Raw genomic sequence first — 61,198 nt, forward strand, 5'->3', positions numbered from 1 at the left:
CTCTGGGCGGTTTTGTAAAAACAGGACGGATATCGAAGCCTGACATGGGATCCATCTTTCACATTAAAAATTCAATGAAATATAAATATTCTGGTCATAGGAAAATATTATGTGAATTATCAAAATTATCAAAATTTAATGCTTTTAACCTCCTCGGATACTAAACGAACACTGATGCATTTATTCTTGTTTACAAATTCCGTCCAGAGAGAACTGGTTTCAATATGTACGCAGAATATACGCAACTGCAATTCACTTTCCTTGCATTATAACCTTGCTTTTGTCATCTTTGAAATGTCAATTTATTGAATGAATAGGGTTGGGTATAAACTCAAAGTTTCTAATCCCTATATCTTTGCAACCTGATTGTGTAAACTTTTGATATTTCAAACTTAGATTATTTGATATAACAGAAATCATAGTTTGAAATATATAAGGGCTACACCATTTGATTAAGTAGATATAGGGATTAAAAAATCAGAGTTAGTGGCAATGACTCAATTCCTTTGACGATCTCAAGGTAAAAATTAGGTATTCTGTCTTAGATAGAGTAATTTTATAGCTCTTCTAATGATTCTGAAAAAAAAACAAGAAATAAACAAGTTTACAGTTGCAAGAATTCCTATATTATATATATTATATATAAGGAAACAGACGGTAAAAATTCCGTACAGTCGTCTCTGAAGTTTCATCCAATGTGGACAACCCTGTAGACTTAGGCTTGCCAGGGCGATTCGCGCACCTTCTCTAATAACGAAAGAGGCAGAAACAATTTTGAAATAAGAAATCTGCAGAACAAAACCCACATATCCAAAAACATTGAAGAAAAAATTTTCTTATATCAAAAGTAAAGTTTTTTGGGACACACAGATAATTGAAGACATTTTATCCCCATTCATATTGGGTTTGTATGACGTTGATATAAGAAGTTTATAATTAGATTTGGGAAATTCCTTCTAATGATTATAATTGTTTAAAGTTTTCCGGTTTGTTTACTTTAGCACGTGCTGGTTTGCTAAATTTTTTAACATTGTTAACATTGAAACAATTAAATTAGAAAGAAAAATAATATTTTGCGGAACTTTGACGCATTCATTAATGTTTTATTTTTGAACTTTGCCAATTATTTTATGCACAAAAGAAGAGAAAAATTACTTTTTGCATATATTGTTCAAAACTCACTATTTTTACAAAAGTTATGCAGTGGTGGATTTTATCTCATTTAAATATAGTCAGATATCTATATACTTAATAGCTGGTTTTACTTTTCAGTGTAAACCATTTATGATTTGTATAAGTCTTTTCCTATGAAAGTTAAGTTCTAAAATACGAAGACGAGAGCGCAAACATTGTATTTGTAAATGATTAACTTAAGCACAAATTAATGTGAAAACATTGGAAAATTTTCTATCAATCGATTGTACAGTGTACACTCTACAATGCAGTGTACAGTGTTCACTCTACAATTCAGTGTACACTCTACAGTGGAGTGTACAATATACAGTGCAGTGTACACTCTACAATGCAGTGTGCACTCTACAGTGCAATGTACACTCTACAGTGCAGTGTACACTCTACAGTGCAGTGTACACTCTACAGTGCAGTGTACACTCTACAGTGCAATTTATACTCTACAGTGCAGTGTACACTCTACAGTGCAGTGTACACTCTACAGTTCAGTGTACACTCTACAGTGCAGTGTACACTCTACAGTGCAGTGTACACTATACAGTGCAGCGTACACTCTACAATGCAGTGTACACTCTACAGTGCAGTGTACACTCTATAGTGCAGTGTACACTCTACAGTGCAGTGTACACTCTACTGAGCAATGTACACTCTACAGTGCAATGTACACTCTACAGTGCAGTGTACACTCTACAGTGCAGTGTACACTCTACAGTGCAGTGTACACTGTACAGTGCAGTGTAGACTCTACAGTGTGGTATACACTCTACAGTGCAGTGTACACTCTACAGTGCAATGTACACTCTACAGTGCAGTGTACACTCTACAGTACAATGTACACTCTACAGTGCAGTGTACACTCTACAGTGCAGTGTACACTCTATAGTGCAGTGTACACTCTACAGTGCAGTGTACACTCTATAGTGCAGTGTACACTCTACAGTACAATGTACACTCTACAGTGCAGTGTACACTCTACAGTGCAGTGTACACTCTATAGTGCAGTGTACACTCTACAGTGCAGTGTACACTCTATAGTGCAGTGTACACTCTACAGTGCAGTCTACACTCTACAGTGCAATGTAAACTCTTCAGTACATTGTACACTTCACAGTAACGAGCGCTAAGTAACGTATGCATGTGCGGTCAAGTTTTGAGAGCTTGATTTTAAGATAAATCTTAATTAGCGTAAACAAATTACTTTTACATTAAAAAATGTAGTACTATAAACATAATTGAAAAGTATATTTAAATTTACTACTAGATAACCCTGATTTTCAACAAGGTTGAAAATCAGGGTTATCTAGTAGTTACTGATATACTTTTCATTAATTTTATTGTGCTACATGTTTTTATGTAGAAGTTAAATTAATTAGCGAAAAAAACAAACAATTTTTTAACATGACCTCTCATTCGAATCCTGTTACATCTTAATTTTCCCCCTTCCCTCCTCTTTTCTCCCCTTCCACCCTCTTCTGTCTCCTTCCATCCTCTTCTGTATCCTTCCACCCTCCTCTCTGACCTATATCACCCCCCCCCCCGGATATAGAAATATGCAGAAACATTGTAGACCACTGAGTCAATAGACCAGTATTATTGTTCAACACGTTGAATGAATAAAAAACCTTGTTTCCCAAGAATCGTCGTCGGTCGGACCCATAGACGGAGATCTGAGGAGCAGACAGCGGACTCCTTCTTCTACACCCACTCTTCTCTATCCGAGCTCAATAAAACCAAACAATTTCAATAGTCTCACTCAGTTCATACGGACAATACACACCTGACAGAGCTTAAAGAATTTTCTCTTATCTTAGCATTATGATTAGAATCGTAGCTATCCTCCTCTTTTGTATCGTTCAAACCCAGAGCTTGAGCCTTCAGAAAAGAGCAGTTTTCGACATCATCCCAAAACTTGAAAAATACAATTCACTAGTGGACGAAGATATGTTTGACGACAAGCAGGACGACCTGAGTCCGGGAGCAAAGTGTAAATGCCAGAATGGATCCGAGGTGTGTGTTCTAGACTCCAGGTTCAGATGCAGGCCACTCTTCAGTATCCTGGGAGGGAAGGGGGTAGAGGAGGTGGAGGAAATGCAATCCCGGAGGATCGTCAAGAAAAGGTTGTCCAACATGGTGATGAAGTGGATCAGGATGAAGAATGCAGAAGAACGAGTTCTAGAGCTGGAAGAGATGACACTATAAGTTCAAGACTCCAGGTTGTGGAGAAGAGTCTGATTGTATCCAACCTGTACTTTTATGTGCGGACGGTACTCAAGGTCTCAATGAAGGAACAGACTGAATCCCAGAAACAATCCTTCTACTTGAATCTGTCTCAGGATCTCTTATTCCGATCTAGTCCTTGAACCTGTCTGACGATCTCATGCTATGATCATCCCCTTTAATAGGATCTCATGCTCCGATCTACTACTTGAACCTCTCCCAGGATCTCTTACTCCGATCTACTCCTTTAAAGCAGGATCTTGTGCTCCGATCTATTCCCTGAGCAGAATCTCCTGCTCCGACCTACTTCTTGAATAGGATCTCATGTTTTCCAATATCTCAGCTTAACTAATTGCCAATACCTCTTATAAACCTGAACCAGAGTTCATTCTCCAGAAGCTCAAGAGAGTTTAGTTTCCATTTCTTGTAACTTGTCATTTATAAATTGTAACTTGTAACTTGTAACATGTAAATTGTAAATTGTACTTGTGTGTGATAGGACGGGTGAAAGGGAAACGGCGAGCCTGTGTCCGAACAAAGTCAACAAGGCTGTGCTTCTCTTATTTTATTTATGTTTTTAACCAAAATTAACAAATGTTAACCATCAGTATTATTATTGTTGAAATTAGTAATTTTAAATAAATTTATATATATGTAAATTTAAAGATAAATAAATATTATGGAGATCATTTTGGTTAAATAAAATTGTTAATGTAAGTTTTGAAATGCAATGACATGGAAAAATTAATTGGTAACCGCCAAAAACGTCCTTGGAAAAAAAGTTTCCGGAAAAAAGTCCTAAAATTTCACACTAAAAAAGTCCTGTGGAAAAAGTCCTTTTATTAAAAAGTCTCCGGAAATAAAGCCCTACCATTTCGAGACTTTATTTTCTAGGACTTTTTTTCTGGCTCCAGTATGATTTTATACTAAAAAGTCCTCGGAAAAAAAGTTCTCGAACAAGTGAAAATGCATGATTCACAATGGAAAAAAAAGTCCTGGTTGTAAACATCCTATCAATAATCGTAGGTTTTCAGGGGCTTGATATTTAAACACCGTTGGCTAAATATTTATTCAATATGGAAAAAAGTCACTTTTATGAAAACTTATCACGAGTTTAGTTAGCATTTTCTTTTTCATATTACTTAAGAATATAGAACTAGCCCTGTATATGATGTACATAGTACACTTGTACGGGGGATTTTATACACAACTTTTCTGAGGACTTTTTTTCCGCAGACCTAAATTACTGAGTTCAAATTTCCCGAGACTTAGAACTTTTTCTTTTCCTCGGATTTATTTTCTCAAGGACTTTTTTCCTGAAATCTCATTTCCTGAGACTTTATTGGCAGCCCCCATACTATTTTAGGAAAAAAAGTCCCAGGATTCCAAAACACAGGACTTTATTTCCAGTGACTTTTTTCCAAGGACTTGAGAAATTTGGACTTTTTTCCAAAGTTTTTATTTCCAGATTTTTCCAGAAACTTTTTTCCCGGGACTTTCTTTCATAGATTTAAATAATCATCCATCAAATTAATCAAAATCAAAAAATCTAAAAATATCTATTACAGTCAAATAGTAACTAAACAATTAATAATTTATATACAATACAGTCAAGGAGAGACTAACCAGTTAAGAATATATATATATTACAGTCAAGGAGAGACTAACCAGTTACTAATATATACTCAATTCAGTCACGGAAAGAGTAACCAGTTAAGAATATATATAATACAGGCAAGGAGAGACTAACCAGTTAATACTATGTAAACTATACAGTCAAGGAGAGACTAACTAGTTAATAATTTATATATACAATTCAGTCAAGGAGAAACTAACAAGTTAATAATATATGTACAATACAGTCAAGGAGAGATTAACCAGTTAATAATATATATATATATATATATACAAGGAGAGATTAACGATTTCATAATTTATGTACAATACAGTCAAGGAGAGAGTAACTGGTTTCATAATATGTATATAATACAGTCAAGGAGAGACGAACTAGTTAATGATATATGTACAATACAGTCAAGGAGAGACTAACCAGTTAATGATATGTGTACAATACAGTCAAGGAGAAACAAACCAGTTAATGATATATATACAATACAGTCCAGGAGAGACAAACCACTTAATAATATATATACAATACAGTCAAGGAGAGACTAATCAGTCAATAATATGTATACAATACAGTCAAGGAGAGACAAATCAGTCAATAATATATACAATACAGTCAAGGAGGGATTAACTAGTCAATAATATATTTAAAATACAGTCAAGGAGAGACTAACCAGTTAATAATATGTATACAATACAGTCAAGGAGAGACTAGCCAGTTAATAATATATATATATAAAATACAGTCAAGGGGAGACTAGCCAGTTAATAATATATATATAAAATACAGTCAAGGGGAGACTAGCCAGTTAAAAATATATATATATAAAATACAGTCAAGGGGGAATAGCCAGTTAATAATATATATATAAAATACAGTCAAGGGGAGACTAGCCAGTAAATAATATATATATAAAATACAGTCAAGGAGAGACTAACCAGTCAATAATATGTATACAATACAGTCAAGGAGAGAAAAATCAGTTAATAATATATATACAATACAGTCAAGGAGAGACAAACCAGTTAATAATATATATATACAAGGAGAGATTAACGAATTAGTAATTTATATACAATAGAGTCAAGGAGGGATTAACTAGTCAATAATATATTTAAAATACAGTCAAGGAGAGACTCCAGTTAATAATATATATATAAAATACAGTCAAGGGGAGACTAGCCAGTTAATAATATATATATATAAAATACAGTCAAGGGGAGACTAGCCAGTTAATAATATATATATAAAATACAGTCAAGGCGAGACTAGCCGATTACTTTTGATGGTGTATTTTTTTGATATTTTAAACTTCAGTTATTAGAACTAAACGTATTCACAGTTAAGAGTATAAAAGGTCTGTGACAAAACTATAGTTCCTTTATAACCCTTATCTCTAAAAACTATAGTTCCTTTATAACCTTATCTCTAAAAACTATAGTTCCTTTATAACCGTTATCTCTAAAAACTATAGTTCCTTTATAACATTTATCTCTAAAAACTATAGTTTCTTTATAACAGTTATCTCTAAAAACTATAGTTCCTTTATAACCGTTATCTCTAGAAACTATAGTTCCTTTATAACCGTTATCTCTAGAAACTATAGTTCCTTTATAACCGTTATCTCTAAAAACTATAGTTCCTTTATAACCATTATCTGTAGAAACTATAGTTCCTTTATAACCGTTATCTCTAGAAACTATAGTTTCTTTATAACCGTTATCTCTAGAAACTATAGTTCCTTTATAACATTTATCTCTAAAAACTATAGTTCCTTTATAACAGTTCTCTCTAAAAACTATAGTTCCTTTATAACAGTTATCTCTAAAAGCTATAGTTCCTTTAAAACAGTTATCTCCATCGAAATATTAGTAATAGAGGGGGCATCTGGAATTTTAGACTTCTTGTTGTACAGCCACTGTACACAATGACCCGATCAGAAATTCTACCTGGGGGATCAAAATTCGTAGATCAGTGTTTTAAGACATTATTGTTTGAAAGTGAAGCCTACAATATTCACACAACCCATTCTAAATATAGAGGGAACTGGATCATTTCTGACTCTGAGTATTTTGCTATCTTTGTTTCTATAACAATTTTTGTCAAAATGTTCACTACATATAAAAATTGGGTGTTTTGTTTTCCAGATAACTTATTCTATCCACTCTTTCCGTGTGTTATGAAAAATTTCTGAACCCGAAACATCGTTGTTTACACAATATTTGACACTACAATATCTCATTGTTGAAAAATATTAAAATTAACTGTCCACACAATACCATACAAATAGATGTACTTAGGATTAAACCCACTGTACTCTATGATACCAACTCAGTCATAAGGAAACATTTTTCGACAAAATTCACTGCACAGTATAAACCTAGCCAGGCAAAATTAGGAGAGTTATGCCCGCCCCCTGGTTATCTCTAAAAACTATAGTTCCTTTATAACCGTTATCTCTGGAAACTATAGTTCCTTTATAACCGTTATCTCTAAAAACTATAGTTCCTTTATAACCCTTATCTCTAGAAATTATAGTTCCTTTATAACCGTTATCTCTAGAAACTATAGTTCCTTTATAACCGTTATCTCTAGAAACTATAGTTCCTATATAACCGTTATCTCTAAAAACTATAGTTCCTTCATAACAGTTATCTCTAAAAACTAAAGTTCCTTTATAACATTTATCTCTAAAAACTATACTTCCTTTATAACCCTTATCTCTAGAAACTATAGTTCCTATATAACCGTTATCTCTAAAAACTATAGTTCCTTTATAACCGTTATCTCTAAAAAGGCAAAAATCATCGGTTCGATCTAAACATATGCTTCTGGATTTGTTTTTCAATCCATCAGAAATATCTCCAGCATTGCTTCACTGGTATAAATATAAGGTACTGTGATGAATCGGCCGTGGCACCTAGTGGAAAAATGTTCAGATGAGATTAAGTTGGTCCTCCCCTTTACGTTGTAAATAGCAATAGTAAATTTATTGTAATCATTGAAGTAGTAGAGAAGTTGTAGTAAATCCAGGCAGTAGTATTGATCAAACAGACAAACTGCCTGATTAGGCCTAAAACTTTACTTCAAGGGTTTCCATCGTTTCCCTCATTTCTATAAAAAAAAAATAGTTATTAAAAATTATTCAAATATTTTGTCAAAATTATATTTTTCTTGTTATAAGAAAAACTTTTTATGTAAACAACAATTTTTTGTATTTTCCCCTTTTCTTAAAACAAGTGTAAGTTAGAACTCAGTTTCGTGAGACTCCTTGAAGATGAATAACGTTGTTTTCTCAAGTTTTGGCGTTTTTTTTGGCGCTCCCATTTTGAATATCTTTTTTTGTTTGCAAAAAGAAAAACTTGTTTCTTTTCACTTTTGGATGAAAAAATTTACGTTTAAGATTTTTTTCCAGAAGGGATAAATTTTATAATTTTGTTAGCTTTTCTCTGGAAATTTTTCTTGAAACAAATGAAATGGGTTATTACCAAAACATCAGTTCAAACAATATGTGTTAAACTACTGCAGCAGAACAACTTAGAGAGCTCAAAGCAGTTTTCTCCGGTTGACATTGCAGTTGGTAGAGTATACGCTGGTAAACTTCAAGTTGTTGACAGACATACAATTTAAGTTATTTTCATTAAGAATTCATTTAATCTTTAAAACAATCATTAATATTTTTCTGAAGGCTCCTTAAACAACAATATTTAGTAGCTTGAATATACATAACAAAAACACTTTACGCTTAAAAGGAGTTATCTATTTTGTTGGATCTACTAATTCTAGTTTGAAATAACAAAGATTTACACCATCCGGTTGCAAACATATATGGAGTAACAAATTTTATTTTGTAGCACAGATTCAATTACTAACTTAAAAAATATTTGTTTTTAATATAACATATTCAAAATGCGGATTGTAAATTTTACTTAACACATTAGAAACTTGGAAAGTTGATCTTACGACATGTATCTCCACCCCTTCCACCTTTGAGTTTGTGGCAAAATCTCAGTAACTTTTCATATTTAGAAATCAAAGACTTTTTTACGTGAAACTTGAAACTTTTACTTTACATTTTTGTTACCATATTTAAAAAAAACTACAGAATTAGTAAAAAAAGTGTGATTAGCGGCGTCTCTGGTTCAAAGTTGTACCTTTTTTTGTGTAACTCTCCTGTAGGCTGTATGGTGTGTTTTCAGTATACTTTGGAAATTCTTTATTTTTTTTGGTACTCCTATGGCACAAAAAAAAACTCCGCGAACCTTTTTTCTCTCAAAATCAAAAGTTCAGAAAAGCAAAAATGTGTATATTCGCAAATTTGTACTAAGAAAATTCACAATTTTCAGTTCTGGTCTTATTTTTAAGGACAAGTTGTTTTTCAATGCCAAGAGTTTGTCTTCCAATAGTTAGAGAATACTACTAGGGGATAATACTAGAGAATACTACTAGGGGATAATACTAGAGAATACTACTAGGGGATAATACTAGAGAATACTACTAGGGGATAATGCTAGAGAATACTAGTAGATGATTATAATAGGGAATAATACAGGTTCAAACTGAACAGCATATATTTATAATTTTAAAATAAACTAAGAAGAAAGGAACTAGAAGATTTAAAGTACTATTCCTTACATAGGTGCAATATTTGATCCATGGACAACAATTCATTATTATCATTTTCTATAGATAAGACATGGTAAAAATGTTGGTTGATTTTATGATTTTCTTCATAATTTGCGCAAAATAGCTTTTGCGCACCAATACAAAATGATATGGAAATTTCATGCAATTTTTACTCGAAACGTAAACATTTTTTTTGCGCAATTATTGCACGGTTTTCATGCAATTTTTTTTGGAAACCCTTCTCCTCACCCTTCAAGCCATCCCGTTGGACAAGAGGGGACCCTTCAACAACATCTCCAACTCGACCAGCTTCATGACCAGGTTAATCGAAGAATTCAGAAGCATTGGCATCTTTGGCCGAAACGTCAACCAGACTTTCGACCTCGTTCCCCGATAAGAATTCGTTCGAGAAGTTGCTGAAGACCGATCCTCCAAGATCCAAATACTACAAGCCAACCTAGAGATCATCCAGAGGTTTCACAATGTGGGTGACCTCCACAGAATCGCCCTCTTTCAAAAACTGGTCCTAAACATCATGAGAAGCCTCCCCATTGACAAACAATACATGAAGTTTCGAGATCAGTGCGCAGCAAATATCCGAACTACGGCAACATTCTCGTTCATTGCACAGTTTGTGAACAAATTGGAGAATTATGTGTCAATCCCTGCTCTTTACAACACTGATACCACCCCTGCAAGTGTAGGGGTCAAACTTGAAGGTGTGTCCCAAAGGATGCGAGCACAACGGGTTCCCAGTCCACCGTTATGCCCGCATGCACAGCAACCAGACCCCCACAATCAGTGTCCAAGCTAGGCTGTCAACTCAGTCTGATTTCCGTATCAGCTCTCCTCACTCTTCCAACCTCCATTAACTTCCTTGGGACCTCATCCAGGGTGAGGGTCATGGCTTATGAAGAAGAGGTCAAGATCATCCTAACTACAGAGATCAAGCTGAAGTTGCACAGGAAGATTTTGAAGCTTTTGGCCATAGAAGATTAGCTCAACAACGGCTCAGGGTNAAGAGGAGGTCATTTACTGGGACCTTGATCTCGCACCACACCGGCCAGATCTCCATCCTGCTAGGCGGAGACTACCACCTCTTCTTACCCACCGAATTGGAACATGATTTACAGGGATTGGCTCCATACCAAAGCAACCTCACCCATAATTAAATGGTATATGGCTTTGTCCCTTCCAACACCATCACCTAGGTGGAACCCCTCATCTCCTCCTCCATCAACCCTGTCTTCATAAAGTCCTTCCAAGACCTCCAGGACCAACTCCTTCTCACCACTTCCACTGAAGATTTCACTGACCCCACTACTCGAAGCAAGCTTCTGCAGCTCACTAAGGAAAAGGGGATCGAGGACATCACAAACAACACCACCGTGGACACCTTCAACTACCAAGATACCGTCAAGTACCTTTACAAGAAGAACCGTACCGAACTCAGAGAAAACTAATATGGCGCCACCAAGAGAATCACTGCCTTGCACATCAAGATATCTGACAAGGCGTAGATTGCATTGAAGATGGACAAGTACATCCAAGAACAGATTGACAATTGGAATACCTGAGGAAAATCAGCCCGAGATTTTGTGTCTATAAGATGTGTTATCGATGCCGAGGCGTGTTGTGGTTAGTGAGCATCATCAATATTAGAATTGAGCCGACCGCCCAAAAAAGAGTTTGTGCATTCTGAGCTATAAAAAAACCGATATAAAATCCGAAAAATTCCCTGTTTTACGTAATTTTGTGGAGATTTCATGCTAAGTTAGAATTTTAAAACAATATTGCTTAAGTTAAGTTAAGGCAGATAACTTTTAATGAGTTGTCGTGCTTTAACTTATTCAATTTCAAATCTCTTTAAAATGATTTTTAAATTTGAATTTAGCATAAAAATACAAGAAAATGAGGTGTAACATGAATTTTTCTTTGGTGGGTATATGTAGTTATTTCTCTGATATTAAAACGTTCGATCAGAAGTTTTTTTAATGCATAATTTTTTTAAGTCTTAATACACAGACTTCTAGTGGGCGAATTGCTGACTCAATCAATGTTCATATTCAAGAGAAAAGGTAAACTGTAAACATTTTTTTAATTCAATAATGGCACTTTGCGGACTCTTTAATAGGGAGAAGTTTTGAGAATTTCGAAATTTAAAGCACTGATAAGGATACTTGATGGTGTGGTAAGATCAACAGACACAAATTGTAATAAATTACGCAAGGAATATTAAATGTTTGGCCGCCATTATCTGACAAGATTTGATTGAAAATCAACGGAATTTTTCAATGTATTGCACGAAAAACTAATCCCACGTATAGAAACCGTAAAAAGCTAATAATAAAGTTAGAAGAAGGTCCTTGAAGCACTATGTAACCACAGTAATTAGTAATTATTGGTTCGCAAACAATGTTTTCAAAAATATAAAATATAATAAAATCCGACAAAAATGTATTCAGATGTTTTACTGCTGCCAGACCATCGGAATAAAAAAGTTGAAAAGTTTTATTATTTGAGAATTTTTTAACACCTTGAATATGCAAGGTAAATCTATTTAAACGGGTAAAATTAGATAATTTTGGTTTTTTGTTGTAGAACATCAGTTAAACCATGTTTATTGACTGATGAGGATCGAGAGATCTGAACTAAATAATATATTAATAAATATGAGAACTGATTTTCGCGTTATAGTTATTTATATATATATAATGCATATACATATTTGAACAAAAATCAATTTGCCAACAAAGAAAACCTTGAGAAAAAAGACCATCAATGTAATTTCAAAGACTTGATTTTCAAACTTAAAAAATCAAAGGAATTGAGTCATTGCAACAAACTCAAACTTTCAAGTCCCTCTATATTCTTGAAACCTGCTGACGTAGACTCTAGATATTTTAAACTATCATATCTGTTAGATCAAATAATCTAAGTTTGAAATGTCAAAGGTTAACACCATCAGGAAACAAAAATATATGGATTAACATTTTTAGTTTGTAGCACAGATTCAATTACTTTCTTCAGAAATATTTGTTTTTCAATGTAATATATTCCAAATGTTTAAGGGGGGGTCTTTACATACTTTCTACCCTGTCATTTTACATATTTTCTGCACTATCCCTTTACATACTTTCTACCCTGTCATTTTACATATTTTCTGCACTATCCCTTTACATACTTTCTGCCATGTCATTTTACATATTTTCTGCACTATCCCTTTACATATTTTCTGCCATGTCATTTTACATATTTTCTGCACTATCCCTTTATATACTTTCAGCTCTGTCATTTTACATATTTTCTGCACTATCCCTTTACATACTTTTAGCTCTGTCATTTTACATATTTTCTGCACTATCCCTTTACATACTTTCAGCTCTGTCATTTCACATATTTTCTGCACTATCCCTTTGCATACTTTTAGCTCTGTCATTTTACATATTTTCTGCACTGTCCCTTTACATACTTTTAGCTCTGTCATTTTACATATTTTCTGCACTGTCCCTTTACATACTTTTAGCTCTGTCTCTTTACATTCATACATTCCTGCTTTGTCCATTTTCACACTTCCTGCTTTGTTCCTTTATACATTTCCTACTCTATCGATCCCTTTACATATTTACTGCTTTGTCCCTTTCCTCACTTAATGCTTTGCTCCTTTACAAATTCCTGCTCTGGTCCTTCAACTATTTTCTGCTTTATCCTTTTACATACTTCCTTCCCAGTCTCATTACATATTTCAGGCTCTATTCCTTTACATTCTTCCAGCACTGTCTCTTTACACACTTCCTGCGCTGTTCCTTTGCGTATGTCCTGCTCTGCCCTTTATACACTCTCTGTATGTTCCTTAAAATATTTACTGCCTTGTCCCTTTCCACACTTACTGCTTTGCTCCTTTACAAATTCCTGCTCTGGTCCTTCAAATATTTTCTGCTTTATCCCTTTACATACTTCCTGCCCAGTCTCATTACATATTTCAGGCTCTATTCCTATACATTCTTCCAGCTCTGTCCCTTTTGCACACTTCCTGCACTGTTCCATTACACACTTCCTGCACTGTCCCTTTACACACTTCCAGCACTGTCCCTTTACACACTTCAAGCACTGTCCCTTTACACTCTTCCAGCTCTGTCCCTTTAAACACTTCCCGCACTGTCCCTTTACACTACTCCAGCACTGTCCCTTTACACACTTCCAGCACTGTCCCTTTACACACTTTCTGCGTTGTTCCTTTACATATGTCCTGTTCTGTCTCTTTACACACTTTCTGTGTTGTTCCTTTACATATGTCCTGCTCTGTCCCTTTATACACTTTCTGTCCTGTCCCTTTACATACTTCCTGTCCTCTCTATTTACCTACATTATTTTACTTTCGTACCTCTTTCTTACTTCCTGTAACATGATTCCTTACTCCTTTCATAATTCCTGTCATATCTTTTACCAGCTCTCATTCAGGTTTGGTTTTCTGTTATTATAATTTTTATCAAGATTAAATCCTACGTAATAGTTCTATGTATTGAGAAACTCATTAAAAATTATAGATTACTTTTTTAAATCAGATTATCCAGAATTTTCACATTTTTTACTTTCAGAAAAGAATTGTTTTTAACATGTAAAATCCAGCTGGATTCAAGTTTTAAACCCCGTTTTTAAATATTCAAAATTTTTCGATTTTTAGGTAGCTTCAGAAAAATTTGAGAAATTTCAACTTTTTCAAAATTGTTCGCTCGAAACCTTGCCTTAGTTACACTAAGCAAAAAGTTTACTCTGACCAAAAATATCATCAAAACTTGTTGGTTGATATCTCTGGTCAATGGTCAGGGAAAGATTTAGCTTGTGGTAAAAAAGGAAACTTTTTGTTGGAATTGACAAGTTTATTCTCTCATATTTATCTATCAAAAACAAGCATAAAAAAGATTAAAAAGTTGAACTTTTAAATTGTACATCTCATAAAAAAATAAAAAATAGTAAACACAAAAAAGATTCATGTATTATAACGGGATTTAAGACTAAATAATTGAGAATTAATCAAAATTAACTTGATCTTTATTGTTCATCAAAACAAGTTTAATGTGCTATAAAGTTTGAAACGGGAGGGGAGGGGGGGGGGGCAATGTCGCCGGGTAAACATATTTTATTTTATTCCGAAAACGTCTATATAGCTTTTACTTCATTAATGAACATTAGCTTAAATGTTGTAAAGTCAGATTGACAATTTATTTGTAAAATAAAATAAAGAATATTTTTTAAAAATTCTTCATGGAAAATATTAAAAAATGTATTTTATGACGCATTGTTTTTATTTGTACTATATTAGTATATTTTTCTTTTCTCTTGATTGTTTTTTTTTATTCCAAGCTGTATTTTTGCGCAACAAGAACAATACGAGGATCAAGATAAAAATAAACTATTATTGTCTTGTAGAATTCTAGTACGAAATATTTTGAATTTAAAAATGGGTTTCCCAGATTTTAAAGAAATTTAATAGTTCTAGATTCTACATAGTATAATAATACTAATTTCAAGTTATCCTCCATCTAAAAAAGATTAAAAACGCTACCTTATATCTGAGAAACAATAAAGAAGATATCGTCGTTTTTCCATCTGAAAAAATGTAAAATCTTTAAATTCTATTTAATAATTCTGGAATTCACTATTATAGGTTACCCAATATTGGAAATAATCAATTTTGAGAAAAAGATATAAATCATGTTCACATGTCATTGTAATTCTTTAAAATGGGGGTTAACATATACTGCCAGTACAATCCCTTTAAAGGGAGTGACCGGCAATGTATTGTATAGTTGAACTGAGAATGTAATTTTGTGAAGAAATTTTATAGGATTCATTTGAGACTTATAAAACGTTTTAATGGTGTATAATTACTGAGTTTGAGCGCAAAGTCGACTTTCAAAATAATCCATTTGTGTGGTTACGTATTGAGAATCGTTATTTTTTGAATTATTTAATAACGACGACAAAATATATATTAAATATTCTACAGTGAACTAATTAGACGTTTGGAACATATTTTTCAATAAATCAATGTTAGAATGATATTTTTCTTTTTCACCATTATATTTAATTTCTTATTCTTTAAGAATTTGTTTGCCTATTTCTACAAATTCCTCCAATGTCGTCTTTTCAATAAAAATTCCAGAAAATTTTTGTGAAGAATGAGAGATTACAGAAACTAATAACTGAATAAGATTACTTATTTTCGATGAAGAGAATTCATTTTTATTTTCTTAACCTGTGCCTAAAAAACTAGTTATTTTACTTCAGAATTTGTGTTACATTTTTTGTCGTCGTTATTTAAAAATTTGAAAAGAATCGATTCTCTGAACGTAACCATCCAAATGGATGATTTTGAAAGTCGATTTTGCGCACAAACTCAGTAATTATTCATCATTAAAACGTTTTATGTGTCTCAAATGAATCCTAAACAAATTCTACACAATATTACAATCTCAGTTCAACTACCATATATTGCCGGTCACTCCCTTAAAAAAATTAGTAAATATAGATGTTTTCCCCCTTTTTCATACCTTAAGGAATATATGTATAGTCAAGCTAATAGCGCGCAAATTAAACAAATACTTTAATGAGAAATAAGCTTGTTAATAAAAGCATTAGCAAACATTGGTACGCCTACTATCGGAACTTTATTTCAGGGAAAATATTAGTTCTCATCAAAACGTAAAATTGTTCAGTGTAAATTTTCATCAAAAAATATTGTAGTTCTTGCTTGATTTTCATTGTTTTATTTAAAAAGTATTTAAGTATATTTAAAACTGTCACATTATAGTAGAAAAAAAACTTATTTTTTTTACTTTGTAAACAACAAAATTTGAATTAAACACTATGTTAAGCTACCCCTCTCTTTGCGACCATTTTCTCTATGTATAGAACACTATAGTGTACAGCAGAAAATCCAAAAAAAAGACGATTTTCAAAATTAATAAAAAAAATGTTAATAAGACGCAAAATACTCCCATGCTTAAACCAAAGAATAAAAAAGTAACGTTTAATATAAATTTAATTGTAAATTCATTTTATTAGATTTTTTATTTATTTTCCGATTGGGTTTCAGAAAAATGATATGGAAATTGGTGAACAAGAATTAGAAACTAAGGTAGCAAAAAAGTTCATGTATATTATTAATAAGTAAAATTATTTTTATTTCTAGAAGGAAGCCTCTCATGAATCTGGAGAGCTTAGAGATTTGACGTCGACAATACGTTTCGATCCTATTCCACCTCTTATCCATCCTGATCCCAGTGAATCTGAACCTAATCCTTGTACCCTTCAGACTATTAAATCTGAAGCTTCAAATCGTGAACTCTGCCACCAAGAGCTAAGTAGAACCGAACCCTGCAACCAAGATCATAGTAGAACTGAACTCTACAACCAAGAAAATAATATAACTGAACCTTGCAACCAAGATATTAACATAACTGAACCATGCAACCAAGGTCAAAGTAAAACTGAACCCTGCAACCAAGATCATAGTAGAACTGAACTCTGCAACCAAGAACATAGTAAAACTGAGCCTTGCAACCAAGATATCAACAGAACAGAACCCTGCAACCAAGATCAAACTAGAACTAAACCCTGCAACCAAAATAAAACTAAGCCATGTAAGTAAATTTCCTTCAAATCAACGGGCATTAAATAGCCAATAAGGAACAGGTGAATATGCTTAATGCAGCCGAGAAAAGAAAATACAGGGTGTCCCACGAAACATGACAATAGCAAGACGACTTGAAAGTCGTCTTTGATATTTGAATTTATTTTTGACATTTAGTCTTCTATCTACTTTAACATGTATGATTCTTGAAACAATTATCACATAATTCTCCTAGCCCTGGCATTTCCAAAAAGTGGTCTGCGTTTTTTGTGCTTTCAATATTACCGGAGATATAAAGAGTTTGGTTCAGATTTCAATTTTGTTAAATAAAAGCAATCTGAACGAGATTCTTCATATCTCGGGCAATATTGAAAGCACAAAAAAGGCAGACCACATTTTGGAAATGGCAGGACTAGGGAAATTTTGTGATTATTATCTCTAGAAATTTACTTCTAAGATTAGGTTGACAAAAAAACGCAGCAAATTATATCAAAAATCAAGACGACATTCAAGTCGTCCTGCATACTGTCATGTTTCGTGGGACACCCTGTATATGAATGATTAAAAGGTAATTCATCTAGGTACGGTTAGTTCCTCTACTTTGAGTTTGATGGACCAGAATTTCTATTGTTGTTTGATAACTTTTACTGTTTTTATTTCAAGATATTGTTTACATAATTGTGAATTACGCACGGGTCCGAACTATAATTCTTTGTATTTCCGAAAATCTCATGTTTGGCTGGTTTTAGAAATTCGAAAAAAACTCCAAAGAAAGGTTGAATTTTTCGAAAATTATACATACTAAATACGTTAAAGAATAACATTATAAAATAAGATATAACTGTTACCTTTTTGAAATCTAGGTTACCTATAGGTTTATAGTTTCCATCCCAGGACCCTCCAGGTTTATAGTTTCCATCCCAGGACCCTCCAGGTTTATAGTGTCCATCCCAGGACCCTCCAGGTTTAAAGTTTCCATACCAGGACCCTCCAGGTTTAAAGTTTCCATACCAGGACCCTCCAGATTTAAAGTTTCCATACCAGGACCCTCCAGGTTTATAGTTTCCATACCAGGACCCTCCAGGTCCTCCAGGTTTAAAGTTTCCATCCCAGGACACTCCAGGATAGTTTCCATCCCAGGACCCTTCAGGTTTATAGTGTCCTTCCCAGGACACTCCAGGATAGTGTCTATCCCAGGACCCTCCAGGTTTATAGTTTCCATCCCAGGACCCTCCAGGTTTATAGTGTCCATCCCAGGACCCTCCAGGTTTATCTAATAATTGTCCATTATTCAAATTTTTATTCATGATTATGAAATAGCTTACATTTTGTAACTTAAAAAATGTTGTTCTTATTAAACAATTTATTTTATGATTGCTTGGGGACCAAGCTTTCTCGAAAAAAATGAACCCACACAATGAAGAATTTTAATCCACGCTAAGAACATTCCCGTGGTTCTACCAATCAAAAATCAAAATATGAGGCAAATTGGTCGAGGGGTTCCTAAGTTATGATCGGACATCGGAAAAAAATCAAGGTTACTACCTAATATTTATATATAGCCTTTTGTCACATTTAGTTAAAAAGGGTAAAATATATGAAAAAATTTTCTTTGTAAGTTTTTATGATATAAAATTCAAGATTTTGCATTTCAAAATTTTTGTCACAAAATGATTATATGCTATTTTTCTGTACACTGCTTACAATCTGTTCTGTATACATTACACACTATCTGTTCTGTATACATTACACACTATCTGTTCTGATCATTTCGCTCTATCTGTTCTGTATATATTACACACTATCTGTTCTGATAATTTCGCTCTATCTGTTTTGTATACATTACACACTAGCTGTTTTGATCATTTTGCTCTATCTGTTCTGTACATTACACACTATAATCTGTCCTGTACATTTCACACTATATGTCTTGTAAATTTAACAATATCTGCAGTTGTGTACATTATAAACTGTCATGTACATTTAACAATATCTGTCATGAACACATGTACACTTTCTCCCCTAGATATGAATGCTCACTAGACTTTTCATAGAAGGGGCTGGTTCATTTGGTGTACAGCGTTCCATTTTGCCTGGTATAATCTGTATGTGTACTGTACTGCTCGCTCTATCTGGTTCTATGTCGGCCCGGTACTTGAAATTAACCGGAGTTAACAGTGTACACTCGAACACTGTACGCTATTTTGATAATCTTTCAACTCTTAAATTCTAAAAACGTTTAGTCAAAATGGGATGCTGCGGATGTAATTCATGGAACTGCGGGCACGCTAGCTGCTGTTCAACAAGCTGCTACCATTCTCATCATCATGGACATGCGCATGCGCACAGTCATTGCCATAACAGCTGTTGTGGCAGCAGCTGTGGATCTTGTAGCGGCAGCAGTTGCTGTGGAAGATCGTGTAAGCAGTCCCAGCACGATTATTATCATAGTATGGAGAGTTATCACAGGTCGTCTTTTGTATTTTTTTATCATTAAGTATTTCTCAATAATTATAGTATATGTAAAACTTGATTTAAAGATTGACCCACAAAACATGACAGATGAGAGATGAAGTTTGAAGATCGTCTAAGATCTTTGAAATACTTTCAATGATAACAATTGTTTAGGTCTATGTCGGATTCCTACAGAAACAGAGCCGCCCACGTTAAATCCCACATGTGCTAGAACAAAATCCAAGGAATAAGATTGTTTAAATCAAATATTTGGATATAACAGGCAAAGATTTTATTGGAAATTGTAGGGTTTCCCACGCTAGTGGATTATACTTTCCCACAATTGCGAGCCCATTAATTTCGCGCAATACTGAGCAATTCCAAGCATTGCCCCGGAATTCCGCAAGACAGAATTCAAATTGGGATCCCTACAATTTTGTAAAATGACTGTAATATTCGAAACGTTGAACTTCTGGATTAATTCAAGATGACTTATAAGTCCTTTGTTGGGATTAGATTAATGAGAGATCGGCGAATCCTTAGATTCGATTTGTATTCAGGAAAATAATTATTTTCTGACATCTTTACAAATATTATGAAATTAAACCATCAATTCAAAAGTTTTCGCTTTTCTAAGGAATTAAGCTTTACTTTATTCTATGCATTTTTTTAGTAAAACCAATAATCAAAACAACAATATAACTTATGATAACCATATGATTTTTTTGAACACTTAAAAACCAGTCCATTCAACAAATTTATTTATGAAATTTTTAAAAATTTAAACTTCATTGGTTGAGTTACTAAGGATTTTTATTTATATGAAGAGTATGAGAATATTTGATAATATTAGTATATGTCACGTGGATTTAAAGGTTCTGTTAAACTATCAAAAAGCTTTGGCTTTCGATTACAAGTTGAACCCTTATACACAATATTTTAGCCTTTTTTCTTAAATACTTTTTTGTCGGCATATGTATTTTGAATAAAAAAGTATTAAATAAACAAATCCGTAAGTTTAAGGATTGTTGAATTATAGACTAAAAGACGTTTTATTTCAAATAAAGGAAACCGACTGCTTCTCACTCTGGTTAGTCCGGGGTGATGTGTGACTTAAAATTTTAAACCCTTTTTTTGTATGGTAAAATATTGGAGTAAATTTAAGTTTATTCGCATTCATTATACCAATTCAGTAAAAGATATAAAATGACCCTCTAAACAAGATCATAGCTAAAATAAAGTTTGATCTTTTAAAGAAACAAAATCAGCTTTAATATATTTTGCTCTAAATTGTTCCAATGTTTACTTGTAAACCATAATTACAAACTTAAAAATTCTTAATCCTAGCTTTGATTTTTTCAAAATTTTAATTTAACGCCATTAAAAGTAAGATGTTTAGGAATATAAAAAAATTTAAAATTAGTTCTGGCTCTAGTGTCCCATTGAATTAAATCAACTATATTGAAACCCTAATCTACGGCCTATATTTCTCAGTAATCAAAATATAGAATTGAAGGATGAGCTGATTTTTTTATTTAAGAAACTTATCGTCATTTTCTGTTGCAGCCAAATTCCCCCCTCTCTCACTTTCAAAAAATAGGAAAACTATGATTGTTTTTTGTTCAAAATTGATTTGAATAATTAAGTATTTTGATTGCATTTACAATGTTTGAGCACAAGCTTTTATTTAACTATTACTAGTTTAACTATTTATTATTGACAAATCTCTATCTCAAAAAAAGAACCAAGCTTTAAAGATTTATGGATCAAGGACTAGATATATATGGAGAGAGGATCGACCCGGTCCGGCTTTTAGCTCACTGAAGACACAGCAGCTCTGTTACATACAGGGTGTCTCAATGAACATGGAAATTTAGTGTCGACTTATATCTAAGCTGTATTATTATGTAGTCACTATTTTAGTAGTATTCTAGTTAAAATAGGTAATAGCTGTTAGTATGACTAGTCTTGAGAATTCCTAAATGTGGTTTAACATTTTGCACTTTTAAAATTTACGGAGATACAGGGTGTCCCAAAAAACATGGGAATTCAGTGACGAATTCGATATCGTCTTTGTTACGAGTTATCATTGTAATACCTAATTTCAAAAGCCATAATATTATTATGTCTGCTAGAGTTTATTTTATGAAAAGGGTAAAAGACTGTAAAGATGTGTCTATAATGATAATGTTAATGATAATGATAATGATAATGATAATGATAATGATAATGATAATGATAATAATAATGATGAACAGTGAATACGGAGAATGGACAAGATTACTCTGTTACTTTTTTTATATTTAAATTTTCTTGTTTTACTTAGTACAACCGTATGCAGTCAAAACATAAACAAACAAAATGTAAACATAGCAGTAGGTTTCACTACACTAAATCAAAGAATTATTTAAAAAGACGATATCGAATTCGTCACTGAATTCTCATGTTTATTGGGACACCCTGTATTAAACTGTTTTACATGTACGTTAATTTTGAAGTTACAAGGAAGCAGATCAAATTTTTGAAAGTCGTCTATTGATTCCTATGATAATTGGGACACCCTGTAGCAAATCATGTTTTTGAGTCACGTGATTAAACTGGTTCGGGGCTTGCTTTCTATCTCCATGTCTATCTACTGAATATCAACTCCGTGAACATTAAGCCATTATATGTTTTTAAATGTGTAAAAATCTAGAGAACACTTAGCATTAATTGAATTGTTAGAATTTAGAATTGTTTTGTGATTGTGTTTGTGACTTGTTAAATGTTAAATAAAAAGTTGAAACTTTTTTCTTCTAATAAGTAGCATACTCATATCCTCAAAACATTGTGGAATTTAATTACAAATCTTTAACTCTATTAAACCTTGAAATATGTATTTAAATCATGCTACTTTAAAGAGACTGTAGACTTATTTTCAAGTGACTGTAGACTTATTTTCAAGTGACTGTAGACTTATTTTCAAGTGACTGTAGACTTATTTTCAAGTGACTCTCCATTTTAAAAAAAGTGGCATGTCTGATTCACAATGCAAGCCTTGAAAGCTTTGTTAGATCATCAATAAAAAAAGAATTCACATGTTTGGAACTCAAAAAATGATGATTAGCAATGTGCTCTTTCTATAAAAGGAAGTTGCGGATTTATGGTGCAGAAAATGGAAGAATGTGTCAGATTAAAGCACTTTTTAAGCTAAAAAACCAGGATATCTTTCAAAATATTGATCATAAAAATTTAAAGGTTTAGTTGTAAATCAGGCATCCGCATGCGGGGCCTCATGCCGAAAAAATGCAGAAGCCAGAGAAAATATTTAAATTTAAATAAATAAAGTTTATTTTCGACGACAAGATAAACCCTGAGGACTGACAGTATTTAGCTATATCCTAGGGCAGAAGGGGAACAATTAGAACTAACAGATTTTTGCAGATGAGAATAACGTCGGGGGCAAGTTTCAGGAAAGTTTTTAACAGGTTGTGTTTAAAAAATGTATCTCTTGTGGAAGAAGATGCCCGGCCGCGTTAAACAAGTTCCACAAGATTCAACAGAATGAGATAGAACGGATACGGGGCATAGTACTGATAAAACATCTACACGTGTGATATCGATATTGACTCTAGTTCTGAACCCTCTAGTAATAAGTTATAAGAAATATATATACTGGAAGTTATTTATGCGTTTTTATTAGAGTCTGACTCACGTCCTCTATACTCTTCAAAAGCACTTTCGAAAATTGAGAAACATAATTTATTTTTATCGTTTATTCTTTAAAAAAATCCCTCCATGTCGGGCTTAAATCAAAATTATATGATTAACCTTGATCTTGATATCCGATTTGGGCAGTTTTAAAAGTATCAGTATTCCTCATTTAAACATTCCTGCTGGGTATGACAACACGGATATCGAAGAGGAATTAAATTAATCCGTAAATATGCATAAAATGGTCATCAGTGCTAAATCTCGAGTTTAACAAAAGAAACTCCTGAGCTGAAAACTCTTGTATTGGATAAACTTTATCCCGATTGCTAAATCTCTCTATCCACTGTGGACACTTCTGAGTTTCTGCAAAATCCTCTCTTTTAGGCATCCCTGCTGGATTCAGACCATTGAAAGTTCTCTTATTGGCTTTTCGGTTTCTACAATCGACACTGATTGGTTGCATTTTAGATACTTTCGTGGATATTAATGTAAGATCAAATTGATCTTAAGATTAAGAAAAAGAGGAGTTTAAGCATTGATCTCAACGTCCATAATTCTAAATTTCTCGGCTTCTGATTGGCTGTTCGGTTTCTACAATCGACACTCTGATTGGTTGCATTTTAGATACTTTCCTGCATAATTATGCAAGATTAATAAAAAGAGGAGATATAGAATTGATCTCGATATCCACAATTCCAAAGTTTTCCACATTTTACTGTGACGTTATAGACCAGTTAAAAACAAGTTTTACCAAAACATTAACAAAGGTTCTAAACAAGTTTCCTGGTCAGGGTAGTCAGGGTAGTCAGGTTAATCAGGGTAGTCAGGGTAGTCAGGGTAGTCAGGGTAGTCAGGGTAGTCAGGGTATCAGGTTAATCAGGGTATTCAGGGTAGTCAGGGTAGTCATGGCAGTCATGTTTGTTAGGGTAGTCAGGGTAGTCAGGGTAGTCAGGGTTGTCAGGGTAGTCATGGTAGTCAGGGTAGTCAGGGTAGTCAGGGTAGTCAGGGTAGTCAGGGTAGTCAGGGTAGTCAGGGTAGTCAGGGTAGTCAGGGTAGCATAATCTTTGTTTCTTTACAATTACACCAATTCATGCGCGCAGTCACAATAAGTCACAATAAATTTAAGAAATATTTAAGTAATTTTATTTTTAAAAAAGCTTTCATAATTTAATCAATTAATAATTTATCTTGTTAAATTATGTTTTTCAAGGTTTATAATAATTTATTCATTCGGAAAAAATTATAGAATATACTGAAATTTTGAAGTAATAAATAGTAAGAATTTGTTTAGCCAGACACCATATTGAATGAAAAGCTCAAAGTATTTGAACCAAGTGGATTTAGTTTAGTTACTTTGCCTGAGTGGTAGGTTTAATTAGATAAAAATGACCCTCCATGCAAAGATGGCAATGCCCGAGATACATCGGTACCCTTGAAAGCATTGTCTGGGTCAAGTATGATTTAGACATCAATGGTTTTGTTTCTTAAAACTGTTCCTTTTAATTTTCGGTTACGAAAATAACTTGCACATGTTTTGCTTATCACAAGCAATGGAGAAACTCTCAGAAATAACATCTTTCGAGTCAGAAAAACGGCAATATCTCCCACATTATTGATCAGATTAGGTTTCAAGATTATCGTTGTAAATCAGACGTTTTTATCTTTGCATGGATGGTCTGCGAAATAACTTGTTTTGGATAAATAAAATTTTATTTTTAAAATCTGGTCCAAGGTTTTCTTATAGTTTAAATACTTCTCTAGTGCATTATCGATCACATAGAAGTAGTTCGTAATATTTAATTATTTCACACAGGCATAACTGTTTTGACAAAAAATGCCAGAAATATCTTTGTTTTCTATCATAAAATCAATAATTTATCGTTAGAGTTGCTCTATTTAAGTGGCGCGCTTGCAGACTTATGTAACATAAAACATCAGTTGCTTTTAAAGATATACAACAGACGAGTTCTTCCTAGGATACAAGTTTTATGGAAACTATTGTGAATCGGACATGCCTTTCTGCAAATGAAGGATCTCTAGTTTAGTTTCTACACTTAATTCTTTACAAACGCACTTGAGCGTTGTTAGGAACAGTGGTTTAGCTGGGTCAGGATATAGTGAACACGCACAGTGGTTTAGCTGGGTCAGGATATAGTGAACACGCACAGTGGTTTATCTGGGTCAGGATATTGTGAACACCCACAGTGGTTTAACTGGGTCAGGATATAGTGAACGCGCACAGTGGTTTAGTTGGGTCAGGATATAGTGAACACGCATAGTGGTTTAGCTGGGTCAGGATATAGTGAACACGCACAGTGGTTTAGCTGGGTCAGGATATAGTGAACACGCGCAGTGGTTTAGCTGGGTCAGGATAAAGTGAACACGCACAGTGGTTTAGCTGGGTCAGGATATAGTGAACACGCACAGCTGAGTCGGGATCTAGTATACGCGCACAGTGGTTTAGCTTGGTCAGGGTCTAGTATGCGTGCACAGTGATTTAGCTGGGTCAGGATCTANATAAAAATAATGATAATATTAATAATAATAACAATATTAATAGTAGTAATAATAATGCTGACTTGTTTCTTGCAATGAAAACACAGGAATGCGTATCCCTGGGATTGGGTTCGGAAGTATTTTGCCAAAGTTTCAAATCTTTTGGTACATCAATACTCTCACGCTCCCAGGTAAATCGTCCCAGCTTACTAAACAGGAGTAATACGTTGTTAGTTTAGCGGAGTATAACCCGTTCTAAATTTTATACAAGAATAATGACTTGTAAGTAAAAAAGAACCCAGAGTTTCTGTCTAAAGAGAAACAGGATTAGTTGAGTTGTATGTAAATTAGACAGAGTAAACCGGTTGGTTTACTAGAAACTTAGGATTAGTTGAGTTGTATGTAAATTAGTACACAGAGTAAACAGGTTGGTTTACAAGAAACAGGATTAGTTGAGTTGTATGTTAATAAGTACACAGAGTAAACCGGTTGGTTAACTAGAAACAGGATTAAATTAGTTGTGTGCTAACGAATTGAACCGCAACCACTGATTTTCCTATATCCATATATCTTAGCAACCCAATGTCGTAGATCTTGTAAATTTTAAACTATAAATTCTGTCAGATAAAAAATCTAAGTTTGAAATATAAAAGTAAAAGTAAAAATATAGAGATAGGCAAATTTGAGTTTTGTGGAAAATACTTAATTTTTTAATACCCGGAGTAATATCTGTTCTGGTTTGCAAGAAGCAGAAGTAATGAGTTGTTAGTAAACAATTACTGTGAGTAATCGGTTCTGGCTTGCAAGTCGGCTTTTCATGAGCAAAAACTTTTTTTTTCAATTTTAGGAAAGCTTGACCAAACTTGGTTAAAATTGTCTACGTTGATAATAAGAAATACGTTTACATGTTAATTATCAAAACTAGCCTTTGAGAAAATGCACAACTATTGCTATTTATATGAAGTTGTAGTGCATTCTTCCAATATCCATAGCACTGGAAAATAATTTTTCATCCGACCAATGTGAATTATTACTATATTATTTAACTATTATTTAACTATTTAACTATTTGAGTTTTGAGCTATTATTACACATTTTGTGAATGGAAACCCTCTTTCAAGAAACAAGATTTTGAGATGCTAGATTCATAAAAGTAGTATATACCTCATATCTGATCCGGCAGTCCACCAATCTGTATCCCGGATTTCTGGATCCTCCTTGATCCGGTTAAACAACTGCTCTGCAGTTTCCGGATTTAGTTTGTCTACGAGATATCCCCCGGTCAACTCACATTCCTGAAATACAACAATAGTTTATAGACGCAATTTGAATTTTATTTTATAAACGCCATCTTACTTGAATAATGCCATTTTATCTTTTAGATACCATCTAACTTGAATGGCGCCATTTTATTTTATAGACTCAATCTTATTCTACCTCAGAATATCCTACAGTCACAATCTTATTTCTATAGGCGACATTCTAATTTTAAGATGCCATCTTATTATAAAGACGCCGACAATGGAATAGCATTTATTTAACACAAACCATCTTATTTTATAACAGAGAAAATTAAGAATTTCCATTAAAATTATTTGATTGAATTAAAGTATTGAATTTAATCATAATGTAATTTCTTTTGATTAAGAGGTTTATGTTACAAAGATAATATTGTTTTTTTTTCTGCAATAAATGAAATAATAGGTTTAAAATTAATCCATTATTTTTAAAATTATTTTTGATCCTCGCCACAATTATTCATTAACCAACTGTGTTAGTTTTTCAGTCTAAACACATTTCAAATGTTTCTTAAATTTGTCTTTCAATTTTTGGTTTCTTAAAGGGCCTATACACGTAATTTCAAGTGAACCTCGATTTGTAAAGTGCAGACTCGACTGTACCCTTTAAACTTTTGTCGAAGTAAAAATTAAAATTTTAAATTCATTATTTTAGAATGCGATTCTCTTTAAATGTGACTTACGCAGAATTATGCAGAATTATGCAGCTGAGGAAAACGAAGAAAATTGTTTGAATTTTCAATTTTTCCAGTTGAAAAACGACAATATCTTCCTCATTAACGCTTAGAATAAAGTTGAAAGGGCACTTTCGTGAAACATTTTAGGGATCAATTATTATCATTTTTATACCAATTAAAATTAAGTCTACATTACGTCTACATGACATCTACATGACATCTACATGACGTCTTCATGACGTCTACATGACGTCTACATGACGTCTACAGCCCTTTCAAAAACTGACAGAGATTTCAAAAAGTTAGATACATATCATAGAGACAAAGATAGACACTCAGCCAACTCATATCACGAAACCTCGATTTCAAGAGGAAGTGGGGTTCATACAGTACACATACTGCAGGGTTTGTTTTCAATTACTAAATACTAAATGATCTGAGCAAGTCAGTTTTCCAGAGAAACCACAAAAGAAAATAAACTTCATGAATTTCTAATTAACACTTGACTAGACAAAGCTTTATTGGGTTCAGTTGTTAATTGGGCATTGCATGCACCCAACCTTAAACTTGCATTATCCGAGCCGGTACTGTTTATGCATGAAGTCGTTCTCTCCAGACTGAACTACCCAGTGTACAGTCGACCCAGCACATTTTATGCAACATATATAGTCTAGCAAGATCACATTGCACTTGCATCCTTGTAGGAAGTGTAATTTACTTGTTTTTAAATATTCTTGCGCATTTATGAGCTGATGCCACGGAGAAATGTTCCAAATAATTATTGCTTAAACCCTGATTTTAACGAAACAGTTACCTCCATAGCTCTGAACCTTGAACACCCCTCTTGACAAATTCCTGTTGAAGAAATAAGGAAATTTAAGCATAAATCTCCAATATTAATCGCTTCTTTAGGACAACCAACCTTCTCTGAAAAGAAAAAATTTAAAAAATTAAATTCAATTGAATGCAACGCTGAAAGACCGAAGTATTAGAAACAAACTTAGGACCCCTATTCCAAATGAGAACATATTTTTTTGAAGAGGCGGATTTGGTTTAAATTTTCCTATAAAAAAATAGTATTTTTTGTATTTAGTTTTTAGTATTTGGAGAACAACATTTTTAAGAAGACTTTTTATGTTTTTTTTAAGCCACCTTAAAGTCGATAAAATAAAGGATTTAAGGCTACAGAAATATGAGGGATTTAAGGCTGCAGAAATATAAAGGATTTAAGGCTGCAGAAATATAAAGGATTAAGGCTGCAGAAATATAAAGGATTTAAGGCTGCAGAAATATAAAGGATTTAAAGCTGCAGAAATATAATGGATTTAAAGCTTAGGAAATATAAAGGATTTAAAGCTGCAGAAATATAAAGGATTTAAGGCTACAGAAACATAAAGGATTTAAAGCTGCAGAAATATACAGGATTTAAGGCTCCAGTTTTTAAAAAAAAGTGTAATTTTTAAAGAAAAAAACTGACCTTTTGTTTTACAAGTATGTGCTCCAGATTTCACGCCAACTTTCTGATTCTTTGATTCTACTTTGTGAAGAAGAATACATTCCTTGTTACTACAAAAACAAACAATTGAAAATTTCTCTACAGTGAGAACCAGAAAACGATGGAATAGAGAGACTATTTTTAAACTCAATCTGTGATTTTAAATAGTACAAAGAACATTAAATACAGCAACTGTGCTGTGTATACAGGTCAATTTCACTTAAAGGGCGTGTTTGCGAAAAACAAATAGGGGTCAGGCTGAATCCTATACAAGGAGTCACAACTAGTTTTGCACATAACAAATGAAATCTAAGAATAAAGCCAAGCAATCTAGATCCAGTCCAAAAGGGTATTGAACTCTGGGTAGGTTTTTAGCCTTAAATACATAACAGTGTAGGGGGACCAGACGAGGTGCAAGGATCGATGCTGGAGAAAGGGGTAACAGTTTAGAGGGACAAGGGTATTGAACCCGCTTTCTCATCTAGAGAACGGCATTTATCTTGCCTGCAGAGAAAGCAAATTGTCGGGGATCTTAGCCCTGAGTTCCATAGGGGACAGTTAGCACGAAGTATCTGATCAGAAGAGTCAAATGGAAATATATTCGCCCCTGGCGAATGTCATGTATATTTATATCAATTTTAGTTGGTCAAACAATAAACGTTTGTATCGTTATAATGTAAATATATTGTGTGTGCAACCATGCTTTGTTATTCCAATTAATCCTGGCTTTTTAATACTGAATTCTTTTCAAGTCTTTATTACGATGTGGTTAATATTTCAGACGCAGTTCAACCACTGAATCTTGTGCGCCAGGTCAAGTTGAAGAAAAGTGGTTGAACCACGTCTACACTATTCAATGTTTAGATCTTCAATATCTCATGTATTCCTTACTTGATTGGCTAATTTAATCATCAAATTAGATGTATGTTATATGTACTGTGTGTAACTAATAGGTCTTTGAGGGGGCAGGTTTCCAGGGTGAATTTACAATAATTATGTAACACTAGCTCGTAGTGTGTAAATTGTAAATTTAGCTACATAGGTAGGGAGGAAAAGACATTTATTAAATTACTGTAATTCTGTTCATATGTTCAGAAGTAAATTTGAATTGATTCTTTGCCACAAACTATGATTTTTTAATCCCTTTAACTTTGAAAATCCGATGTATATGTATATGCATTTACTCTTACCGACCAGTCTAAACTACCCAGTGACAATTCGACCCAGCATGTTTTATGTAACAAATGTAGACTGGAAAGATCTTTGTGAATGAGATATTTTTAAATATGAATTCTGTGTGATAAAATTATCTAATTTTGAAAAATCAACTTTTTACACTTTCAGGTTGCAAAAAATTGGAGATTAGAAAATTTGAGTTTGTAGCAAAGACTTAGTTTATTTTCCCCATGAATGGGCAGAAAAAACATGTTACTTGTTACTAAATTTAACTAGAGTTGCGTTTGAAAAAAAATATTTTCAATTGTTTCATTTGTTCCTAGAAGTGTAGGCGAATGCTTTACAAATTGGATGCTGTAGACAAGAAACCTTACAGAGAGGAAAACTGTCAAGTTGAATACTTCCGCCCTCCGCCACCTGCTCCCCGGTATACTCAATATCATATTCGAGGCAGTTCACCAACCTGTTGTATACAGGGATAGCAAGGGCAGACACCTTCAAACCACAAGTATAAAAATGCGGGATTTAATTTAAAAATAAAAACGACTCTTTAATAATTATTAAAGATGCTACAGTACAGTACAAGGGGGTTCTAGATTATACAGTACAGTACAAGGGGGTTTTAGATTCTACAGTACAGTACAAGGGGGTTCTAGATTCTACAGTACAGTACAAGGGGATTCTAGATTCTACAGTACAGTACAAGGTGCTTCTAGATTCTACAGTACAGTACAAGGTGCTTCTAGATTCTACAGTACAGTACAAGGGGATTCTAGATTCTACAGTACAGTACAAGGTGCTTCTAGATTCTACAGTACAGTACGAGGGGCTTCTAGATTCTACAGTACAGTACAAGGGGGTTCTAGATTCTACAGTACAGTACAAGGGGATTCTAGATTCTACAGTACAGTACAAGGCGCTTCTAGAATCTACAGTACGGTACAAGGTGCTTCTAGATTCTACAGTATAGTACAAGGGGCTTCTAGATTCTACAGTACAGTACAAGGGGAATCTAAATTCTGCAGTACAGTACAAGGTGCTTCTAGATTATACAGTCTAGTACATTGCAAGGGGATTCTAGATCCTACAGTATAGACAAAGTGTTTCTGACGTAATTTCCTATTGATTTAAATTGTTACATGGCTGATTTACAACGGTACCGCGCTTAAGCTCATATCAGACCAAGAGTACTTTTGATAATGTAATTTCTTTCTTTAAAATATATAAATTACTTCATTTTCTTCCTTGTCTTTGCAGCAAACATCAACGAGTAACTGTTATAGTGTCCAAAAAATCGCATTGGAAATTAATTCATTTTCAATCAGAAAATCAAAGGGTACTATTGTGAATCGGACATGTCACTGTTTTAATGTAGCGAAGCTCGCTTAAAATTGCGTCAACAGTCCCCTTATATTTATTTCCAACAACTTCCTTCCCTGAAAAGTTTCGATTTTTTCAGTTTGTGCAAATTAGAACTAGAAACTTTAATTTTTGCGTTTAGAAAAATTTCTGGATCATCTTTGAAATCCGGCTCACCCGAATTTTATCTGTTCCCCCGGCTCTCCAGGTGGATGCTTCATACGGACATCTGAATAAAAAAGTTTAGAAAATACATAATCTTAACAACAGGATAGTTTTTTAGTAATTTTAATTAGATGTTTTCCTTCATTCTAATCCATGAATATTAAATGCATAAGGTATAGTTACTTCTTTATACTTTTTCTTGATTAAAATCCAGCTAACAGTTTCAGTTACTCCTCCCCCTTCCCCTTCTATAACCATAATTTTCTGTTTCCATGCCTCCAATAAAAAAGATAAAACCTCAGCTACTCCTGGAGCTAATAAGCTGAACAGCAGCTACTTCTGGAGCTAATAAACTAAACCTCAGCTACTCCTGAAGCTAACAAGCTAAACTTCAGCTTCTCCAGAAACTAATCAGCTACACAGCAACTCCAGGAGCTAATTTATAGCTACACAGTTACTCCAGAAGCTAATAAGCTACGCAGCTAGTTCTGGAGCCAACAAACAACTCAACTACCAACTTTAACCTACAGGAAGATATTCTGGACACCAAATCTCTAAAGGGGGAAGATCAAAAATTCATAAACAGCTAGTTATGAATAATGATCTATCAGCACCTGAACTCCTTCTACTCATTTTCCGTAAACAAGGAGATAATTATCAGTCTCGACTACCTCTATGCTCGAGACTGGAGGGGGACTTCTCTTCTGTAATGTATGAAATCCCCGAAAGAGGATAATGAAATCCGCAATTCAGTAGTGTCGGATCGTGGAATCAGAGAAGACCTACTCATCTTCCTCATGCCTTTAATACACTATTTATCATGTATTTATATCTAGAAGCAATAAATGCACTTTTAAAATACTCTCCTTTATTTTTTTGCAAACACTCCCTTTAATATTCCAGCATTTAAACAATGAGTTATCCACCAATGTCTGAACCCGGCATGCCAGGATAGACAAATCTCCGTTGGGCCTGAAACAGTATGCATTTATCAAGATTTTACAGTTTGCTGGGATAAACGTACTTAAAACGTAATTCTTTCAGTTAGTTTCTGAATCTAGCATGCTTGGATAAAAGATTTCAGTTGGACCTAAAACAGCATGCATCTAACTTTCCCAGCATAGCATTAGGGCAGGGCGTCGTTCTTGAAGAAAAATTGTTCTATCACAAGAATGAACGGAACTATCAAGAACGATCTCATCATTCTGAAAAAAGAACGGAACGCAAAGAATGCGTTCTTAAAAATATTGAATGGAACGGAGAAGAACGGAACTGATATTAACTTAAATGAACGTTTAAAATCAGGAACGCGTTCTTATTCTCAAGAACGCGTTTTAAGTCGTGAATATTTTTAATCAGGAATGTGTTCTAAATCATCTAGTCATTATACATGTTGGATACAGTTACTATGGTTTATTACAGATATCTAAACATATTCATCATACATATGCATTTTACATGTTGGATACAGTTACTATGGTTTATTACAGATATCTAAACATATGCATTATACATGTTGGATACAGTTACTATGGTTTATTACAGATATCTAAACATATTCATTATACATCTGGATACATTTACTATTACATTCATATGGATAGATTTGATTTTTATTAATTATTGTTAATTTTTATTAGTTGATTATTATTATTTTATTTTTGTTATGTAAAAATAAACAATAATAATTAAATTTATCCACATGAACATATGTTTTTATTGTTTTATTGTTGGTTTACTTACTACTGAGTACTATATTAAAATACACAGTTTAGATTTTCAGCATGTTTATAAAATTGAAAAAAATGATTTTACATTATGATAGTTTTTTAGTTCCAGATTATAAAGAGGACCACCATATTTACCTCAGGTAGGCAGGATGTGTCAGTGTTGGGTTTATATCTGAAATCAGGTGGAGCTGAACCTATTCTTGATCCGAACCTTCGCTCCAGGACTCCTTTAGCTCCTTCAACCTCTATACAATATATCACAGTTTTATATCTCGAGACAGGAACATTAGATAGAATTAATATTGGTCACGATCAACTTCTAAATTTTTTAGGCTTCACCCTATACCCCCTTTTCATTTTACCTTAGCAGTCCCTTTAATATATATAGATAGGGAAACAAGAGTCTGAACATTTAAAAAGAAAGGCCCTTTCAGAAAGAAACCTTAATTGAAAATACTAAATATTCAAATTTAAAGCATAGATTTATTCCTGATCATTCAAAGCTTCAAAAGGTGCCGTTGTCGATCGGACATACAATTTTGAATGTGGAGGATACACTTGGTTTTACAACTACAATCTTAATCAGAAAGTTCTTCTTAACTCACCACATTCTTTTATATCACAGTAGTCGAATTTGTTCTCCTCCGGAGAAGTATAACACCAAACCCGTCCTGAGTAATCCGGGTCCCTGCAGTAACTACCCGTCAGTCCTGCACCCTCATATCTAAACAGCACACGGAGAATTAAATCTGTCCTGAGTAATTAGGTTCCTAAAGAAACCGCTCGTCAGTCGATGTACCCGCAAATCTCAACAGCACACGGAGAATTAAATCCGTCCTAACCAGTAATCGGGGTTCTAAAGTAACTTCTCGTTGGGCCTATTCCCTCATATTTAAACAACGTATAGAAAAATTTTAAATCCGTCCCTCTCCTTCATATCTAAACAGCACCCGGAGAAGTTTAAGATCAAACCTGTCCTGAAATCTTGTGCGTACATGTAAGTCATGTACGTACAGTTATTGGTGATTACTAGAAGTGACACGAGTAAAAAAAAATAATTTTTATCTAAGAGTTGTACAGAATCTTATTCGTTAACCCTCAGATGAAAAGACTTTAAAAACAATTTTAAGTTAATTTTATACTTTAGCTTTTGCCACATTTTTGTAGATTTATAATTAATAATTCCTCTTTCAAATTCAAATTCAAATTCAAATTCAAATGTAATTAAAATACGTTTGTTCATAATAGAAACATTTAACGATTTAAAAAATCCAATATGAAATTTAAAAAATTAAAAATCGCATTTGAAATTTTTCAAACGAGGTTGTTGACAAGAATTTAAAGATTTAAGGATTTAGAAAAATTGAAAGTTTTAAACGTTCTTTTTGTTAAAACAATTTAATTTTAATATTCTTATGACCGGATAGGAAATAAAACTTGTTCGTTCTAAAATTAAAATTGGGGGGGGGGGGGCAATATGACGAGTATAACCATCTATGTATTTTCAATGAAAAATAGAAAGAAACCCCCGTAAATAGTTGTTTTAAGTGTTTAATAAATTTGAAAAAAGCTCTGTATTCTTTAATTTGCAGCTAATTTTAATTTCGATTTAATTTTATATTAAAAATATTCTTCCTTATACAGTGTAGACTTTATTGTAATAATCTTAGTGTTTGTGAGAATTTTGGCCTAGCACATAATCTTAATGGAAAGAAAAACATAAAGATGGGGAGGGGGGGGGGATTAAGAAAAATCGAAAAGATCTACAAAATATCTTCTTAGATCATAAATATGATAAAATGCATTGCCCTTTAAAATGAAGTTTACGTCATGCCAATACAAAACAAAACAATTAAGAGTTGTAAATGGGAAAACTGGTTAGGGACAACTTATCCTTCTAATCCTTGGTTAACTTGATGACATTTTCTTATCAAAATAAAATGAGTTTGTTGTAAAAATAAACTCTTCATCAGAATTTTAGATGTAATTATTGACAAAAAGGTTTTCGGTCCTACAAATATATAGAATTACGTATAGTTACATAGCGGAGTAACTGAGTTCATAGATGTATAGTTACTTAGCTGGAGTAACAGAGTGTATGTATAGTTACCTAGCTGGAGTAACAGAGTGAATAGATGAATTAGTTTGTGACCAAGGAATACATGGTAACCCACTTTCAGTCTTAGAGTAGGTTCCACGGTAATTTACAGAGGAAGATATACATTCTTCAACACCTTGATTATAATGATGATAATGATGATAATGATGATAATGATGATAATGATGATAATGATAATAATGATGATAATGACTATAATGACTATAATGATGATAATTATAATGATGATAATGATGATAATGATGATAATGATGATAATGATGATAATGATGATAATGATGATAATGATGATAATGATGATAATGATACTAAACAGGTAGGAAAGTAAATATGAACAAAAATGCGTGGCTGTTACAAAACATGCTTTTATGAAAATGATGATTCAATTATGAGTTTTTAGCTTACCTTTTATAGATACTGCAAGTATGATAATTAGGATAAGAACAAGAGGAACTATAAGGAATAAATATTGAATTCTTCGATCCAGCATAGATATTCGAATATACCATGGTTGATACTGAGCCCATCTAAACATATATATCTGTATATCCACTTTTAGAAATAACAAGGCCCGTAGCTGGGAATTTTTCACTAGGGGTGGGGGAGGGGGGAAAAATGTTAGAACGCAAGACTATTTACAACTTAACATCAAATATGCATAATATTGTTGAAATATCGTCTTTAATTTCTACAGTTTTATGGATCCCAGTCTATAACAAAATTAAACTGAGTATACTTTAAGTAGTTATAAATACCAAGTGGTTTAATTTGATCTAAATTTTGTGATCTATTTTTTTCGATTTGTTTTACCTTTTTGCCTCTAGAATTCTGTTTCTTAGATTAGATACTATTGATGAATCCTCGAACGAAGAAGGATCTGAGCCTAATGATTAAAGGGACTGTAGACGTTAATTCAAACGATTCTCATTTAATAGGTGACATGGCCATCCAATTTATAACGGCATCCTTTAAACCTTAATCTGACTAACACGTAGGACGTTATATTGGTATTTTTGTAAGCTGTTTCTGGGCGATATCCCCTTTAAAAGAACAAATAATCTAACCCAGCATAAGGCCCAGGCAGCATTTTACGGAATAAAAATTCTGAATCGGATAAACTGTACTGAAGAAGAGTTCACCTGATTCCTGCATGGTTTTAATCTAAGCAACGTCACAGTTTCTCTCCAGATTCTGCCATTAATTTAGAATAGATGGATGGAGCTAGGGGAGTTACCATTATCTACTCTACACCAGTTTATAGTCTTCAATCTAAGCCAAGGAAATTAGAATCAAGGATTATAGTTAACCAAATTTAAGAAAAGAATGAAAAGCAGAGTTGGTGACATATTTTTTATTACTGAAAAATTATGAATTTCAGGAAATGATAAAAACAAAATATTTAGATATTTGGTATTTTCACACAATTAAAAAAAATAAATGTTTTCTTTTTTGTTGATTTTTCTTTTAATCTAGTTTCTTTGGTTGAAATCTCAACTCCTCTTATCAAATGTCACACATCACACTTCCTTTCTTAGCTGACCCTACCCAACCTAGGAATCCAACATATTTATAATCAGACAACACAATCTGAAACATTTTTTAATATATCATAAGTAAACATGTTTTGTCTGTTTCCTGGGTTTGAAACAAGAAAGATATTACTGAGTATACTAGCTTGATTTAAAAAACCCCTCTATATTCAGTAGGAGCTTAAGGGGGGTGGGGGGAGAAGGGGGGACGGCCCTTCCCATGAAAAATTGAGGGGGTACGCCCCCCCCCATTGGAAAAATTAGGGCCGCGAGAAGAGACAGCAGACATCTTCTAGCCCATTACCAAAAATCATCAAATTATTTAAATATCTGAGGAAAACTAAGAAAAAAACATAGTTTTCCTCGGATATCTTAGCAATTTGATGGTTTTTACATTTTAAATTTTCACATTTTACTCCAAAACCCAGGATGGGTACAATTCCAAAACCCAGAGAGCAGCCACCCCTCCCTGTCTGTCAACCTCCCTCAATTTATTTTGAGTTATATACTTTAAGGTATATATTGTAAGTGGGGGATAGGATTTGTGTACATTTTTCTGTGATTTATTTCGGCATTTCGTTGTCACTGGTCAAGAACTGGTTTAAGGTTTCAACAATTATCAAACAAACAGATAAGTTTGTTGAGTTTGTTTATCCTTGCATTACGGCCTTTTTTCCAAATGTACACAGAATAAACATGACATATTTCATGACGTGTTGTGGTTGTACAGTCCACGTTAAATACAGGGTGTCCCTCAAAACCTAGTTAATTTTTTTTAATGTCTTCTTTCATAAATATCGATAAATTTGTTTGATACCAAAAAATTTAATAAAATTAGCATCATGATAATTTTGTTAACGAAATAAACTGAAACAAGTCTTAAAAATATAATTTACAGTCTATGGAAGAAGACATTCAAAACTATTCACCAACTGTCATGTTTCGTGGGACACTCTGTATATGTTAAACGCACTTTTAATCACTAGCTTACACTTTAACTACATTCTTGACACTTGTATATTGTACACTGTACAGTGTAGAGTATATTATGTACAATTATTTACCGTGTTTACGTTTAGACATTCTTGAGATAAACTAAACCAAGGCCTACATTGGTATATTTTGCCTAGAGCATAAATATATATATATGCACGGACACTCTAGTATATTCTACCTGTATTCCCTGTATCCTATAGTTCCTTGCATACCGGTACTACCAGTTTTAAGTCAACTCTACTGTCTATCTACCTACCTATCTATCATATACCCGTCTATCTGTCTATCTATTATATATCTATCCATCTATCTGCCTATTTCTTATATAATAGAGATGTAAAGCTCAAGAGTAGATATATACAGGGTTACTCACAAAGGATGAGACTTCAGAGACGATTAATTGTACGGAATTTGTACCGTCTCGCTTCCCTACAACTGTAAACTATATCTGTTTCCTTGCCAAATCATTTAAAAAGACATTAAAAGGTTATATTCAGGGCCGGAGGTAGACTTATTTTAATCTCGGGATTGTCGTATCTTAGTGTCGTCGTGTCTTTACAGTTTCATCCTTTGTGTCTTTCATTGCTAAATAATAATTTAATCAGCCATTTCCAGATTTTACCCGAGCCAGTAGATTTAACATAAGCTCTGGGGATCTTCATATCTTTAAAATTTCAAGTCGTCTTTACAGTCTCATCCTTTGTGATTAACCCTTTATGTTAGTTGAGTATAAAGTTTATATTTAAACGCACTTCTCATCACTATTTTAAATATTTACAATTTAAACAAATAACCATCTTTATTGTTTCAAAAGCTGGTTAAAAACGGAAGAATTGGGAAGCGTCGAGGGGCCTCAATTTAGACTACATTTTTAAAATCACATATTATATTTATAATTCTTGTTATAAAATAGTCTCCCTCAATAATAAGACGTACAGAGGTGTGTGTGCTAAATTCAAATTTTCGACCTATAATCGATTAATAATTGTATAATCTTACGACCTTATATTTCTAAAAATATCTAACTATTTACTAAACTCCAATTATTTTACAATATATTCGTCTTATTTATTCTAGAGTCTACAATACAAAACAAATATCTCTTTATTTATTCAATAATCATATAAAAAATAATGACAAACAGTAACGTTGCTGTGACTATAACTTTTAGCACAATTCGTGAAATAATTTTCAAAATTGTATTTTGATCGGACATATTTCGAAAAATTCAAAACGCTTTAATCGCCAATTTAGCTTTATCAATCTGTAATTAATCTCTAAACTTTTTATTTATGTCTTTCATATTTATTGATATCATAATCATACGCCGTAGCAGTTGATCCTGTGTAGTTAAAGCTAGGTTCGGGTAGTCGATCCGCAATAGAAATTCGAGATTTCATCTTATCAGTCTTCTCGTTCCAGGCGTTCCTTTTCGTCCTGAAGTACAGATTAGTTTAAAGGGACTGTTGTTGTAATTTTATGTGACCCTTCATTTCAGAATAATAGAATATACGAGTATAACAAAGGTACTCTGACAAACTTTGTCTGATTAAGAAATTTCCATTGATTCTAATTTGTCTCAGAGTAAATGACATTCCTTTTTAAAGAGGGGATTCAATGATAAACCCGAGGGCTTGCGGATTTTGCGGATTTTTTTGCCTTTGTAGATTTTAAGTATCTTTCAATGAAAATATCCCGGCGGGATTAAATGAAAATTGTTGCATACCAAAAAACCAGCTTTTTATAAAGGAATGGAAATTTAAACCCCCTCGGGATTCAATGATAAACCCTTGGGATGTTAAAAATATATTTATAGTGGTTGAGAGAAAAAAGCAGGGACGGGCAAGTTTAATAATGTTGCCTAGAATGAAATCAATTTCTGAATAATGTTTGTCGTTGTCGAGAGAAGAGTTGTAAAACCATTGAAAACCTGGCGGGATTCAATGGAAACTTACTTATTTAAAGAAATTGAAATGATTTTAGAGTAGCGGGATTCAATGAAAATTGTTGCATGCCAGTTTAGATATTTTCATATTTTTAGTTCATTTTTAATTATGATTTATATGTTCTCTACAAAAGTGACTTGCGAATATCTGATTTCAGAAACAATGAGAAAAATATGAATTAAACACTTTTCCAACTAGTAAAACAACAATATCTGGGACATATTATTAGGTGCCGTTCTACATCAGGTATCCCTCTCTTTAATTGGAAGCTCACTTGAACAACGACGTTCCATTTAATATTCGATTAATTTTAAGGATTAACTAATAAAAAAATGGTTTTTATCTTTATCAAAGTCGAATTAAATGAATTTGAATTTTCTAATCCTTTCTAATGCAATACAAGAATAAACTTTTGAATAACAAATAAATCTGTAAAATTTTGTTAAAAACCTGCCTGTTTTTAAACTTAATGTTTTCTTTAATAATACTCTCGACCCTCCCTTGTAAAACCTTAAAGCTGGGCCGGGATCTAGGATTTCTCTCCCAGCAATCCTAAACAAAATTAAGTAATTAAAGGGAGTGTTCATTTATTTTAAACACACATGATACTACAATTTTTTTTATTTAAACTAATTCAGAGAAGATTAAGCATTGATCTAGATATCCACAATTCTAAAGTTTTCAGAGCTGAAAACTTAAGAATGGGATATCCTTAATCCCGATCGGTTTATTAATCTGGAGATTAATAACAAGAGGAGAACAAGCTTTATTTAATCTGGAGATTAAGAAAAAGAGGAGATCAAGCATTGATCTCAATATCCGCCATACTAAAGTTTTCAGCTCAGCTCAGATGGTCAGTAATCTTAAAGAGAATTTTTAAGATTTACTTTTCCAACTTTCTCCCTAATACATATGTTTTAACTTAATGTACTCATTTTAAAATCAAAGTTATTTTTAATCAGAGCTATATCTAAACCATCGACACTTTTTTTCTAGTGATAATTTTAAAGCTAAAATTATCATATGACAATTTTTTTTCATTTACATTTAAGATTAATAGCAAGGCAATAAAGGAATTCAGTCTTTGCCACAAACTCTAAATTTCTTTGTAGCCGGGTCGTAGACATTGGGCTGAATGCTGTTAGATCAAATATTCTAAGTTTGAAATATCTAAGGTTTACACCATCAAGTTGAAAAGATAGAGATAAAAAATTTGAGTTTGTGACAAAGACTCAATTCCTTTGGCAGATTTTTCTGCTTTATTTGGCGAGGATTAAAACTATAGTACAGTTGAAAAAAGTGACATTTTTAATCTATTCAACAAAAACCACTCTTAAGTCCTGAAGTCAAAAATTGGGCTCCGATCAGTTCAGCTGTTTGGATGTTTTTTTAAATAAAAATTAGATTTACATCTTTGCATTTCCCCGTTACCTTTAGTAGATTGTAAACTGAATCCATGAGATATTGTGGAGTCCTAAAGTAGTTTTTAGGAGGATCCATCAAAAATGGTCCTTCTTTCAGCTTTTCTTTTAATTTTTCCTAAATTAACATTATTTTCGAATGATTTAAATCTCCTGTGGTGAACTTAAAATCATTCTAAAAAAAGAGAATATTTGTCAGAACTTCAACTTTTTTCGTTTAAAAAATACAATTGGGTTGTTTTTAACGTCATGACTTTTCATATAGCACGTCATACCGGATTACATATATTTTTGCATTCTGATCGTATAGACCTTTCAATTTAAACCTAGTCTTTTTGATCTAAACTAATTCAAAGTTTGAAATCTAAAAGCAAAACTCAAAGTTTCTTTACGTGGACCACTTCCTGGACTTTTTACAAAAACAAAAACTTTTCTTTGTGTAATGTTGTTTAGATACTGATGTATGTTATTGAATTAGTACAAATGAGAAAATCAGCGTGAATGAAGGTGGTTTCTATTTATTCATTATCCTAGTTTAACACGACTCTAATATCCTAAAAACTTTACATTGTCTTAAAAAAACAATAAAGTTGGTTTTCGATGAGATCCACCTCCAAATAAAATTGTGACGTCTTTACAATATTGTATTACGGAGTTATCTTTAAAAAAAGTGCACTATTTCCTAAGCAGAGTATCTCACATTTTTCCCGAAAGGAATTGAGTCTCTGCCACAAACTCAGATTATTTCACCCCTATATCAACTCTTGATGTAAAACTTTTATATTTCAAACTTAGATTATTTGTTCTGACAAAATTCATAATTTAAAATACTTAATATTTACATCATTGTGTTGTAACTTGCAGAGATATATGGAATAAAAAATCAGAGTTTGTGGCAGAATCAACTTCTTCGGGGTTTTGAAAAAAAAATAAACTCACGTTTAGAAAAAAAAACTACTCTGAAATTGGTAATCCTTATTTGAAATTGATTGCGGTAAAAATTATACTCAAATTGATATACTTTAGATTTTTTAAAAAAATTGGGGTACCATGATTTAAAACCAATTTTTTTTTGACTTCCTTATGAACAAAGAAAATACATATAAAGTTTTTCTTCTAAGATTTCAGACTTGTGGTTTTTAGTGTTAACATCTTGGATGATATTTTTGATTTTTTTGTTGCAAACTTGCAACAAACAAAAGTAAATGGTTAAACGAAAATTGGTTTTGTGTTTGACCAATGTATGTTGATATAAAAAGATAAAGAGAAGTGTTCTGTCTCCTGGGGGGTTTCAGGTTCGATATTTATTATTAAACAAGAAAAAACTGTTTGAATCACAGGAGTTACTTGTCAATTTTTTATTGACAAAAATAGACAAAAATAGGCATTTAGAGAAAAATCTAAATAGACAGCTTTAGATAACCAGATAGACAGATTGACAGAAAGACAGATAGATAGTTATTCAGATAAACAGATAAACAGACAGCAAGATAGACGGATAGACAGATATCTCACGTATGCCAATTTACAGTTTGTTTACAGATCGCTACAGTTGGTACGTAATTATCTCCCAGCAAGCTGTAAATTTTAACCCAATCAAACATGATTTTTTTTTTTAAGTGTAAAAAGACTACTCTGTATATTTTCAAATAGTTTTAAATCATAGAACAAACCGCGGTTATAATCAAAGTTAGTCCAGGATGAGAAAGACAGATAGACATAGAGGTAGATTTAAATATATTGAAAGAAAGAAAGATAGACAATGAGACAAAAAGATGTGATTAATCCAAAAGTTTACCTTAGGTAAACCATGATAAGGACGGTCAGCTAGTGAAACTAGTTCCCACATGGTGACGCCAAACGACCAAACATCAGATTTATGACTAAACTCTCGTTTGTCTGAAATAAATTGTTAATCTCCATAAAGACGACCTTTAGATTCAAGTTATGACTTTAAATAGTCCAACAAGTATGGAACACATGAATTATGCAGTGTAAACAGACCTATTACACTTAATTAGTGATTTAATAAGTGTCTTATAGTTTTATGGTTATTACTGTAGGATGAGACTCTATTTAGACAATCTGAAAAATAAAACATAACTTGTGTAAGATGGTCGAAAATTAATGGAAAATTACTAAAAAAATCCCATAAACAAACAAATAGAATCCTATATAAGCTTAAAACTAAGAATGGTGGATATCGAGTAAAAATCTCTTTTTATTTATCTGTCAATTAATTTAATCTTACATTTATATCCAGGGAAGTGTCTAAAATGCAAACAATCAGAGTGTCGATGGTAGAAACCGGACAGTCAATCAGAAGCCGAGAAATTTTTTAATTTTGCGCGCAATCATTAACAGAACTCTTGTTTGTCGGAACCCAAAAGAGAAGATAAATAATGTATAAATAGATTAGCAATTAGGATTAAGTGTGACCCAATACATGAATTTTTAGCTCTAAAGTCATTATGTTGAAATCGAACAGTTACTTCGATTACTCCGTTACGTCGATATTATGATATAATAATAATAATAATAAATAACAAAGATATGTATCTACAGTTACACAGACACTGTACAGCTCCATAATTAATAATTTTACCATAAATATGTTCTCAACGCTTACCTATTGCTTCAGGAGCACTCCAATAAACAGCTATTATTGGTTTTCCCTCCTCTTCCTTCTCATCCAACCTGTCAAAGGTTAGCCCGAAATCCGCAACTTTTGCTTGAAATAGACGGTCTAACAGAACATTCCTAAATGTCGTCTTCAAGTAAACTTTTGTTTTCTTTCCAATGTTGTCTTGATATATATATTTGTTAAATACCTGGCTGCCAGATCTCTATGAACAAGACTGCGAGATTCCAAATATTCCATGCCCTGACATCAAACCAAATCATATAAATGAAAAGAATAAAAATTGCGATCTATAATTCTTACTGGTGATAGAAAAATACTTTTTCTGGAACCTAACAATGTTTGGTGATTTTTAACAAAAACAAATCATATTAATTCCAATAAACCTTGAAACATGAACAAGAGTAAATTAAAATTTATATGTGTTCAATATACCTAAATTGTTCTATTAGAGAAACAAATAGATTATCAAGTACAAAATGATGGCAACGCGGAATACGTACACTCTCAGTTCAGCTGTATTTATGTCACAAGTGTCAACTCAGTTTTATGTGTCTGACAAAACTATAAGTTATAGGGATAAATTTAGACTAAAGTGCTTTACTTACAGAGTAATAAGAAGTGCAATTTTATTTTCTGTTTTTATATTTTTTTATTTATTGTCCTCTTGACTAAATAAACGGATTGAAACTGATATTGTACATTACGCTCTTATATTTTAATTTGAATATATTACGTTAAAACATATTACAGAAATGTTTAATGACATATTCGGGGAAGTCCTTTGGAGAGGTTTTACCGAGGTTAAATCCCCCAGATCCGGCGGAAATGCAGGCAATAAGAGTTTTCTAATAATGAAATGTCGTCTTCAAAGGGTATTTATTTTTTTTCTGAAGTGTCGTATTTGATTAAAGGAATTGAGTTTTTACCACGAACTAAAATTTTACAATCCCTATATCTTTGCAACCCAAATGTGTTATCCTTTGAAATGTCAAACTTTGATTAATTGATATAACATAATTCATAGTTAGAAATATCTAAGGTATACAACATTGGGTTGCAAAGATATAGGAATAAGAAAATCGCAGTTTGTGGTAAAAACTCAATTCCTTAAGGAACACATTAAAAATATACAAAAAAGCAAAAAATTTATTGAATTAATTAAAAATCTATATATATTTATAAATATATATATATAAATATTTGGCATATATTATTGTAGGTCAAATTTTCGTATTGCTTGTTACATTTGACACTTGTGAGTTGTGACGTCGTGAATATTTTACTTCATAATCTATTTGATTGTGAAGAACAAGAAAGTTTTTATTTTCTTTTTTTTGTAGCAGAATAAAACTGTTTTTCTTATACTTATACGTAAAATGAAAACTAGAGGAGCTCCGTGGTTGTAAAGTCGTACGAGTAATATGGTGCATAAAATTTACCTTCTTTACCTTTACCTGTCTAGTTTTGGATGGTTTACCTTGAGTATTTGAAGAGACCAGACTAGTGTTGTATGAAATCTAGGAATATTTTCATCCTTATCTTTTCTCTTGTCATGAGGAAATTTCAGGAATAAAAACTTTCTGAACAAACAAAAAATTGAATTAATGTTAAGTAATATTTTCATCCTTATTCTTTCTCTTATCATGAGAAAATTTCAGGAATAAAACTTTCTAAACAAAGAAATTAATGATAAATATCTTTTTGAACATGGGTCGGCGTATATTTCAATACATTATTTTGAGATGACTAATCATTTTGTTCAGTAATAAACAGGAAAGTTCTGAAAAATTATGATTTATCTAGTTTTCTAATCCCTGTTCCATCTTTGCAACCTGATGTCGTATATCTTTGACTATTTGATCCAGCAAAATTCATAGTATCAAAAGACTCGAACATCAGGTTGCAAAGTAATATGGATTTGTGAACCATATCCCTCAAATTTCCCCTGTTGTAAAGGTCGTCTCCGACAAACTGTACCTCCCTTGAATATACTCCTTCCACTCACCAAACCAAACCTTGCCAAGGATTTTGCATAAACGTAAACAACAGCCGCATGGAGCTAATAAAACTTTAAGTGCATTAAAAGAACCCATTTAAACATAATTTCAGTGAATCATTTGCAATCAAATAGTGAACTTATTTAATCAGACGAAATATTTATTTTCAGAAGAATTAAATTTGCTTTAGACTTCTGTACAAACAACTTTTCGACCCAACACAGTTTTCTAGATTGTAAGTTTCATTCACAACAGTACCTTTTAAACCTTTTATTAATCGGTTCACAACAGTGCCTTTAAACCCTTTATTTATCGATTTACAACAGCAAAAAAAATATGATCCCCAATCCTGCTAAACCCACTAAACCTAAAATCTCCAATCCTACTAAACCTACAAGACCTAGAATTCCAATACTCATTTATTGATAATCAAAAAACCTTCAACTGTTTAATCTTTATTAACAATTATTATTTATATGCATGTACGCCAATAACAATTTGTATTTTGTAGGAAACCTCGTTACTGAAATATACTTTTTCAAGAAGTTATCATCTATCTGTGTCTGGTAGAAAAGAGTGTTTTCCTTGCCAACTTGCCTTTCCCTCTTTCGAGTATTATTCCTTTTGTTCAGCTCACAGGATTGTAGAATTAGATTGTGAGAAGAGTATTTGAAGCTTATTTTCTCCAAATTTCAATTTAATCCAAAGATACCAATTCCCGAAGTACAACGGTGTCCTTTAAAGGGTTTTCTGATTAAGTATGAAAATCAGATATGAATGTTTAGAATTTTAAAAACGGATTGTTTTTAATTGAGGTTCCACTACAAAAGTGACCTGCGCATTTTCTACTGCAGTAAAACATTATGATTTATCAAAACTAAACACTTTTTAATCTTGAAAAACGATAACATTTTCCACATTATTGCTCGGATAAAGGTTTCCATGGTACCTTTGTGAATCGGACATTGTCATCTTTGTATGGAGGATCCTTTGAAATTACGCGAACAGTCCATTTAGTTTACCTAAGATGATGCAATAAATCCCCGTTAACACAAAGTTCTTGAATAAGGTAGAACGGAGATTTCTCTATACAGACCCCGAACATTTTCACAACATGAGGATGGTTTAATCGTTTCATTATCTCAGTCTCCTAGACAACAACAACAACAACATGAGGATGGTTTAATCGTTTCATTATCTCAGTCTCCTCCTCAACAACAATAACAACAAGAGGATGGTTTAATCGTTTCATTATCTCAAGCTCCTAGACAACAAACAACAAAATAATCCTAGACAACAAACAACAAAATAAATAATTTTCGAATTTCTATATTTTAGACTAACTTGAACAAAATTAGAATTGAAAAATTTTTGAGCCTTGATGTATCATGATTGGGATGCTTTTACTCACATATATTTAATCCTATTATTAATATAAATCAGATATTTACTCACATATATTTAATCCTATTATTAATATAAATCAGATATTTACTCACATATATTTAATCCTATTATTAATATAAATCAGATATTTACTCACATATATTTAATCCTATTATTAATATAAATCAGATATTTACTCACATATATTTAATCCTATTATTAATATAAATCAGATATTTACTCACATATATTTAATCCTATTATTAATATAAATCAGATATTTACTCACATATATTTAATCCTATTATCAATATAAATCAAATGTTTACTTTTAAAAAAGATTCTATTTTTGAACCCAGTTTAATCTGGGAACTAAACTTTCACTATTACAGACAAACCAATCAAATCAGATTTTAGAAAAATTCCCGTGGTTTCGCCGAGTTCTCCAATCAAATAATTTACGATCGGACAAACAGAGATTACTACTTTATGATAGTAGATACATAATTCAATTTTTCGTATACATCTTTCTGAATGAAAAAAAAAGACAAAACCTTCAATTTACTCAGTTTAGTAAACAATCCTTAAACTACAAACTTGCATTTTACCTTGAGAAACGTTTCCTTCTCTCTCTCATGATTATTCCTGGATCCTTTATCAACTCTCAGGGTTTTCACAGCTACAGGAATCTATATCAAAATATTGTTTTTTAAAATAACAAAATGGGATTTACAGTGGTCGACGTTTATATCAATACAAAAAGAACCAACGAGGTGATAGTGTGTAGAGCACTAAAGAATATTCTAAAAAACTATTCAAAACCTCGGATAGAAGTAAGTAGTTCATCGTTTCTCTCCGACGCACAAAGAACTAAACAGTCTCATAATGATCTGGATTTGTCCAACTTCTTTTTAAAAACTAACCTGGTTTCTCCATATCCCTTTGTTAACAGTACCAAAGAACCCATGCCCTAGTTCCTCCAGGAGTTCTATTTCCTCCCTTGGAACCTGCCAAGCATCAGTCTCAGACTCGAGTTCCCACCTTCTGCAAACCATAAACAAATCAAATTCTTATTCTTATTTACATCAATAAAATAAAGACGACTTTTCTATTTTTTTCTTCAAAATGGTCTTTTTAATTTACAAGTTTACAAGTAAACAAAGAGAAGCTGTTGATTGACAGCTTTTTTGTTTTTATGTTTATGTGTATCAATGCTGTTTTAAAGCTTGGTAGAAATCAAAATTAAAATCCCAGGTCGTCTTCATTGTATTGATGTATACGACGACGACTGTAGTTTACCTTAGAAAAGCTGGGTCTGAAGTTGGGTTTGAAAGGATACAGATTGTAGTCAGGTTAAATGGAGATAGATCCACAGCCTCGGTTAGATAGTGGTTCAATAGTTTCTAAATTTAGACAATATGTTGACGCAAAGCAATCTATTACTTGCTTCACAATCTAATTGTTCAATGCTCATATCTTTGCAATCTGAGGTTGCAACTTGCAAGCTGGCAGCAATAAGTGTATTTTGATTTTTCCTCCTGCAAAATAACCAGGTGTTCACAGCCTCAGTTGTTTTCTAAACCAATCTGAACCGAGCAAATGAGGAGAAATCTTACAGTGTTTTATAAGTAGCCCTTGTAGAACTTTGATATTTCAACCTATGAATTCTGTTAGATCAAATAGTCATAGTTCGAAATATGAAAGGTGTAATTTCTCTCAACCCACATAGATCTTGCCAGCCAACATTTCACTATAGTTTCAGTAGAAGTAAATATTTCCATTTACTGTTATAGCTGATATAAGGATTTATCTCTAATTGGATAATGAGCTAAATATAAAGATAGATGTTACCACCATGCAATTTTTATTGGTTCAGAATAGACACCAAAAACATGGCTAAACCCTGATTGATTGGAGCCCTGGAAACCATCAGGTTGAAAAGTTAAAGGTATTAGAGAATTAGAGTTTGAGGCAAGTATTAAGCTAAGTTATGGGCCGATTTTATTAGAGTTCAAAACAGTTATTGTTAGACTTATAAAATATTTGTAAAAGCATCTAAAAACGTTTCAAATTCTTTAAATATGATCCACGCTTTTTCAGTTTTTCAGACTTTTCTACCTTAAAAGTAAAAACCTTTAAAGCTGTTCCCTGGACTAACCATTCGTTTTTTAATTCAACCACGTTTTAGTCATTAATTCAATCATATTAAAACTTACAGAGTTATATTTATTACTTTTTCATATAAAACGCGTCCGGCGACAAAGTTTAAAAAAAAAAATACTTATTCAAACTTACTTGGTCAAGGACCGAACTATTAGGTAACCGTGACTGTTTTCCAGTTTAATATAAATATTAATTTAGAAACTTACCTCAAGAGAACTAAATTTTTCATTTCTTTTCAAATACAATTTTACTTTTCCTGAAACAATTTTTTTACGTCATTATCTTAAAAATTTTGTAGATTTGTGTGTAGGCTGCTCTTTAGTTTGAAGAAAGGAATATGTAACATTTTGAGAATCATAAAGAGACTGTTATATAATTTTAAGCGACTCCATTGTCCGATTGAAAAGGAAGATATCCTAGATTTCCTATATTTTTGTTGTTAACCTAACATTTCAATTTATAGATATCTCCCATAGTTTTCCTAAGGAAAGGGATAACGTTATGAATCTCTTTAAATTGAGGTTTACGTCGACAGTTCCTTTGATTTTATAACCTTTTATCAAACAAATTGTGCTTGTTCATTTTTATGTTTTTAAGATCTAACCTGTCTCCTTGTTGACTGCTTGATGAATGTTAAAATGACTCATTTCCCATTTTGAGTTTTCTTCGTTAAACTTCTTAACTAAAAAAGAAAATTCATAAATCAATGTCATTGTTATTATTATTATTATTATTAGTATAATTATTATTATAATTATTTTTAAAAATTTATTATGTTTTTATTGTTTACTGTTTTTATCACCGCCCATTATCAATAATGCAATTTTCACTTTTATTGTGAATATTTTTGTTTTAAAAGTAGAATAATTGGCTGAATTGTAAGATGGAATAAATTTACAGTTGGAATTCAGCGCACGTGAAAATATTTGAAACCGGTTAACTGACCAAAAGTAGGATGCCGGAAAAAAACAAAAACAAAAATACCAAATAATATGTGGACAAATTGAAGTTGAATTCAGGAAGTGAAGATTGTAATAAAACCTACGGTATTATATTTCGTACTACCAATTTAATAAAGAAAATTAAATAAATTTAAAAGAAAATTATAGTTTTTAACTGATCTTGAGCAAAATAAAATAATAGAAAGACTTTGATAACAAACTGGAAAAAGATTTATAGATATTTTTTTTTATTTGTATGCGTGAGCTTGTGCCCACACCCCTTATCCAAAAATAAATTATTAAAGTTAAATATAAAAGAAAATAGTAAAATAATGTAAAATAATAATGAACCTGAAAGAACGAATTGGTTTTTATTGTTACTAAATCTGAGAAGAAAGGCCCCCTGAGGGTTGGCAGAGTTATGAAGTAGTTCTTCACTCTCTTCCCGACTTAAATCACCTGAACAAAATATTTTAAAATATTTTTTTATTAATCAATCCTATTATTTGATGTTAGCTTTTATACATACTTTAAACCTACAAAATATAAGGAAGAATTTCTGCTTTTAATATTGTTCATTAATGACAAACTAATCAATAAGAGAAATTAGCTTACAACTGCAGGAATAAATGATTACAACTGCAGGGATAAATGGTTACAACTGCAGGGATAAATGGTTACGACTGCAGGGATAAATGATTACAACTGCAGGGATAAATGGTTACAACTGCAGGGATAAATGATTACAACTGCAGGGATAAATGGTTACAACTGCAGGGAAAAATGGTTACGACTGCAGGGATAAATGATTACAACTGCAGGGATAAATGGTTACAACTGCAGGGATAAATGATTACAACTGCAGGGATAAATGATTACAACTGCAGGGATAAATGATTACAACTACAGGGATAAATGATTACAACTGCAGGGATAAATGGTTACAACTACAGGGATAAATGATTACAATTGCAGGGATAAATGATTACAACTGCAGGGATAAATGATTACAAGACTGAATAAATTTCGAAGTTTCATCCTTTGTTATAACCCACTGTATATAAATACAAATACTTTATATATTTGTGATTTTTTTAAAAAGCGCATGTAGCTATTCAATAATAGTATAAAGAAATTGAGTCTTTGCCACAAACTCTGATTTTTTAATCTCAATATTTTTTGTAGCGAAATAATGAGAGTTAAAACTACTAACTAAACCCTTCAAAATTTTGGAAAAACAAGCCAATGCAGTACCAATAACGGTCCTTTTCTTGCCTCTTTAACTTTTCTTTTTCAACCCTTTTCCTTTCTAACCTTTCCCTTTCTAACCTTTTCCTTTCTAACCTTTTCCTTTCTAACCTTTTCCTTTCTAACCTTTTCCTTTCTGACCCTTTTCTTTCTAACTTTTTCCTTTCTAACCATTTTCTTTCAAAGCTTTTCCTTTCTAACCATTTCCTTTCTAACTTTTTCCTTTTAACCTTTTCCTTTCTAACCTTTTCCTTTCTAACCCTTTTCTTTCTAACTTTTTCCTTTCTAACCTTTTCCATTCCATCGGCCTTTAATTTCTAGCCTTTTTCTTTCTAACCTTTTCCTTTCTGACACTTTTCTTTCTAACCTTTTCCTTTCTAATCTTTTCCTTTCTAACCTTTTCCTTTCTAACCTTTTCCTTTCTAACCTTTTCCTTTCTAACCTTTTTCATTCCATGGGCCTTTTATTTCTAGCCTTTTTCTTTCTAACCTTTTCCTTTCTAACCTTTTCCTTTCTAACCTTTTCCTTTCTAACCTTTTCCTTTCTAACCTTTTTCATTCCATGGGCCTTTTATTTCTAGCCTTTTTCTTTCTAACCTTTTCCTTTCTGACCCTTTTCTTTCTAACCTTTTCCTTTCTCACCTTTTCCTTTCTAACCTTTTTCAGTCCATCGGCCTTTTATTTCTAACCTTTTTCTGTTCAACCCTTTTATTTCTAACCATTTTTCTTTCTAACCTTTTTCTTTCTAACCCTTTTCTTTCTAACCCTTTTCTTTCTTACCCTTTTCTTTCTAACCCTTTTCTTTCTTACCCTTTTCTTTCTAACCCTTTTCTTTCTAATCCTTTTATTTCTAACCTTTTTCTGTTCAACCCTTTTCTTTCTAACCCTTTTCTTTCTAACCCTTTTCTTTCTAACCCTTTGCTTTCTAACCCTTTTTTTCTAACCCTTTTGATTCCAACTCTTTTCTTCCTAACATTTTTCTTTCTAACATTTTTCTTTCTAACATTTTTCTTTCTAATCCTTTTCTTTCCAACCTTTTTTCTCTATAACCTTTATTTTTCTAATTTTTCGATTTTTGTTTATTTTACCTAAAAACCATGGATACTGGTCCTCTCGTCTCTCCGAGTCCTTGGGATAGAAGTTGTACCTAGAGGTATACCCGGAGACAGGCTGGTGGGTCTCAGGATCTACAGTAGATACTTCCCACCAGACCTCATCAGAATCATCCCTAAACACCAGATAAATGATCTGCAGTAGATACTTCCCACCAGACCTTATCAGAAACATCCCTAAACACCAGATAAATGATCTACAGTAGATACTTCCCACCAGACCTTATCAGAATCATCCTTAAACACCAGATAAATGATCTGCAGTAGAAACTTCCCACTAGACCAGAATGATCTACAATAAATACTTCCCCCCAGAACTCATCAGAATCATCCCAAAACACCAGATTAATGGCTTAAAGTGGATACTTTCCACCAGATCTCATCAGAATCATCCCTTAACATCGGATAAATGATCTACAGTAGATATCTTCCACCAGACCTCATCAGAATTATCCCTGATCTGCAGTAGATATCTTCCACCAGAACTCATCAGAATCATCCCTAAAACCAGATTAAAGCCTGACAGTGAATACTTCCCCCCATAACTATCCAGAATCATTCCTAAACACCATATAAATGATCTGCAGTGGATACTTCCCCACAGATTTCATCAGATCATCCTTAAGCACCAAATACATTATCTACAGTGAATACTTCCCACCAGACCTCATCAGATTCATCTATAAACACGAGATAAATGCCATTTTTGTATTTTCAAAAAGAACTTTAAGGAATTAGAAATGTTTTCTGTTATTATTTGTTTCAGCTAAATACCTAAGTTTAAATATCTGATCTGGATTACATGTGACGCTCTCAATCCTATCCTTGAGAGGGATGAACAGGGTGAGCTGCTGTTTAGCGTGGAACTCGGAGTTCAGGTTTGGGTTCCGTCGCTTCTTCTTTAGAATCTTTGATGTCAACACCAGAAATGTAATATTAAAGAGAGTGTTCGCTAAAAAATAAAGAGTTTGTCCGAATAAAATCTAAATTCGATCTCTAAGGAGCGTAATGTTAAATACATTCAGCCAGGATAAAATTCGGAATTTATGTATTAAAATATCCGCTATATATATAATTGCATGATTTGGGTTTGAGTGGTATTATGCAATTTTGTGAATTTTATGGAATCTCCGTTCTTAATGTTGAGCTTTTTGAACCATTTTCTCATTTATAGAAGTAAAAATAGTAGGGATCGAATCCAAAGGAACTGAGTTTTTGCCACAAACCTACATTTCCCCCCCCCCCCCCTATATCTTTTACAATCAAATGTCATAGATTTCAGATATTTCAAACTATGAATACTGCTAGATCAAATAGACTAAGTTTGAAATATAAAAGCTGTGTACCATCACATTGGAAAGATATAGGGATTAGAACATTTGTGGCAAAAACTCAATTCCTTTGAATTGGGTTCAGCCTATACCCCTGTTCATTTTTAACAAACACTCACTTTAAAGGGATAGTCTACGATCATTTGAATGACCACAATCATTCACAAGTGAGTGGGGGAAACTTTTGAATGGGATACTGGTTATAAAGCTTCTGCATCTGCAACTGAACCTCGGGGTTATACGCCTTAAAGGAACTGTAAACGTATAGTTTCAAGTAACCCTTAATCAATAGATTTTTTGTTTTCAAAAAATTTATATTTTTAATTTGTAGTTTCTCTACAAAAACAATGGAAAAGTTTACAGAATTAAGCAATTTTCAAGCCAGAAAAACGACGTTTTCTTCCACATTATTGGTTAGATGAAGGTTTCAAAGTAAACTATTGTGAATCGGACAATACGAAATTACTTGCCTAATCCTCTTCTTCCCCGTTGTCAATTGTACAATTGTACAGGCCCCTCTTTTATTTTTAATTGAAAGGTCACTTGAAATTACTTTTCTAAACAGTTTTAAGTTTCAAAAGTTTCTCTCTCTGTTTCCAAGAAAACTAAGAATATCTCTATCCTTGTTTCATATATAAAGATTTGAAATTACAGTTTATGAGTGCAGTTTCTAACTTTACAGTGAAGAATTTAAAGAGATGGCTCATGTATAACTTTTCATATGAACAATTCCTTTAAAAGTGTTCCTATACTACGGAAGTGATTCTACAAAAGAAAGAGTGTATTTCAAAGATTCCTTTTTTCGTTTTCGTCCTTGAAAAAACTGAATAATAACATTTTCAGTTCCAACTAATTTTTCGTGAACGGTTTTACGCTGAACCGGCGCGGACGGAACATCTCGTTCCTGCCGACCCTGGCGGCTCATTGGTTTGCTCCTTAGCCCTGCTTTGCTGGCATTAATATTGCTTGTTTTGCTTCCGACTCTGCTCTGTAGTTCTAGCTTGCTCCGGGTTCTTCTCTCTAGCTCTAGCTTGTTCCATTTCTCCCGCTCTAGCTCCAGCTCACTCCAGGCTCGTCGCTCAAAATCAATTTTGCTTTCATATTCTTTTTTTTCTAATATTCGCTCAACTTGCTCCCTTTTAAATTGTCTCTGCAAGCAGTTTTGAATCAGCAATTTACAATTTTAGAGAAAAAAGCGATTACACTAATCCTTTGCAACCAATGATGTTAAAGAACTTTAACACAAAGGATGAGACTTCAGAGACGACTGAACAGAACTTAGACTGTCTGTTTTCTTGCAACGCTAAATTCTTTTTTTCTTTGCTAAAATATTTAAAACTGTATTCAAAGGAGGAGACCTAGTTTAATCCTGGAATTGTCATATGTGAGAGTTTCAAGTAGTCTTTACAGTCTCGTCCTTCATGGGTAAACCTTTTTTAACTATGAAGTATACTAGATCTCAAACTCAAAGTTTGAAACATCAAAGGTTACTTTATAAATTAAAGGGATTTTTAACAAATTAGTTTAAGGCAAGTGATCAGGGACTTTCAATAAATGGCGTGAATATACCTTAGACCTTTCTAATTTTAAATCTACCCTACAATGAATAACTATAAAGTATTTGAACTACGTAAACTAGTTGAACCGTTACATGAACCGACGGACTGGAATGGTTAAATTTTGTCTACGTTTTAACTACTTATCTCTCATTAAATTTTTACAAGATTTTTCTATTTTGTATTTCTCATTATTGCTGATTCAAGTTTGCCTTCTTTCGATTTTTTAAATTTTTAGAATTTTGTTGCTCTTCTTCAGCTGGGTCAATTTTTGATGGCAATTCGTTGTTCTGTTAAATCATATTTTTATCAAACAAAAATTATCTACAGTGGTTGATGGGAAATCTAACTAAAATGAAATAAAGGAATTGTTTTCCTATTTCCATATTTGATTGATTGACTGATTGATAGTGCTCCAAATTTTGGGAATAAGAAGCACAACTTAAGATGCACCTTACCGCGTAAATATGCAAAAGAACAACTTTCATCAGTAAGAAATGGTTAGTTTTTTATTCCAAAAATTGGAGTTTTGTGTACAATTTCAAATAGGATAACCATAGATTAATAACAACACAGATAGAACACTACATGACGTCCTTTCAAGATTTAGGGGTTTTTTTGTTCATAATAATCCTGAGTCAGAAGTCAAAAGGAGTTATGCGCATGCTACGTTGAATTACAAGACTCCATTGGGCCTCTGCATCAGGGTTATTGTGAACGAAAAACCCCTAAATCTTGAAAAGAGGACGTCCATTGTTCTATCTGTGTTGTTTTTAATCTATGAGGAAAACAAACTCTTTAAAATATGAAACAAAATTAGGTCCAGGGCATTTACATTAACTAGATCTGGATCCGTACTTTTGTATGGTAAAATATTTGAGTTTGTGCAATGTGCAATAGAATAAGTCATTCTTTGGTCAAAAGTTAAACTTTCTTTTGAACTTGAATACCACTTTTATCCAAACAAACGTTTCATAAAAGTCAAAATAAAAAAGTCATACATTTTTGGCATATTAATTGGTTATTTTTCAGACTAATTTTACATTAAATTTGTTTGCAGCGCTTTTGACATGATCATAACAATAAGATTTTGGTTTTTGGTTTTTAAAAATGATAAATTGTTAACCATGATGAATCACTTTGGACAATGCAAGTACATATTTAGTTCATCTGAGCATTTTCATATCACTTTTTTACAGAAATGACTTAAACTAATGTGCAATGTGTGATGTACAATGAACTTTAGTAAAATGGACGGACACCCAACATTTAACAATTAACAATGATCTGGATAAAATTACTTAACAATTGACCATGATCTGAATAAAAATACGTAACAATTAACCATGATCTGGATAAAAATATTCCTCATTTCTTGAATCTGAATATAGATCTGAAATTACTAAAGTGCTGTCTAAACTAGATACACTATCTGTATCTGTATCTGTATCTGTATCACAGTCCTGCTGTTTGATCTTTGAGAAATAATATTAATATCTTCAACAAAAATTTGTAATCAAAATTCGATTTTTTTAGCTGTTTCTTTAAAAAAGAACGTTTCAGTTTTTAAGAAAAATGCAGGAGTAATCTGGGGTTCCAGACTCCTCATTTCTCCACTTTACTTCGAATTAAGAATGATTATACTATTAGCTTGGTAACCCAGCTTTGCCTTGATATTTCCCTATAGAAGTCAACCCACTCAACTTAAAACATAAGAACATTCCCATGGTTATCCCGAGTTCCCCAATCAAAGTCTGAGGCGAAACTGTTCATGAGTTATGAAAGGCTATACAAACAAACAAACACCCATACCTACTTTATAATAGATGATAATGATAATAACATATGTATTTTATCCCAGCTTATCAATTAAAATGCGCACTATGTTATTTAATAAGAGTTTATAAGATATATAGCGTCTCCACTGGTGGAAAGTTGAGACCTTGAGCACTTTATGCTTAATAACTCTATATTTAGTCCTAACAGTTTAGTTTGGCCATAAACTTGTTAATTATTCTCCATTTATAAAACATGTATATTTACTTTATAATTTATTTTGTATTACATAAACTTGTTATTTATTCTCCATTTATAATACATGTATTTTTACTTTATAATTTATTTTGTATCACATAAATATGCAAGGTCTATAAAACCGCTTTTAAATTATTTTTAACAGACCAATAATATTCTTATTAAATATTAATGACGTGAATATCTTAGAATATGAATATAAATACGTGATTAATTTTAACCATGCATAAAAAACAAAATATTGAATAGACAAAAGCAAAAGTAACATCATTGATTATCGTTTGAAAAACATATTTAACAAAAATACTGTACAGTGCAGGTCCTAAACAATATAATATGTATCTTATAAAGGGTTACCTACAAAGTACAAAGGATGAAACTTCAGAATTATTTTATTCATTTATTTCATACCTTGACGATTCCATTCAGGATTTAGCTTTAAATGTTTTGCTTTTTTTGCCAAATTATCTATAATTATACGTAAAAGGACGATATCTAAAAATAAAGATTAAGTGTTTAAACCTCAGAACACGACTTCAGAATTAAAAACTTTACCTGTTATTTAAGCCTTATATAAAGTAGTAATCTCTTTTTTAGTATGTCCGATCTCAAGTCATGAACCCCTTGACTGATTTGCCTAAAATTTTGATCGAGGAACTCGGAATAAAAAGAATAGATTAATAGGACGCTTAGCGCCACTCTTTCTGTAATAAGTGTAGCTTTTAAAGAAATTTAACTATACCTTCAAGCACTTTTCTCCTTAAAATTAATAAAATGTAAAAATCTTGTTAATTCTCTTTTTAAACTCTCGTTCAATTTAGGTAGGTAGCTACTAGCTACTAGATAGCTGTAGTTATATGAACCAGTTTATTTGCTTTTAATTATTAAAGTTAAAAAGTTTCACTTTAAAGGTTTTTAATAATCAATATATAGTTGAGAAATATGAAGAAGTCTAAAAATCAATACAAAAAGTATATCAATATATTATTCATATAAAAGTATAATACAAAAAGTAAAATACATTATTAATATAAAAGTATAATACAAAAAGTATAATATATTATCAATATAAAAATCAATACAAAAAGTATAATATATTATTAATATAAAAGTATAATACAAAAAGTATTGGAATTAAAGTTGATTGATGTTTAATACCTTTTTAACTAAAATAGGATCATAAAGTTCATTAACTTCATATTAGTAATGGTGGATTTTTAAGAATGAAAAAAAATATTAAATTTTTTATCTAGATTTTGCCAAAAAAAAAAACTATACAACTAAAACTACAGCATGCATGAACATTGAACATTGAACAAGTGAATTAATTGCCATAAGTTTGGGCTAAAGTAATTAATATTAAAAAGGTGTAAGGCGAAAATCTACAATTTTAATGGAAAAATTGTAATATTATCTTGAATCACCCTCCCCTTCACTTTGAAAGCTGTGACAATTTATAAAAGTGATGTCATTACGAATGATTTGAATTGTGATTTTTAAAATATACATACATTTTTTTTAACGCGACAAAAAGGGACTTTTCAAACAATTTACTTTCGATACTGCATACATTTTAATTCTGTCTGAGAGAAAATCAAATATATCATATTTTGCTGTTTTATCTCAAAGATTTCCTTTTTAGAAGTTAGATCTCCATGAAACCCCTCAATTCGATCGACAGAGGCAGAATCCTGTAGAAAAAAACAAAAGTGAAGTTCTTAAATATCTTAAATTTTAGATAAAGTTACATTGAATTTAAAAACTTCTATTAACCAAAAGCTGATTTTTTTCGAATAAAAAATTAAGAAAAAAAGTAAAAAAAAAAAATAAAACTTTAGTATTTTCCTTGGATTGACAAATTCCCATAATATTCCATCTTCTCTAACCAACACCCTCCATTTACTTTGTGATCTGAAATTTTTTTCACTATAATGAGACTATCACATAGATTTCACTAGGAGGGGGATCATTCGCGTACGATCCCTTACATAGCCTGTAATTGTACTGTACAGTGCACAGCTTGCTCTGACTGGTTAATAAATCTGACTGGTACTTGATATTCAAGTACCCTTCATTTAATAAGGGGAATTTCTGACATTTAATAAGGGGAATTTCTGACATTTAATAAGGCGAATTTCTGACATTTAATAAGGGGAATTTCTGATTCACAAAGTATACTTTCAGTTGATAAAATGGTAAAGATATCCCTGTTTTTCTATTTAAAAATTGATAATTTCCAATCGAACTTGAAGGAGAAATAAGTTAAGTTGAATCTTTTCAAGAAAAAAAATTAAAGCGGCTACATCTTCCTCATAGTGAAAAACTAATAATAATAATAATAAGCTGAAATGTTCTAAGGTTGAAATTAAAACGTTTGTCCCATAAATTTTAATTTTAACATTGTTGGAACTCCTCCCATGCAGTGGAATATTTAAAATGTAAAATTACTAGAAGAAAGAGTGACGCGAAGCGCCCTAAAAGCCTAGTAACGGTGTAAAACTAAAACGATTATCAATGTTTAATATGGAAGTATGAATCAAGCAAATATCAAGGTAAAACTGAGCTTTCCTTTACTGCAAACTCCTCGATAAATTTCATGTATTATTTATTCATTTTTTACTTTTGGATTAAATCCTCTACGTACATCTTGCCGTGCGTACTGTACATCATTGCTTTGTACACCGTAAAGGGCATGGCAATTGGTAATTAGTATCATTCATTAATTTTCAAAAATGTATTATTTTTTATTATTTTTATTCTTTTCTAATTTAATACGTTAGTTTTCAATTAAGATTAAATATCCTTAAAACTTGTTTTGTTAAATAATTATTAAAATAAGTAAACTCCAAGTTGGTTGTCAGGTCTGTAGAGAAAGCTGAATGTTAATTTGTTTTGTTTTTAACCTGGTTTAAGTAAATAGAAAAACTAGAGAGACA

The 61,198-nt window shown here is 32.3% G+C and overlaps 3 protein-coding genes across 4 annotated transcripts; 1 reads left to right on the forward strand and 2 right to left on the reverse strand.

Annotated features, from left to right (window-relative positions):
- Positions 1-16,764: 16,764 nt before the first annotated feature.
- On the forward strand, positions 16,765-20,517 carry LOC111705184 (keratin-associated protein 13-3). The gene is made up of 4 exons (XM_023477650.1): positions 16,765-16,802; positions 16,857-17,307; positions 19,541-19,766; positions 19,926-20,517. The coding sequence occupies exons 1-4, from the start codon at positions 16,770-16,772 to the stop codon at positions 19,981-19,983; spliced, it is 768 nt and encodes a 255-aa protein (XP_023333418.1). The 5' UTR covers positions 16,765-16,769; the 3' UTR covers positions 19,984-20,517.
- A 5,433-nt stretch (positions 20,518-25,950) lies between these two features.
- Positions 25,951-37,543, reverse strand: LOC111705214 (uncharacterized). Its single transcript, XM_023477690.1, has 16 exons — positions 37,510-37,543; positions 37,099-37,228; positions 36,770-36,842; positions 36,365-36,486; positions 35,951-36,074; positions 34,446-34,564; positions 33,976-34,085; positions 33,641-33,659; positions 32,995-33,082; positions 32,123-32,174; positions 30,906-31,081; positions 29,393-29,481; positions 28,730-28,842; positions 27,105-27,235; positions 26,024-26,149; positions 25,951-25,957 (listed from the first exon to the last, which is right to left on the reverse strand). Exons 2-16 carry the CDS (start codon positions 37,109-37,111, stop codon positions 25,951-25,953), a joined length of 1,362 nt encoding a protein of 453 aa, XP_023333458.1. The 5' UTR covers positions 37,112-37,228; positions 37,510-37,543.
- A 2,033-nt stretch (positions 37,544-39,576) lies between these two features.
- On the reverse strand, positions 39,577-60,175 carry LOC111705215 (tyrosine-protein kinase SRK2). Of its 2 annotated transcripts, XM_023477691.1 has the most exons (21): positions 60,108-60,175; positions 59,897-59,953; positions 57,596-57,691; positions 56,441-56,518; positions 55,469-55,822; positions 54,116-54,240; positions 53,318-53,457; positions 51,334-51,441; positions 50,646-50,723; positions 50,248-50,297; positions 49,178-49,281; positions 48,802-48,922; positions 48,487-48,567; positions 47,515-47,642; positions 45,973-46,075; positions 44,683-44,735; positions 44,481-44,611; positions 43,650-43,750; positions 41,862-41,969; positions 40,885-40,982; positions 39,577-39,921 (listed from the first exon to the last, which is right to left on the reverse strand). In XM_023477691.1, exons 1-21 carry the CDS (start codon positions 60,126-60,128, stop codon positions 39,771-39,773), a joined length of 2,286 nt encoding a protein of 761 aa, XP_023333459.1. In that variant the 5' UTR covers positions 60,129-60,175; the 3' UTR covers positions 39,577-39,770. The 2 variants fall into 2 exon arrangements, with proteins under 2 accessions (XP_023333459.1, XP_023333461.1); XM_023477693.1 differs by lacking the exons at positions 55,469-55,822; positions 56,441-56,518; positions 57,596-57,691.
- Between the last annotated feature and the right edge of the window lie 1,023 nt (positions 60,176-61,198).

This window comes from Eurytemora carolleeae, unplaced genomic scaffold (genome assembly GCF_000591075.1).
Source record: "Eurytemora carolleeae unplaced genomic scaffold, Eaff_2.0 scaffold132, whole genome shotgun sequence".
NCBI lineage: Eukaryota > Metazoa > Arthropoda > Copepoda > Calanoida > Temoridae > Eurytemora > Eurytemora carolleeae.

What these genes read in the sequence shown, in the direction of transcription:
- LOC111705184 (XM_023477650.1), top strand. Translation starts at nt 16,770, where the DNA reads ATGGAAATTGGTGAACAAGAATTAGAAACTAAG. An exon ending in AACAAGAATTAGAAACTAAG is followed by an intron (nt 16,803 to 16,856) that starts GTAGCAAAAAAG and finishes TTTTATTTCTAG; the next exon opens with AAGGAAGCCTCTCATGAATC. An exon ending in CCAAAATAAAACTAAGCCAT is followed by an intron (nt 17,308 to 19,540) that starts GTAAGTAAATTT and finishes AAAAACGTTTAG; the next exon opens with TCAAAATGGGATGCTGCGGA.
- LOC111705214 (XM_023477690.1), bottom strand. An exon ending in CACTCTGTTACTCCAGCTAG is followed by an intron (nt 34,565 to 35,950) that starts GTAACTATACAT and finishes TGTGCTGTTTAG; the next exon opens with ATATGAGGGTGCAGGACTGA. An exon ending in CTGTGATATAAAAGAATGTG is followed by an intron (nt 34,086 to 34,445) that starts GTGAGTTAAGAA and finishes TATATTGTATAG; the next exon opens with AGGTTGAAGGAGCTAAAGGA.
- LOC111705215 (XM_023477691.1), bottom strand. Translation starts at nt 60,128, where the DNA reads ATGGGAATTTGTCAATCCAAG. An exon ending in AGCAGTCAACAAGGAGACAG is followed by an intron (nt 50,298 to 50,645) that starts GTTAGATCTTAA and finishes AAATTGTTTCAG; the next exon opens with GAAAAGTAAAATTGTATTTG. An exon ending in TCAGACCCAGCTTTTCTAAG is followed by an intron (nt 48,923 to 49,177) that starts GTAAACTACAGT and finishes TATGGTTTGCAG; the next exon opens with AAGGTGGGAACTCGAGTCTG.